The sequence below is a fragment of the Cupressus sempervirens genome, chromosome 2, assembly GCF_028749045.1.
Source record: "Cupressus sempervirens isolate cs-2001-9-10 chromosome 2, ASM2874904v1, whole genome shotgun sequence".
NCBI lineage: Eukaryota > Viridiplantae > Streptophyta > Pinopsida > Cupressales > Cupressaceae > Cupressus > Cupressus sempervirens.
In genome coordinates, this window is record NC_143119.1 from 760,711,048 (window position 1) to 760,783,136 (window position 72,089).

A 72,089-nucleotide genomic window follows, 5' to 3' on the forward strand; every position below is an offset into this window, starting at 1 on the left:
CAAGAGAGTGCTCTGATACCAGATGTGAAGAACCTCCTTATAGCAATATCGTGAGAATGCTCGAAATAACAGAATACAAAGTGATAGCAGAACTCAGAATGAATCTACTGATCGCAGGCCACTTCGAGGGGGTAACCTCCTTTGAGCAAGCTCAATACAATAAATTCGTCCGTGCCCATCAAGGGCCTCAACCTATTCTAATATACTGAGTACGATCTGGAAAAGTAATACTACCTATGCATGTGGGATAATAAAATATACTCACGGGACGACTTACAAAGCATATGCGTCCAACAACACTACTCTAACAAAATAAACTGAAGGAACACACAGGTTCCTAACACAATGCAATCAAAGACGTTGAAGATAATATGTATTCGATCCGAGTTGCTGCCAAGAAATGGGGTATTCCTTTTACAACATTGTCAAATTGGTTGCAAGGTATCACAACTAGAACAAAGAGAGGTCCACCGACTATATTATCAAGTGAAGAAGAAATGGAAATAGTTCAATGGTGTCAAGATATGGCAGAGATGGGATATGGTCTTGAAATAACGCAATTAAAAGCACATGTTGCTCACATTTGTGAGACCAGGCCAAACCCTTTCAAAAATGGTTTTCCAGGCAAGTCATGGTGGAGAGGGTTCAAAAGAAGACATCCTGAGCTGGCATTAAGAACAGCAGAAGGTATAGACAAAGATAGAGCTACCATGCTTAGACCATCCATAACAGCAGCTTTTTATGACAATTTGGCAAAAGTTTACAAAGATAAACAATATGGCCCACACCAAATTTGGAACTGTGATGAAACAGGTGTTCAAGCTGGGAGAAATTGTGGAATGAAGGTGATATCCAGAAAGGGCTCAAGGAGTGTGCCATATGTACTGTCAAAAAGTAGAGAATGGATCACCATATTATGTTGTGTTAATGCTGCAGGACAGAGCATTCCAGGATTCTACCTTTTTAAAGGTCAAAGGCAAATAAAAAATTATATTGTAGGTTGTGAACCAGGGGCTTGTATGGCAACCCAACCTCATGCATGGATGACCAAGGAACTATTCCTCAATTGGTTGCATCACTTTGCCAGATCTGTGCCTGGTGGAGTTTCACCTAGCAATAGGCATTTACTTATATTTGATGGTCATGGGAGCCATGTGGCACTTCCTACAATTCAAGAGGCAAGAGTTCTAGGAATTGATCTCCTTACATTGCCAAGTCACACAAGCCACAAGCTCCAACCTTTAGATGTAAGTGTATTTTCTCCTTTTAAGAACCACTTCAAGAGAGAGAGATCAGAATGGATGGCAAAGCATCATGGATTAGAAATAAATAAGTCTGAATTAGCTACCTTATGCAGCAAAGCATTCAAAAAGGCCCTCACTCCAGAAAATATCAAGGCAGGATTTAAGAGGACTGGTATTTGGCCATTGAACCCAACAGCACTTATAAATGACATGAATCCTAGTAGAGCATTTTCGGTTGGTGTTGAAGAGGAAGATGAAGCAATTGCTCTTGAAAGTATTCTTAGATTTGCAGGAGTTAGTGAGTCTGATATTCAAGAAAGAGTAGAACGAATTCAAAGAGAAAATGATGCAATTGAAATGCAACTACAACACGATAATGCCACTGCTGAACAGGGACAGCATGATTCTGCCACTGCTGAATAGGGACAGCATGATTCTGCCACTGCTGAACAGGGACAGCATGATTCTGCCACTACTGAATAGGGTCAACATGAATCGGTACATACTGTGCAAGATATATCAGATTTAAGTATTCCTACTGAAGTGAGTATTCCTAATTACATCATGGAAGGTGCTAAAAACCTTTGTGTGAACTTGGACTTAAATAATGAGGATATAGGATTGTCACTACCATCCCCTCCTCCATCTCTTCCAAACACATTGGTTCATTACTATGCAACAACAGAGTTTGGTGTAGAAAATGTAGAGAATCAATCAACAAATAATGATGGCAATGACGGTATAGTGGATGAAAACATTACGAATATAGATAACAACCAGCTAGAAGGTAACCGTATGCCATTATTATCATCTTTCTTGAAGTTACCAAATGCAAGGGTCAATGAAAAATATTCCCATGAGAGTGGTGGCACGATCAGGCTCAACCGACAATCCCAACTACTCACAGGAGATGAGTTCATGCAAATTTACATGGAACAAGAAGCCAGAAAAAAAGAAATTGAAGAATTGAAAGCCAAAAAAAGGGAACAAGCAGAGGAGAGAAAAGCTAGTAGAGCTATCCAGAGAGAGTTGAAAGAACAAAAGAAGCTAGAAAATGCAATGAAGAAGCAAAAGAAAGAACAACTTCAAATGATACAGAGGAAAGAGAGAGAGCAAAAAAAGGAACAGGTCAAAAAAATGAGAGAAATTGAAAAAGCCAAAAAGGAGTTGGTAAGGCAAAGGCGTTTAAGCAATCCCTCAAATCATCTTCCAGAAAATTCAATTCTCAGGGATATAATGAACATTTACACTCCTGCTTATTCATCTATTGCCAACTGTTCAAACAACAATCAAATTTGTGCAAGCCAAGTACATCTTCCTATAACACCTCTCATGGAGCAAGGAAATGGAGGATCTACAGCCATAGCTAATGGAGGGTCAAGTTCTAATATAACATCCATACCCACAGATGTTGTAGGTGTACATAAAAGCTAATATGAATGTGTCACTAATACTATCTAAGAGGTATATGTTCCTTGAGATAGTTTTTATTTTATTTGGGGTTTTTGGTAGGTACATCATTCATCAAACCATATTTTTTTCAAGTAAAATTTCCTTGAAATTGATTTATTTTATTTTATTTTATTTTTGTAGGTATATGATTCATCAAACCATATTTTTGAAGTAGAAGTTCTGTATTTTGTGGATGGATGTTACGTACATGAATGATCAAACCATATACAGGTGCTCCTTGAACTAGATATGCCATATGTTATGAAGTATTTTGGCTAACTTCATAGATTGATGTAACTCGAGACTGGACTATGTTGAAACTGGATATACCATGTGCTATGAAGTATTTTGGTTAACTTCATACATTGATGTAAATTGAGACCAGATTATAAACTATGATGTAATGTTTTTTATTTTTGGATAGAATATAGGCAAATGAGTGATCACGCCATATACAGGCTCCTTGAAACTGGATATACATATACGATATGCTATGAAGTATTTTGGTTAACTTCATGCATAAATGTAAATCAAGACCATATTATAACTTATGATGTAAAAATTTGGACTTTTGGAAGGAAGTTAGGAAAATGATTGATTGTGCCATATATAGCCTCCTTGAAATTGGGCATATTTACATAAATTCACATTGTATGTATACGTGCATATTTACATACTCATCCATAATTTTGGGCATATTTGTTTTTAAAAACTTCATATGTGACTATTTCTTCTCAGCCTAAAATTTCATAAATAAACTACCTAGTCTAGAGTTGTAGTTTAGTCAATATAAATTCATGCAAATATCTGCAAGTACATGAATATATGCATGCTTCTTATATATGTTCATGCATTAGTGACCTATATTTAACTACCAGAATTAAACTAATAAAACAATAAAAACTACAAGAATTAAACTAATAAAACAATAATCAAAATACGAACTAAATAGAGTAGAAAAAAGGGATCATTGCCTTAGTGAGGTGTAAATTAACCTCACCTGAAATCAATAGTGACTTCATCCTCCTTTTATGCAACTCAATTTCATTTCCTGTACAGAAAAAAAATGCAACATACAATTGTATAGCGATAAACAAATTAATGATCAAACTGGTGAGTAGGATGATACCAAATAAGGCAAAGGAAGTCTTCATTTGAAATGAATTAAATTGCCAAGACAGACATCAGCATGTCTAATCTGTACAGTCTAGAATTAATGGATAAGTTGGCAACATTATTAGTGAAGCTACAGTGCCATCAACATCTGAACAAGCATCACCATCTAAACAAGCAGTGAAGCTACAGTGCCATCTGTCCTACAGTCCACCTGAGATGCACATTATAGAATTCAATATGTCATCATCAAAAATACAACAATCTCTATTTCAAATGAAGTAATTTATCATAAAACAAAAGATGTCAAACTTGCACATTCATTTTATTGTTATTTGAAAATAGATGTAATTTTTTCAAAATAAAACTCTCATCATGATACCATAATCATGATCCAAGAATCATCATGATACCATAAGAATGCTTGTGGGCAAGCGTTTTCCAAGCAAGGAAGACTGTGATGTGCCCAAACTGAGAAACTACAAAGTAATTTGGTAAATATTTCCTTCCCAACAGACTTCATTTTCCTGAAGATACGTAAATAGCTCACTCTTGAAGTCTAGCATAAGTTTGATAGCTTCTCCAAATGCACTCTCTGAAAAACACTTCGAGTGCTCAAATCTATGCAAATTGTATACCAGCATTTAAATGTTACACCCAGCAAGGAATACAACCATTCCATATCACTTAAAAAGTCGCAAACACCTATTAGTAAAGAATCCAGTTACGCATCTAGTTTTCAGTTAAGCATTTTGATTATTCACACAATCCCTCCTCCATAGAAGACGAATCAACAACATAAACTGAGAATAAACTCTTAAACTCCAAGATCACATCTTCATAGGTTCAAAAAGGCAAATGGTAATTCAGCCAAATGGGATTATATACCGTGAACCACATCTTCATAGGTTCAAAAAGGCAAATGGTAATTCAGCCAAATGGGATTATATACCGTGAACCAACCATTTAGTATTTTAAGGAACACATATGAAACACTTCCAATGAACTAAATTGTGATCCAAGAAAATACTATAGCAACTACAGAAATTATAAAGACAAGCATCGCTGCAACACTAAAGAACTGGTGATTGTAATTAAATCCGGTTAAGATTTACACATCTTTTTTAAACTAAAAAACTATTCTATCACAAATATTCATTAGAACTTTAACAAAGAGGAAAGAAAAACTGGTACATTACCCCCAAAAAATGGAGACACCTGAAAGTAACGAAGGAGGCACCTGGAACTGATAAGGTCAGCTGCAGAAGCGCTTAATTGCAAGCATGGAGTACCTAGAAAAGATGCCCATGGCCGATCGATGCTAGAGAGACTTATGAATTCCAATGGCTTCTGTTAAACATTGTGAGTAATTTAGATGGGCATGTTTGCGAGTGAAGAAGAAATATTCCATATTGGTGTCGATTAATAATTGGCGAAATCATAAAAGCCTGAAATGTCTACAAATAAATCACATCCTACAAACCTTTTATTGATCTATTGTGCAAGATGTTTCACTTATTTTTGTTGAATCCAAAGGCAAATAAACACATGAACAAGATTTTGTGGTTGTTCTACCATGAAGAATCAATCGATTTTAAACAGAAGTCAACAGTTTTAAACAACCTTGTGGCCATATTAGCTACACAAATACCCTGTAAAGGATCTGGATCTACACATTATATTAAAATGGATCTAATAGTACTTACAGAAAAGTTTAGAACATTCTTGGATGTTAAAATTGATATCATGGTACTTATAGCATGATTCATAAATTTCTATTCAAACTAATAAATTCACTAGTAAGGTAATTTCAAGAATATATAGAAATGAAATACCTCTCCTCCCGAATAGCATAGCAGGCTGGATGAAATCAATGAGATGTCATGAAACACATCTCATCAGTGCTTGAATCATATGATTTCCAGCCAGTAGAATTAATGGATAAGTTGGCAACATTATTAGTGAAGCTACAATGCCATCAGCATCTGGAAAGGACCAGCCAAACCTTCCTGAACCTTTGGCCTCTTGTAAGAATTAAAATTTTGCAAACAGCCAACTCAGTATAGGAATCTCACAAAATAAAACCAGAATCTTGCAAATACATCACTCCCCAACGGAGAACGACAAATACAATCTTTGAAAGTTAGAAAGAATGTTATGCTAAAACCAAATATGCACAAAAAGACAGGATGGAAGATAATTTTCCGCCAACACAAATGTAACAAACACAAGTGCAAGGTATTTCTGAGCACAAATACTCCAAAAAGAAGGTATGGTATCAAAGATCAAAACCCTAATCATAGAAAAGTAGAAGGTAAAGTCATTAGAGGAAAATGAAATTATGTGACTATTTTGCTCGAGAAAATTTATTTCCTTTCCAAATATGGTGTGAACACACACCGTTGAAAATACACAAAGATCTAAACTATTTTTCACCAAAAGTTTGTATTGAAAAACTCAGTACACGATGCATCTGCTAGAAAAGTGGAGCCACGAAAGTGGAGCCATATTCGGCTGACCCGCAGGCCCTACTATTCATGCCCTATATTGAAAAAGGGGCGCCAGGGCCTCCCTACAATTTTGAAAGGTTACAGGGTACCGCCCACAATTTATACAAGGAAAAGCCCTACCCTACATTAACAATAGCAGCAATGCCTCCTGAACACCCACCTCTGAACACCCACCACAACCTGGAAGGCGCTGCCCCTACTATTGTAAAGGGGACCTGGACAGAGGATAGCTCGGTCGGGGCGATACTGCTAGAATGTGGGTTCCAACCATAGAGAAGGTAACCGCCCATCCCATTATTTGAGTAGGCGAGTAGGCCATCCGCCCTCATACTACGCTAACCGTGACTAAAATGTCTGTGTGCATTTGGAATAAAGTAGTTCGCCATACAGTAGACTAGCATAGCTCAAAGCAGCTTGGCATAAAGCCGCTTCAGACAGGAAATAAACCCCTTGCATCCAACATAATAGATGTCACAACGATTTTAGGGCACAATCACAAACGCTAGTTCAGAAACTTCGGGATCAATACGTGTAAGCTACGCCCACATTTGATCAACGCGTGGACATGTTAGGACATAGAAAATATCGTAATCAGTATTATAGTGTTTATTTTTTAGTGAGATTTTTAAAGAATAGGTGTTAGAATTAGCAGTATAGGTATAACAGTGATCAATTATAGGGGCATCGATAATTCTTTTGGGTTAATGGTGCCCAAATTTAAAGTAGGTTATATAAAATTTAGGTTGTAGCATGTAGTAAACTAGACATTGTGATAATAAATTGAAAATAGAAATGAACTAAATAGATAAGATTATAAATAGGTTTATATATATTATTGTATATTTTAATTAATTTTTAACATTATAATGTATTATTATTTGAACATAATTGTGTTCAATGTGATCAACAATTGGTCTGTTTTTGTTTCATATAAGAATAAAATATAACTAAAATAAATGCTATTTAAAAATATTAGGACCTTTAATTATTTAATATGTTGCTTTCATAAAATGTATTTGTATATATTTTCATAAGAAATCATGTCTAAACAATCATTTATTAACAATTTTATTATTAAGCTTTGGTCAAATGTCTAAAAAGTTAATATTTGGACACTTCGAACTAAATAGATTATTTTGACAACTTGCGTGATGAGTGGCAACTTCAAACCTTAGTTATAATTAGTTAAGTGTCTATTTTATATTTGTAAAAAAAAACGGAAGTCTCACGACATTCCATGTGAGAGCTATGTATTGACAAAGTTAGCCCGCTCCACTACTGGTGCCTCTCCCCTGTAGATTTTATAGTATTTTAATGGACGCGGCCATCCTTCCTACAAATTGTACTATTAACTAAATTTCAAAAATACTAAAATACAATGAAATTTTTTAAAACAACTAAAATTTTGGTATGTTTTCGTGAATCTGAAAAAGAATCATGTTTGACTCTCTTTTTTGGCTGTAGCCTACTTTTTATGTGGACAAAAATGTAATTGTTTATTATTAAAATAAAAAATTATTAAAATAATTTAGTAAATTTTAGTAGAACATATATATATGGTAGACTAGATATTTTAAGTGCATTTATTTAAAAGATGTGAAGAGATCAATATAGAGATAATATATATTTAAGTTATTATATAATTTAGGCATGTATCTCTTTCTAATATTCTTAATTTTTTTTTAGATGATATAAGTTAGGTGTGTTTCTCCTCATAATATTCTTACTCTTGTTTTAAAATGACATTAGTTAGGTAGCTATCTCTTTATAATATCTTTACTATTTTTTAATAAAAATTTAACATGTCTATACTATTTTGTTTGTCTATAATATAGTTTATTAGTCACTACCGTAAGGCAGGAGACTAAAGTTATCGGGTCCTTGTTTTATATTAATCTATCTCAAAAATTGTGCCTAAGAAACATTTCACCTAAGGTTTTCTTTGTACAATTATATTAGTGAATTTTCATTGTATTATTTCTATTTTCTAATTGGCTGGATCTATTTTAGTTGGTGGTCTTTTTAATCAATCAATGATTTTCCTATAAATTCCATGTCGTATTAGATGGCATTATGAAAATAGTTCACATGGAAGGTCTTTGCCTCTAAATTTCATACATGCAAAGATTCACGTGCCATGTTGATGCTTCCACATTTTAAATGCATATAAAGTGAAATGTTCAATCTGGTATCCATATATTTGTTTTCTTTTGGGTCTGCATTCAAATTCTCTCATAGGAAAGGGAGGTTGGATCTTGCAACAAATTTCATTATATGTTTATAGTTTCTCAAATTGTTGCATCTTAAAGAAAAAAATCTTTGTCCAAGTGAATGTGCTTTGTAGATTGCTCAATTCACTTTTCATGTAAAATCATCTGTTTTTGTGTCTTTCTAAAGAGATGCTCTAATACTATGTTAGATTTGAAGGCATACATAGTGAATTTCATGGGGTTTTCAACTTTAAGAGAGCCACAATTTGTAAGACTATGATCAATGGCTTACAGTCAAAGTAGAGTTATTGTTGGCTACTAGCTGTAGACAAGTGTCAGTGTTGTCACCTCCATTTGTCAGTAATCCTTGTTATGGAACGGTGTTCTTGTCATCATTTACTGCTATATGTCATTTCAATATATGTTTTCTTCCAAAGTGCAACAATATTTATCATGTGTATCATTTTTTTATGTGCTCATGCTCACAAGACACAATTTAAGGGTTGTAGCAGAATTTTCACTCAACTAGAGTTGGGTACTTCTATACAATTCAGGTGAGTGAATTTGTTGATTTATTTATTTTCAACAATTTTTTGTGATTTATTAAGTGATGATTTTTCATTTAGCTTGATTTCAATTTAAGTTGTCTTATCTTTTTCTTCCATGATCTAGGTTTAGTTAGCAAATAGATTACCTGTCGAGTGTTTTTTTTGTTTATTACACTTGTGCAATTCAATGTAGGTCTTTATGTGTTAAATTTGTTATGTATTTCCATAAATTTGATTTGGTTTTTCTCAGAGTCCTTTTAATAAGTAGTCAGATTAGTTTCTGTTATTTTGATTTATAGTTCTCACAAATTGTTTATCTTGTTTGGGGGTTGTCAGGGCCCCTATAATATATCTGATATGTTAATTCTTTGAAGTTGATTGCTTTTTTCTTCTTTCATTTAGTGTGTTATGTCATGTTAGAGCGATGAATGGTCCCAATGTATGTATGTTTTCTTCCTACCCTTTTTGTCTCATTATATTCCAAGGAGGTTTCTTTTTCCCCATTAAGCCTTTAGATGCTTTCAAGCCCAACTGTATGGTATAGAATGTTAACAAATAAACTTAGCCATATTCATTGAAGATATAGCACATGCTTTTAGAAAAAATTGAAACCCCCATATTTTATTTTATATAGTGCATTGCTACTAGTATTTTTTGTTCTATAAAGACCTGGTTATAGCCACCAGGAACTAGAGAAAAAAAGAAAAATTGATCGTAGGACTCAAACATAGATTACAAATCAAATTGTACATTATTACGATGGTTTCAATGGTGACTTTTTTTTTATGTGTAATAGTTGTTTTCCTTGTTTTGCATTATTTACACATGTACTTGTCTAAAATTGGTTCACTTGCTTATTATTTTTTAGATTGCTTACCTTTTGTGTGCATGATATTTCTTTCACATTTGTCAGTCCATTTACCCTTTCATTTAGCTTATCTATTGGTCTTGGAAAATAAAGCATTAGCTATGAGTTGTTGTGGTGATGTATATGTTCTCCCTGCACTGTTCAACTAATTGCATGGTAGCAAACATGAATTTCTTCTCAATTGTCTAGTGAAGACTTTAATATGTTGAGCTTTTGTCTGTCATATTTCCTCTATAAAAGACTAGAAATAGATATTTTTGATTAAGTAAAACAAGTTTTGAAGGGTGCCTGAAACCCTTTACACATCAAAATATTTTCAATGGAGCCCAAACAAAAGATACAATAGACTAGAGGAGAAACAAGTCACCAACCAAAATAATGTGACCAGGGTGGCCTCCTAGATATGACAGTTCACTTCTACCACCAAATTACAACTTTATAAAACCATTTAGGACCCTTTAGTCCCAAAAGAGTGAGATCTAAGAAGCCAATCAGAGGACTGTTGGGATCATTTATATTTTTTTCCTTTAACCTTTGTCCAACCTTCCTCCACCAAAGAAGCCTCCTCCCAAACCAAAGCATCAACATCAGGCCCAACCGGAGAAATAGGCAAAACCATACTAGAAAGATTACCCGCAGGATCTTGACTCACAGAGGGAGGGGAAACCACTACATCCATATTTAACAACAAAGCAGAAGCATGGTCAGATGGGGAAGAGCTACAGGCACCCAAATCAACCACAGATGTGGGGCAAACCAAAGGAGCAGGGTCTTTAAGGACAGGATAATGTTGAACCAAAGCCCCAACCCACTATGAAGATCTTTTGTTTGATTTCCTCAACTCCATAGGGCATCGCGCAGCCACATGTCCAGTTTTGAAGTAAACCCTACAGCGGAAAGGAATTCATTCATAGTCTAGAGTTTGAATCTAGGAACCATTAGGGACCTCAAGTTTGATCTTCTCAAGGAGGCCCTTTGAAATATCAACCACCACGAGAATGTGAGCATAAGTAGTATAAGGAATATTCGAAGATTTAGAATCCACCATTTGGAAGTCTCCAATGGCATCTCCCATAGCTTCAAGAACCAAATCCAAACACAAGTGAAGGGGAAGATTTGGGAACCTGACCCAAAGAGGCATATGAGAAAAAGATTCAGAAGTAGGATCAAAACCCTCATGCCAAGGTTTGGCTAAAAAAGGGTAACAGTCCTCCTAGCTAAAGTGACTACACAAAATACCCCTCCTATCTTCAGCAGCATCAAATTTTACTATAAAATAACCCCTAGCCACAGGGTAAATCTGGATAGATTCATAAATCAACAAGTCCTAGTGCTTAGAGATCCAAGCATGAAGAGCCGGAAGGGAAGGCCAGAAGCCTTGAAATCTGAAAATAGATGCCTTCTCAGAGAAGTCCTTGATCTTTTGAGAAATTTCTTCTGCAACTTCGTCTCCCAACTCCAACTGGATTTGATTGCAGACCATGACAGGAGTCGCACCTAAGGAGAAAACCAAACAATCCATAGCCAGAACCCCCAAACCATGGACCTCGACTTTGAAAGTGGCCAATCTACAAAAGAAGCAGCACAACCGCCAGTAGTTGGGGCAGGAACCCTATCCCATGACTGACCGCCAAAGATAGGCTAAGAAGATGTGGCCCCAATAGCCATCCACAAACCAGCCAGGAAGTAGCGAGTAGGGAGCAGTGAGCGGGATATTTCTCATATCAAATCTTCAATTGTTTATGACTAAACTAGAAATAAATGTTCATATGTTCTTTGTACATGATTGTTTTAGTGAAGGAACAAAGCATCCATAGAGTTTGTACATCTCCTTTAATCTCAACATAGCTCTTTGTAGTTGAAGGCATTTTTGTTTATAGTGATGTGTGAAATATGAATATTACATTCTCTTTTTTAGGACAATTTGATTGCGGCAACATTTAAACAGTAAACTAATATGCATATCTTATAAGGAAGACACTTGGTTTTTTTTTCGAACTTTTTCAAACTTCCCTTGAATATGTTACATTTTAGTTTACGATATAGGCACTACCTTATATTGGTAGAACATGCACACCTATCAATATTAAATCCACATGGCCATATGACACTAGATTAAAACTTTATATTGTCCTTTCTTTCTTTCTTGATGCCTGGGATGTTATTACAGTTAGGAACATTGATATCAATGATCATATATAAATTGTTTAAATGTAAATTTTCTCAAATATTCATTATCACTTCTACATTTGGCTCCCTTTTGAAACCTATTGGGTAAAAGCACAAACCTGTGTCACCCTTGTGTAAAGGAAAAGGCTAACAAAAGTTTAACTATTCACTTTTAATGACATAAAACTAGTATATTATTATTTTGAATTTAGAAATGAAGTAAATTAATGAAATGTGTAGAAATGGATGGAGTTTAGGATTATAATTTTTAATAATTATTTGGAATAAGAATTGATATATTTTTCTAATTTTTATAGATAATTTTGTAGCTGTTGAAAAATGTTGAAAATTAGGGGTCTAGTTCCCACCAAAAAACTATATGAAAACAAACTTATTTCCCTTTGATCATAGACTATGTTATACATAACATATGTAGCTAGAACAATTAAAAATAAAATTTGGCTTTAGACCTATATTTTCTCTTTTATAATGATTCAAATATCAACTCACCTAAAATCAATAGTTTTCATCTCCCACCTCATTTTTCAAAATAAATCTATTCTAACCAAAAGAAAAATTATACATTCTAGAAGAGGACTCTCTCCTCTACAACGTCGTATAATTTTTAAATATTTTTTCATATGATTTAATATTTTTTTATTTCTCAAAATCAACATCTTTCCAAGTGTTAAAATATGTGCTTGTAGAATTTTTTTAATTACCATATAATATATCTAATTAAAACACTATAAAATCTATATGAGAATATTCCTAACTTTGAGCTCTATAAAATGGTGTTTATATTTTATTAATAAAATATCATAAAAAATAGTAAGAGTTATTGAAATGCCAATTTTGTGAAATAATTTTATTTCTTTAGTAATTGGATACAAACTAGTATTAAACATGCATTTTATAGACATTTCCAATTGAAAAAGTGTGAGACCATATATAACTTGGCTACAATGAATTTATCTAGATCATATGTTTGAACAAAATTGGTTTTTAGATAGAAATACTCAAATTAAGTCATTCTGATAAGTTAGTCTAAAACGTGACAGAGCTTTGTACTTTTACCCTATTAATTTTTGGAGTTATGATGTTATTTTCTCTTATACCTGCTTTATGGATTACTTTATCTTATCTCGAGATTTTTAGTAGCACATTGACCTTGGTAGAGAGGCTCCAGCCTTGCCATAGCAGGGTGTGAATACCCCAAGGATTCCCTACTATATATTCATTACTTGTTTATTTTGTTATATACACTATTATGGCAAGTTTTACCCACTGAATGAAACTTCAATGTATACTTGTGTCTCATTTTTTTTTTTTTATCCTCAACCAGGAGTCCATTGCTAGATTAGCTGGAGGCTATGTGGATTAGAATATAATATACTTGGATCCCTTCCACAACATTAAGCAAAAAAAGATTGTACATGTTTGCTATGTTCATTGTTAAATTCTTACCCATTAATTTTGATATGGTCATAATTATAACGACAAAATATATAAATAATAGTAGCATATAATTTCTTTTAACTGTATAGACATTTTTACTGGAGTATTTATTATTTTTACTTGTTTGCTAGTTATTAAGCAATAGTATTGACGGTAAGAAATATCATAACCCCATAACACTTAATGTCTTTAGATGTGCATTCCAATATATGTAATGGTATGTATATTAATATGCAATATCATTCTAAGGCTCAATTTTAAAGAGGTGAATGATGAGATAAGTGGGGAAATCAAATGGTTTATATTTTGAATATCTAATTTGTATTACGATGTCCTATTTTCACTTCAATGAAACTAACCAAAAAAATCTTTTAGAATAACTATTTTATATTTATTTTTTAAATGAGATAGTTTTTATTATAGGAAGTTTCACTAATAAATTATTTTAAGGCAACCCTTACAACTATTCCAACATGAATTTGTCAACTAAATTTTAGATAGTTAATTTTCTATGCTTATGTTTATATAATTAAATTAAATACTTCTTACATTAGGAAGCTCTAAATTTCTACTTAAAAAAATCTCTCCTAGATAGTTGTAATACATTACAACTATTAAACACTGATTTATAAGCCAAACTTGAAATGGCCAATTTGTCTATGCTATGTGTACATAATTAAATAAAATATCCTTTCATTTCAAAGCTTTAAATTTACACTAATAAAATCTTTAGGTGATTGGGTTGAATCTCAAATAGTTAATTTTTCTATTCTTATGTGTACATAGTTGAATGAAATATTTCTAGAATTAGGAAGCTTTAAATTTCTATTAATAAACTCTTATAGGTAATTTTAACCCATTACAACTATTGCAACATGGATTTGTGAGCTAAAGTTTAAAGATCTATCATTTTTATATTCTTATGTGTACCTAAGCATAGTTCAATTTTTTTTCATTTTTGATCTAATTCAAATCACAAATACATGATTTTCCAACCAAGTTTATGCATGGTTACAAGGTCATCGTCATATTTGTGGTGTTCATTTACTAAAATAAAAATTTAAAATCAAACATCATTTCCATCTTATGTAGTTCACACTTTGGCCCTTTGAAAACTATGTACAATTCTTATAGCAATGTGCATTTATAAAACAACTTGCACTTATGCAATCACATAAAGAATCATTAGTTATCAAGACAATAATTTGAAATTTAACTAAAATTCTAAATTTAAGAGAGAAATTTTGTGCATTTAACTACACTTGTCTTAGTGCATGTGATTCACCTTGAAATCATCCTAAGTTCATTTACATGTTTGAAGTTTAAAATCTATTTTGATATACTTTTAGATAATAAATTAAGAGAAAAACCCTAAGACTATGAAAGATGGCATTCCATTTATCTAAGATTATAGTAAGTAGAATCCAAAACCATAAAAGATTAAATTTTTGGGTAGAGAGTAAGATTATAGTGACGATCTAGATTTAGAACTATGAAATCAATCTAACAATTAGCAAATAATGTATGTTCTAATTTTGATATATTTACACACAACTAACTAGAACATTTCAAAATCACATGAAACACACATCAAATTTTCATCATCAATTAACATTTATTCTTTGGCCACAAAACTAAAAAGTATTAATCTTTATTGATTATTTATACTACAAAATGTATAGCTTCCTCAAAAATAATAAAGGTGCCTCATAATTACTACATCGTAGTAGGTCAAATAACATATACCACCTAGCCCAGAAAGTTATTATCATCCTATTGTGAATACACCAATAAATAGGAAAAGCTTTTGTAGTTGCTTCTAGGGAGTTTCTAGTAATATCAATGAAAAGAACACATATATCACCTTTAAGTATGTCATTATCTTTCACTTAGTTGTATGATAACTCATCTGCATAAAATGCATGACTCATATCCCTCCATGAACCCCATTTGATAACCTCCCTAGACACCTCATTTGCATTATCGGTCATTTGTTCTAGTGTATCGATGAGTGGTGATAAAGACTAGAGGGCCTCAACCTATTGACCAATTGGGAAATGTGAGAGTGGTCCTCATGTGTATCATTGACATGATTTAATGGGAGACATGAAGGGTTTATAGGTGGAAGTGGTTGTTGAGGGACAATATTTTGGAGATCTTGAGGGTTTTGTGGTTATTCTGCAACAAGTGGGGTGTTTTGTGCTTGTGCATGCAAAATATCTATGGGGGTTGATTTTATTGTCTCTATGCAGGTGGTCTTTCAACTCTATGTCATTTTCTTGGATTCTTTCAAGCATCTAATTTTTTTTATTTTTTTAATATTTAGAAAACTTGAATTAATATTTTCTTCCTGCCCTTTTTGTCTAATTATATTCCAAGGAGGCTATGTATATTTTCTTCCTACCCTTTTTGTTTGATTATATTCCAAGGAGGCTTCTTTTTCCCCGTTAAGCCTTTAGATGCTTTCAAGACCAATTGTATGGTATTGAATGTTAACAAATAAACTTAGTTGTATTCATTGAAGATATAGCACATGCTTTCAGAAAAACTTGAAATTCCCATATTTTATTTAATATAGTACATTGCTATTAATTTTTTGTTATGTTAAGACTTGGTTATAGCCACCAAGAACTGGAGAAAAAAAGAAAAATTGGTCGTAGGCCACAAACATATATTACAAATCAGATTGTACATTATTACTATGGTTTGAATGGTGACTTTTTTTTTATATGTAATAGTTGTTTGCCTTGTTTTGAATTATTTGCACATGTACTTGTCTAAAATTGGTTCGCTTGCTTATTGTTTGTCAGATTGCTTACCTTTTGTGTGCATGATATTTCTTTCACATTTGTCAGTTCATTTTCCCTTTCATTTAGCTTATCTATTGGTCTTGGCAAATAAAGCATTGGTTGTGAGATGTTATGGCGATGTATTGTTCTCCCTACATTGTTCAGTTGATTGCATGGCAACAGACATGAATTTCTTCTCAATTGTCTAGTGAAGACTTTAATACATTGAGCTTTTGTCCTCTTAGATCCTTTTATCTGTCATATTTCCTCTATGAAATACTAGAAATAAATGTTCATATGTTCTCTGCATATGACTATTTCAATGAAGGAACAAAGCATCCATAGAGTTTGTACATCTCCTTTAATCTCAACATAGCTCTTTGCAGTTGAAGGCATTTATGTTTATAGTGATGTGTGAAATATGAATATTACATTCTCTTTTTTAGGACTATTAGATCAAGCAGCAACATTTAAATAGTATACTAATATGCATATCTTATAAGGAGGACATTTTGTTTTTTTTTCAAACTTTTTCAAACTTCCCTTGAATATGTTACATTTTAGTTTACGATATAGCCACTACCTTAGATTAGTAGAACATGCACACTTATCAATATTAAATCCACATGGCCATATGACACTAGATTAAAACTTTATATTGTCCTTTGTTTCTTTCTCGATGCCTGGGATGCTATTATAGTTAGCGACATTGATATGAATGATCATATATAAATTGTTTAAATGCATATTTTCTCAAATATTCATTTTCACTTCTACATTTGTCTCCCTTGTGAAACCTATTAGTTTTTGGAGTTCTGATGTTATTTTCTCTTAGACCTACTTTATGGATTGAGAAAATACCACTACTTTCTCTTATCTTAGGCTTTTTAGTAGCGCATTGACCTATTAATAAACCATTTCTACTTTTGTTGCCTTTAATAAGGATGAGAGAGCCTTTTGCAGTGTTGAATGCCATTATCAATAAATTGTTATAGATGAGAATGTTGAGAAACACTCTATTTTCAATCAAACGGGTCGCAATAAAACCACACTATAGATCCTCTAGAATAAAACTAGCAATCAAAGCCTTCAACATGTAATGAGATTAAAAAAAGATAGAAACACTAAACTCTTTCTTCTCCTACATTCTAGAACCATGCCCGCCCCCTTCCACACTTCCCTTTCCCCTAAACCACCAATGGTAGGGACTCGAGTTGCTCATGCATATTTTGTTTCTTAAATTAGAGAACTAATTATTAGTTTTACAGTTATTAGTTTTAGATAACAAATTTTAATTAGAGATTTGTTCATAAAAAATGTAAATATTTAGAAAATGAATTATGGAGTTTTGTAATTTTATGGAAGAGAATATTATTTTAATGAAAGACACAAATAGACAACTAGATTAACTTAATAATATTAATTAAAACTAGCTTATTTCCATACATATCGAAATGTAAATTTTTATTTTTATTTACGTTGCTTTTCCAAAACATTAAAAATAGACTTGTTTTACATTTTGTATGTAACTTTTCAACTTTGAAAAATATAGTTAAAAAATTATATATAACTTTTCAATAGTTTTAAATTAATAGATTTTAAAAATATTCTTGTTTAAATAGTTTTTCACATGTTACCATCGACATTTGACAAGAGCTCTATCTATTAATATAATTGATATAAAAAAAAGATATTACTTATTTCAAATATACAAGCCCTTACTCTCATTTGAATTGATATATATCTGTTTTTCAACAAATTTAAAAAGATCTTATATTGTAATACTCATAATATTTTTAATTTGATAATAAAAAATTGCTTATTTTTAAAAGGCTTGAGGATTTATTATTATTATCTTTCCATTTGAATTTTATAACTTAATTTATTATTTAAAATGACATAGATTCAACCCCTAAATCATTATATTTTATTTTATTTTTAAATTTCAACCTCAACTTTGAAAAACCACAAAAAAAACCTCTGTTTTAGAAAAATGAAATTACGGGAAAAAATATCTTCTTATATTTATTTCTTATTATTTCAACATAAATATTATTACTTATTTGTCCTCTTATATTTTATTCATTTTCCAATTATTTCAACCTAAGTAATATCATGTTTTTCCTCTTCTATTTTATTTATTTTCCTAATGGAAAAAAAAAAAAGAGCTCGAAATGCCCCAGGTACAAGTGATTTCAATTTGAATAGGAAAACTGGTAGGCAGTCTTTGTAATGAGAAAAGCATCACATGCTCAGTACAAAATAATTGGAACAAAAATGGTGTGAACTCGTCTTTTGAGTACCATATTTGACGTGTTAGGGAATGGCAACCAACCTGGTATTGTCACTGTTCCTCTTCTTTCTCTTGCTTTTTAAAAAGAGGCTCCTGCAATAATTCCGAGTACAAAATGTCCTTTCCCACCATTCTAAAAGTAAAAGTGAATTTCCTTCCCCACCTGTATTTATTAGTAGGTTGCAGAGGGCAAGCTTGTTCACAAGGACAGCATGTTAACAAGGACAGCATGTTACTGGTGGATAATAATTGAATATATTTTTATGCTTTTTACCCTACTTCTCATTTCCACGATGGATCAAATATATGTTGATGCAAAATGATCAACACAATCTAATCTAAATTTTCTCGTAAATAATTACACCATAGATCATGAAAATCCTCTCTTTGGTTTATATTCCTGACAGTTTATATGCCCACCTGTCTAATCAATTACAAAAACCAAAAACAAATGTAACCTCTCAGAAAAAATCTATGAAGTCTTATTGGCGAGTAAGCTGGAGTATTACTGGGATGGATAACCTCCTGGTGCTTCACCCCTATGAGCATCACCTAGATCCAATGAGAGATGGATTCATGTTGAATCACTACTCATGAAACATGGGTCAATGAGTTTGACTCAAAATCACACAGTTATATCTTGATAGCAATATCACAATTTGACTTGCTGTGGAAATTATCTCCTACTTATCAATTGATGAGCTTAAGGGGCTTTCTAATGAATGGTTCATAAGGCACAACACTTAATGAAGGTTTTGCAAATGGTGTTGCAAGCTTTGGGTTTAACCATGGAGGAAACTTCGTAGTTAAGCACACTCAGGGTAGAGTAGTACTATGATGGGTGACCTCCCATGAAGTCCCGGTGTTTCACCCCTATGAGCATCACCTAGATCCAATGAGAGATGGATTCATGTTGAATCACTACTCATGAAACATGGGTCAATGAGTTTGACTCAAAATATCACAGTTAAATTCTGATAGCAATATCACAATTTAACTTGTTATGGAAATTATCTCCTACTTATCAATTTATGAGCTTAAGGGGCTTTCTGAGTGGTTCATAAGGCACAACACTTGGTGAAGGTTTCGCAAATGGGGTTGCAAGCTTTGGATTTAACCATGGAGGAAACTCCATAGTTAAGCGCGCTCAAGCTAGAGTAGTACTGGAATAGGTGACCTCCCGAGAAGTCCCGATGCTTCAGCCATGTGAGCATCACCTGAATCCAATGAGAGATGGATTCATGTTGAATCACTACTCATGAAACATGGGTCAATGAGTTTGACTCAAAATCACACAGTTAAATCCTGATAGTAATATCACAATTTGACTTGTTGTTCCTACTTATCAATTGATGAGCTTAAGGGGCTTTCTAATGAATGGTTCATAAGGCACAATACTTGTTGAAGGTTTTGCAAATGGGGTTGCAAGCTTTGGGTTTAACCATGGAGGAAACTCCGTAGTTAAGCGCGCTCAAGCTAGAGTAGAACTGAGAAGGGTGACCTCCCAGGAAGTCTCGGTGCTTCACCGATGTGAGCATCACCTAGTTTGACTCAAAATCACATAGTTAAATCCTGATAGCAATATCACAATTTGACTTGCTGTTGAAATTATCTCCAACTTATCAAAAGTTCACCCATGAGAATTTTTATCAACCAAAAATGTCCAAATATATATATATATATATATTTATTTATATTTAACTATAACCTATGTAACTCTAGTGTCATAAACAGATTATATCTTCAAATATACAAATCTGCTACTCGTGCATTCATTTATAAATTAATAGAGTGGCGTCTATCAAGCTGTCTTAATGACTTCAATTGAATAACATGACTAGTAGGTTCATATGCAGCATTCGAATATAACATATGCGTGTACCAATAGAGTTATATTGCTGAAGTTTATGTTGCAGGTTTATGTTGCATTGACTTAAATTTTTTGTTGTTGCATTGAGTTATACCGCCAGGCCAACAAATAATCCTCTACCCATCATAAATTATTCGTATGAAAGACATTATAAACAGAAAAGTAAATTGAATGTCACCAAAACTATCAAATGAACCATCAATGTTAATTTTAGAACTTCATGAAGGGGTGCCGGGGTGCCCAACGGTTCTCCAGATTGATCATTTGCAAAGGATGTTTGCATCTACTACTACTCACATGAGAGTTAAGGGGCTAGATAACCAACAAAAGGGAACAATCTTTCTCAAACTCAAAAAAAAAAAAGGCCAAACCACCAAAGCAACTCAAAGAACCAATACATTGGCATTGCCCATGATGCCAAATAGTATAAGCACAACAAAACATCGAATCAACTGAGAGCTTAGTCTCTTGAATACAAAAGATAGTTGAAGAGTAAATTGTCACCAGCTCATGAATAGCCTTTTGTCAAAAGATGTTATTCAGCCCTCAACATTTCATGACAGAATGATCATTGAAGAGAGTTGAGAGAAGTGAACCTCAATGGGCTTGACGAATAGTTCCTCAATGAGTTTAATCTTCTCTTAATCCTTTTTATGACCACCTTTCCAAGAAGTATCAAATGAAACTTCTTTGGCCTTTCCTACAAACGCAAAGCTAGAAAAGACCCTTCACCAGATACCAGATGCTTGAACACCCTAAGCCAAATCTGCCAAAACACATCATCCTACAAATCTACAAGGTCACCTGAATCCCCTAACTCAAGATCAAAAGGGGACACTCGTCGTTGTTGCACAACACCCTGACTCGTTACAGTAATCTTCTATATCTTAACCCCCACATCCCTACCACCACCACATCCCTACCAATTGCACCAAAAGAGACGTCTACTAGAATTCCTTCTTCTAAGGCCATAGTATCTAGCACCTTAAACCGGTTAAAACCTTCATCAATTTGCTTATCCTTATAGGACCTTTTATGTCCTCACCCCTTAGCTTGGGGCCTAACAAGTATAAAACTATCTTTACCAGGACCGTCTACTTTCATCAGGGCTTTCCCTTTGCGCTCTTTATCCACCTTTGGAATAGAGGAAGGTGAACCACAAACATAACCACCAGTCCCCTTATTGACACAAGGCTACTAAGGCTGAAGATATCCATACTTCTGACATTTTCGACATTAAAACAAAGAGATTCATAGTCTAACAGCTGTAAAGATTATAATTAGAAATTATGTTGATGTTATTGTACATCACTCCTGATGCATAAAAGGTTTACAGATATATCATATAAAATAGAAACATGCTTCAGATGTAATTTGCACCAATGTTGATATTTTTGCACACAAAACTACTATCATATTTCAGGCATACCAACAAATCTTACATTTTTGTAACTGCAATTATAATAAGCGCAACAGTTCATCCGTGCTCGTCCATGTACTCTAGTGTTTAGGATTTCCTCACACAATCCTACTATCAATAACCAACGAGAAAACATATTATTATTATCTACTGCAATTTTACAGTACATGGTTTTCTATATTGTAGCCAGTAAACAGCAGTTAATAAATACAATCACTAGCATAGCATCTCTAATTAATAATGAAATTAGATTAGCAAAAACCAAGGTATGTCTCCCCTGGAAAGATTTAATTGCAAACTATTGTACTTTAATGTGAATCTAAACAAAATGTAAGTACCATCATAAAGTTAACAGTAACTTTAACAAAACTACAGCAATATGATTCACAGTGCTGATAACTTGACAGTTTACAAAGTAGACATTGATTACAGTTGATACACATATGTCTAGCAAAGATATTATCAATGCACAGACTTGGTCAGATATTGCTCGATGCATTTTCCATTACTTGGTGTCAACTGTCTTTCCAGATCCAAAACACATTTCAGTCCCCACCTACTTGCCGTTTCCATGAATCTTCAACAATAAGCTCATCAACACCCCAATCTTCATAGCTGGCAAAAGAAAATCAACATAAGTTAAGTGACTCATGCAAAACACATAGTCAAATAATACCTGAACTTCACAACAAACTGTCATATTATAACCATTCTAAATTGCAGTCAGAATATTCCAGTTTCTTCCCAAAAAACAAAATTCTGCATATATTACAAAATTTTGCAAGTATTCACTCATTCAAGATGCTTCCTTTGGTTAGTTTAGTTTGTGACTTGTATAACTCTGATTCAGATAAGATTCCCCTACAGAAACATGGGTTGTAAAAGTCAAGTGGCAAATCTGCCTGTGGATTTGTTCGAAGGAGCAAAATGGTCTTTATGATCATGAACATACCTTATATTTGATCGATTCAAGCTTTATATGCAATTAATTATTTTTGGGGGATAGGAAAGCTGGTATTTCCACTCATAACCTCTGGTGCCTGTAGCGAACTAAAAGGTGCACAATCAAACAGGAACAAAGAATTTGTTCATTCTTTGGCATGGCCTAAAATTCAAAATTTTGATTAAAGCTGGTTCCAGCTGTGCCTGACATTCCAGGTTATGCTCATGGTTATTTTCTTGGAACTGAGTGACTGCAGATCTCCATGGTAACGACTTGACAAGTCTGAATTTGATCATAGTGAGTAGATTTCCAAAACCCATTGGAAATTTTCAATGCTACTTCTGGATTTGATTGTGTCAGTATTTGTTTTCATCAACATTTAGGATCACACTCCATGATCCATCATCAGGATGAAGAGAGAAAGCATAAAGAGAAAATGAAATAAGTTGCAGCACACCGGATGTCTGAATTAGGGTTAGAACACAGTCTTTTTTCATTTTGTAACTTTACATCAAAGTTAACATTGTTGCAATGCAGACAGTGATAACTGAGGTTGCTATGTCCTGTGAAGATTGTATTCGAACTGTAAATAGGACACCCAACAAAATGGAAGGTAAAGACACTCTTATTACTTAAATATAGCTTTTTGGCAAACAAACCAATTGGTTTTTTGGGACCAAACCACATTGACAGGATCAAATTCTTTCTTTGAATTCAGAACTGGTCAGGATAAAGTTTATCCTGAACCCAGTAACATAGTACGGTGCCTTCCTACCTAAATCTAGCAGAGCCCATAGGAAATAAAAGTTGGTCTAGTGCTTGCTCAAATATTGCAGACCATAAAAATCAACTTATTAGTAAATACAATTGCTAGCAGGATATTGAGGTAGTTACAGCATTGAACTCACTCATACTATATCATCAAGAACTTCCCGCATTGCCATATTCTACTTGGTAAACATTGTAATTCATTGTAGGGATTGAATCATATGATGTAAATAACCAAAATGGACAAAAATGACTGCAAGAAATGTAGAACCTGAGGCAGCTTTGTAAAATGTACAAACATCTGGCCAGAGGAAATGAACTTATAACAATGCATCTTTAGTTTGAAAATTGTGTCAGTCAAAATTCAAGGGCATTTACATCTTTGGTTTGAAGATTGAATCAGACAGTGTGGGAGAACCTATCCCCCCATTTATTGAGGGGTTCTACAATAAGTTTTCATTAAATTGTAGCATTGTTCTTGATTGAATTTTGTTACAAAAAAACTATACTTTCTGCCTTTTTAGTAGAATAGAGATTCTTTCAGATTATAACTAGGTGTTTTAAAACTTACTCTATAATAAATTATATCTATGCATGCTTTTACATGTCCCTATTTACGCTATGTTTGAAGTTTCTGTACTAATTGTATATTTGAATTATTTGTCCTTCAAATAATTAGAAGACCCCAAAAGCGTTTAAATAAATGATCATTAAGGTGTTTTCACTTTGACAACTATAATTTAATAGGTGTTTTCACTTTGACTCCTAACGGGGTCAATATCTTTCACAAGATACTTTTAATTAGTGAATCATTTTGTGGGTACCATCCCCACCGGGGTTTTCCCTCGGCAAAGGCTTCCCTAGTTAACAAATAGTGGTGTTATGAGTTTCATTGTGTTATGCTTATGTTTACTTTTCAGTTTGATCATCTATGCAAGTTTAAAAATTGTTATTGATATACATAGTTGGGCAAAAGTTTGTGGAATACTGATCCACCCCCCTCAATATTCCCTATTTCTAATAGTGTCTACTTCTCAAGAGAATCTATCTTAACATTTTGGTTATTATGCACTCTTCTTTGTCAGGTCTGGAATTTAGTTTATTTTCCTTTCTCCCATCAGTAGTGACAATGAAGAATAAGGAGATCTTTACATAGGAAGCTCAAGAGTTTGTGTAACATGACTGATCATGAAGCTGTAGCCAGTTTCCACTCGAAGGCACGTTGTCACCAAACTAAGCACTCTATACAAACCTTTCATAAGGTAGCATTTTTTTGGCATTACAGAAAACCATTTATAAAACTTGTATGTGATTGGTATAGACGCGAATTTGATGATCAGATCAGAGCTGAGAAGTTGTATGAATGTAATCTGAAGAGGAACTACAAGGACTGATCAGATATTATCATATTGCAGATATCAGCAAGCAATCAAAGGTTTTTGTATCCATCTCCATAGATAGCTTTGTACAGTTGTATATGCATGTTTGATGCAGTAGGCTCATCTTGCACTTTGTATTGTAATCACAGCTCCTAACAGGGTTGAGGCTTCTAACAAGACCTAGTCCTCTACAAGGACAAATACACTATACAGATATAATAGACTCCTAACATAGTCAAATCTTTCACAAGATACTTTTGATTAGTGGATCATTTTGTGGGTACCATCCCCACTAGGGTTTTCCCTTGGCCAAGGTTTCCCTAGTTAACAAATAGTGGTCTTATGTGTTTCATTGGGTTACGTTTATGTTTACTCTTAAGTTTGACCATCTATGCAAGTTTAAAGATTGTTAATGATATACATAGTTGGGCAAAAGTTTGTGGAATACTGATCCCCCCCTCTCAGTATTCCCTATTTCTAATAGTGTCTACTTCTCAAGAGAATCTATCTTAACATTTTGGTTATTATGTACTTTTCTTTGTCAGATCTGGAATTTAGTTTATTTGCCTTTCTCCCATCAGTAGTGATGATTAAGAATAAGGAGATCTTTACATAGGAAGCTCAAGAGTTTGTGTAACATGACTGATCATAAAGCTGTAGCCAGTTTCCACTCAAAGGCACGTTGTTGCCAAACTAAGCACCCTATACAAACCTTTCGTAAGGTAGCACTTTTTTGGCATTACAGAAAACCATTTATAAAAACTTGGTAGGACTCTTGGGCAATGAATGTACTCAAACATCTACATTTTGGCTCTGGTTGTCCTCAAATTAATATTTGGCTCTCTTGATCATAATTAACTTTGCATTGAATATGTATATATTCCCATCATTTAGAAACTTGAAACTTATCATTTTCAATGTTCATGTTTGGCTATTTTAAACTTTATTAATTTAGTACAAAAGCTTTTGTGCAGAAAATTATCAAAGCCCCACTATATGTAAGTGAATAGGCTTCCTCATGCGAAATGATTTTCTATTAGCAATTGTCATTCATTTAATAAAAAAGCTTTTTGTGCAGAAAAATATTGAACCTTTAAGCCCTGGTATATGACAAGTGAATAGGCTTCCTCATGCAAATAATTTTCTGTTAGTAACTACCATTCATTTAGTACAAAAGCTTTTGTGCAGCAAGTTATTGAACTGCTAAGCCCTGGTATATGACAAGTTTAGTCTTCCTTGAGCAAAATGATTTTCTATTAGTAATGATTTTCTATTAGTAATTAACATTTAACCAACCACCAAACTAGTTTGTATTAAACTATATATATTAGAAATAATGTAATATCTCCCAACATTCTTCCCTTCCAACACATAGTTCAATGAAAGGTCAAGTGGCATCAATGAAGATGTGACTCCCTCAAACATAACATAAATAGGAATGTAGTTCATTTCAAAAGGGAATATTAAGGAAGGCAGAAAAGATAAAAGAGGTAAATCAAGAAAGAACTAATGGAAGAGAAAAGAGGAATGAGAAGAAAATAAGAAATTGACTCCTTCAAAAAGCAAAAAATGATAAAGGGTTGTGACTCTTCCAAAGGGTGGTAATTATTGAAGGTTGTGACTCTTTCAAAGGGCAGGCAATGATGAAGGGTTGTGACTCTTTTGGGGCATAGTACTTGTGAAAGTTCGTGACCATTGCAACGACACAAACATGATGAACAGGTGTGACTCTCTCACATTGAAAGATACAAAGAAGAGTAGGTTTCATTTGAGAACATCCAAGAGAGATCAATTTGGGAAAATAATATATTATTCTCAAAGGCAACAATCAGAAATGGTGACTCTGCAAAATGTGGTGACCCTTTCACCGATAAAGTACAAAGGAGAATCCATTGCATTGAACAACGACTTATCAGTCATCACTAATGAAACTAAATCCTTCATTTATCCAACAATCATTAATCCCTCCAGAAGTCAAGCAAGCAATCAATAAGCAAAACTGAGCAAACATCCATAAAACCCACATCAATCATCACTTCATCTTGGGATCAAGAAAACAAATGAATCAGCAATCAAGAATCTATCTATAAAACCAGCAATTATTCAAACATATTCACCAATATTTCAAAATATTCATTAAATTAGCAAGTGTCAATCACTCAATCATCACTCTCCAATACCTCAAATCCTACAATTGAAGGACTTTGTTCAATGAATGATGAATCAATCATTCATATAAATATCAACCATTCAACAAAAATTGAATGATCAATCAAAGAGCAGATGAGAATGTTATGACAATCAGCATCAGCACTCAGCTTATCATTAGAGAACAGCAATCTGGCACTATTCATTGTGGTGTCATTGTTCTTGCCATCAAGGAAAAAGAACAACTGAACATCTGCATTCCCCAAGATTTTCAAATTCAAATTCAAATAACTAATAACTGAATAACTGATGCATTGGGGTGTAGATGTGTTTGTATGCATAGTTGAATAACTAATAACTATATATTCAATAACCCATATCATATACATCTATGTTCAAAGAGGACACAACTAGTTTGTCTAAGTTTCTCCAAGTCAAAAAGAACAATTTCAATCCAGACATTCCGCTCCTTCAAATTTCTACAAGATTACCATCTCACGGTTGCAAGAGTTTGAAATCAACAGTGCCAACTTTCAGCTCAAAGTTGAGTAATCTTATAAATCAGAGTGAGAAACAGCTCAAGTTTTTATACTGCAGAAAGGGAGGAAACAACTTGAAGACATTCCATTCAAGTTGAGCAGAGTGTTCAGAGATCCTAAAGCTCTTCTGTTATGGTTAAAAACTACCCATAAGCAAACCACTAATCCTGTAGTTGATTTTGGTATATTCTACATTTGCTCTCCTCCATTTAATCAAGAAATGTTTTGAAGTAATGTTGTGAAGCATTTGGTAAAGAAATAAACTATACATTGTCAATGATGCCCTTGGAGGCGAGATTAGTCTTGACAAGTCTGCAAGCCCTTGCAGCATTGAAGTTTATGTACAGTACTGTGAATTTACTCAGGATCTCCCATTTGGATTCAACACATGCAGTGATATTATTCAAGAAAAATGCTCAAGCCCTTCTCCCTGTTTTCCTATGAAACTTTTTCCCACAGAGAAGAGAACCTCGAAAGTTTAAATAAAGAAGCAAATAGCGTAAACCAGTATGAAATATAAGAAAGGGTTAGAATGCAAAATATGATTTACAGCCAACTGTCCAATTGTATTAATTTAATAGCAAAAATAATTATTGGTTTCAAATTTGAAGTGCACTTAATATGACATAGCGCTGATTATGGATAGAAAAATATCAATCACAATGCTTACTATTTCCTAGAATCAGTCTTACGACTGTGAGACCAAAGAGACCAATCTCCATCAAAACTTGCCAACTTACCTTGGGCACCAAGATTTGAGTTTGATAAGCAACTATTTATAAGACCGACTAACATAGGGTAGTACTTCTACAAAAACTAAAAAGACAAAAACATCTCAACTAAAAGACCTGTAAATTGTAAACGGATGTTTCCTCTTGCTAGAGATGCATACTTTCATCAATTGCTGAAGATATAAAAGACATTTGACAAGTGAAGACAAGACAGTATGTGAGGGATAAGGAAAATGTGTTTGATCATAAGCAGTCCTCATATGCAATATCTACGGGAAAAAGAAACTTAGGGTAAGTTTGTGCATGATGAGTCCTACATGGAATCTTTACGACATAATAGATTGTTACAAAAGATTCAATAAGAGGGCAGAGGTTTTGGCAAAGTTACAAGTAGCACTGCATGTAAATTAAAAAAAGAAAGTGTTCAAACGGAGGAATTCTGACCTTAACAACCAACATGATGAGAGGCTTTGACCTATGTTCGTGCACCAGATGAGAATTAAAAGTCTATTGGAAAGGCCAAAATCATTCTGCCTAGTTTTGACATTATATACCCTTACCAGTAGATCATCATGACAACTTTGTGGACCTGCAGTGAATCTACAAGTTAAATCGGTTGTTTTGAATGCTCTAGTTGTGGGACTAATACTAAAAGATAGGTCCAAGGATAACATAATTGAATAATCTAAAGTAATCTTCAAATTGTCTTTATTTAGTTTTAGCCAATTTTAAGACCCAAACAGATGCATTTGCAATGGTACATATTATAAAAGGAACATCAACTGTGGAAAAAAAAATTGAATACACTAGCAAAATAAAGCCAACATTCAGATCAATAATATGAAGTGAAAGACAATTGCAAAAGGAAAGAAAAAGAGTGCAGAGGCTTGAAAGACACTGGGAAAATGGAAAGCAAACTATAATGTTCATAGATGTGCATATGAAAGTACAGATACAAAATTTATAGGAGAGTTTACAGCAGTCTTTCGGAAATTGAAGAAGGATTGTAATGTAGGGTTCCAATCAACTCTTGAAACAATTCCGAAGGTCCATTTCAACCACAAAAACACTTGTCATAGAGAGATTACAATACGATGTCATGCAAAAGCCCAATAGCCCAAGCACATATTAAAGTCATGAAAACATGCATATGATGTACATAAGAATCCCACAATCACAAGTGACAAGCTCAAACCTGACCTGCTAGACTTTACAAAGCCAAGACACATAAAACAACCCAAATAAGGTCATAGATGTGTGGCATGCTTAATATGTGAAAAGCTTGCCCTTGCTTCAAAGAAATATCCATCACATTGTGCAAACATGGTGCCAACCAAATTAGTTTTTTCCAAATACCATTGATGCTATTACAAGTCTTAAATTACAAACCTTCCAATGCCTTGGTTAATTACAGAAGAGAATTGTGACATATTTTCATAAGAGATTTAGAAGCTGCAAAGACCAGAATGTTTCCTTTAAGGAATAAGCGTAATCATCCCAATTTAACATTTACTTGGAGACAAGCAATTTTGGGAAGGGTAAACTGCCATGACCACAACTATACCCAACATTTAAAATCACATGAGACTTGGAACTTACTTTCACACACAAATCACAGTATTACAAAACTCAAATTTGCTGCCTTGGTACTTGTGCAAAAGAAATACAATGGCAGTGAACCCTTGATATATGTCTGAATTATATTAAAAAAAAGAGTACTATGGGCAGTGAACCCTTGATATATGCCAAGAGGGTAGGTATATCTGCACTTAGGATGGGAAGAAAGCTACATGGAAGGATCTCCGCACAGCCTTTGAGGAAGAATTTAGACTTTTACAGGACGATGATGAGATAGCACAAAACAGAAGGAGACAAACATTTGAAAAGAATGAATTTTAAACCCAGGCAATTAGTCCTTACATACAATGGCAAAAATGAAATAAAGCCAGGAAAGTTCAGCATACATTTGTTACGACCATGCAGAATAACAGAGGTGGGTACAAATGGAGCAATAAAATTATAAACACTTGGCAAAAATCCTTTCAGAGACTCTATGGTCAACCTGAAAATTTATAGAGGAAACTTTATGTTACAAGATTCAATAAGAGTTGGCAGATTAACGGATTTCCGGATGATTCATTGATTAACAGAGGAACAAATGTGTTCCTTATAAAGAATTACAAGGACGTTGTTTCTAAAAGAAACAACGTAGACTGAAGACGGAATTAGAAACAAAACTAGAGACAGGATAGGAAACATTCCTATCTGGATTGAAGAAAAAAGAGACGGGATAGGAAACATTCCTATCTAGACTAAAAGACGGACTACAGACAAGTAGTTGACTATTATAGAAAGTATAAGATATTATCTTAATACCCTCCCTTAATGGTCAACGTACGGATGTCGGAACATTTTGTGATAATTGAGACCCTCCCTGGATCTACAGAATGCTAAAACCAAGAAGCTTTGCCAAAAGAGTGCTATGACCCAAAACAAATTGCAATTACAAAACTTCGTTTTTGTGGAAAAAACGGTAAAACCCAGAATCTCACGCAACCTTGCGTATTACAGACAACTTGAAATTATTTTGAGGATAAAATCAACAAACCCAGAATCTCACGCAACTTTGCGTATTACAGACAACTTGAAATTATTTTTGAGGAGAAAATCAACAAACCCAGAATCTCACGCAACCTTGCGTATTACAGACAACTTGAAATGATTTTTGAGGAGAAAATCAACAAACCCAGAATCTCACGCAACCTTGCGTATTACAGACAACTTGAAATGATTTTTGAGGATAAAATCAACAAACCCAGAATCTCACGCAACCTTGCGTATTACAAACAACTTGAAATGATTTTTGAGGAGAAAATCAACAAACCCAGAATCTCACGCAACCTTGCGTATTACAGACAACTTGAAATGATTTTTGAGGAGAAAATCAACAAACACAGAATCTCACGCAACCTTGCGTATTACAGACAACTTGAAATGATTTTTGAGGAGAAAATCAACAAACCCAAAATCTCACGCAACCTTGCGTATTAAGACAACTTGAAATGATTTTTGAGGAGAAAATCAACAAACCCAGAATCTCACGCAACCTTGCGTATTACAGACAACTTGAAATGATTTTTGAGGAGAAAACCAACAAACCCAGAATCTCATGCAACCTTGCGTATTACAGACAACTTGAAATGATTTTTGAGGAGAAAATCAACAAACCCAAAAAAAACAGAAACAGATTCAGAAGGCGAAAAATGTAGCTTCGCCTTGATCAGGACCCGGAGAAGTCGGACGCTGCCTAACACCCAGAACAAGTTGATCGGTGTTTCCATATTCGAAGATTGCGATGATGCGCTGCTTCCAGGTTCCATAATTGCGACCATTGAATTTGGAATTATGTTCGAGCAGAATATTTGTCAGAGATGCCATGGCACGTTTTTCAATGAAAATCTGTGAAAATCTGTGAAGGCACGTTCTTCGAGGCAAAAATACGAAAAACCCAGAAGAATTAGAGAATGACCCAGAAGAGAGCTCGAAAAACCCAAAAGGAATCTGTTGTCGTTTTCTTGGATCCGCTGGCTCGAAAATCGAGGCACCCAGAACAAACGGACGACAACCCAGTTGAGCTCTCGAAAAACCCACCAAGAATCAGTCGTGAGCAGATAAAAATGGCTTTCGTTACAAGATTTTACGATTTTGCTCTGATACCATGTTACAAGATTCAAGAAGAGTTGGCAGATTAACGGATTTCCGGACGATTCATTGATTAACAAAGGAACAAATGTGTTCCTTATAAAGAATTACAAGGACGTTGTTTCTAAAAGAAACAACGTAGACTGAAGACGGAATTAGAAACAAAACTAGAGACAGGATAGGAAACATTCCTATCTGGACTGAAGAAAAAAGAGACGCGATAGGAAACATTCCTATCTAGACTGAAAGACGGACTACAGACAAGTAGTTGACTATTATAGAAAGTATAAGATATTATCTTAATACTTTATACAGAGAGGAAAGAGACTTTTAATATCCATCTCATAGAAGTAAAAGGAGAAGAAAATCAATTACACAAAATAAAAGGAAAAATAGGAAAAAACGATATAAAAGACCGAAACAAAATAAAGGACTTGGAAAAAATCTATAAAGCCAGTAGAGGGGAGTACGAACGCATTGTAAGTTGTTGCGGAGTACGCAAGAAAGAAGGAAGTACCAAGCATGCCTATATAGAGGCATCTATATGCAAGGAAGCAAAAGTTAGCAAGCATAACCGTATGCAAGCATACATACACAAAGAAGCAGCCAAGCATCCCCGTTTGCAAGCACTCATATGTGAGACCACATACACATACTCTAGTACGATGTGTTTCCTACGTCGTACAAATATTGGGCAAGGTTTTGGCACACGTGATTCTATATGACGAGCGAACAATAGATTGCAAGGTTGTACGAAGGCAAGAAAAGGCTGTACGGAGGAAGGGGTTGAGGAAATCATACAAAACAAAGGAGGATCAATTTTTGTAAGAGGTATGGATAATACAAAAGAGTGGTGCAGTAGAAATCACTTAAACTGTGAGGAGGGTCGTACGATTGGACACGTGACAATTAAAAACAGTTGTAAAGAAAACAGAACAAAAGCCACTTGGAAACTTAAAAGGCATCATAAGATGGTGAAGACAAGCATAGGCAACCCTCACTGGTATGATGGCTTCTAGTACTTGCTACATAATGTTAGTTTCAGATACTAACCTAAGGGTGGGGCATCTACGGATACTCACTTGTCCTTCATTTGCCATAGTGCCCTAGCCGTCTCTCCTAGCTTCCTCAAACCTCTCTTTCTCTGTGTCTATATCAAGGTATGTGAGTAGGTTGGCTTGCATCCTTGTGATGGCTAGGACTTCATTAGGTGGTTCTAAAACTTCTAGCTTGTTCATGCTTTTCTACCTGGGACAGTTGGCATCCTTGTAGTTACCAGGTCCACACCACTTATAAAGCATTCCTTTATTTTATCCTCCGCTTTGACAATCCCGAGCAAAATGTCCCCATTCATCGCACTTTCTGCATTGCATCATGGGATGCCCCTACTATCATACTAGATTCGATTTTGAGGTATAGTGTTATTGCTATTGTTATTGTTCCCCTTCTATTATTCCAATATCCACATGGTGACGCGTATATGTTTGTGTTCTGTAGGGGTGTGGAAGGTGGAGTGAATAGTTCTCCTTGGGTACAAAATACATGAGTGTTTTGTGCCTTGAGATTATAAGGACATTCCTTAATGGAGTGTCCTAGCACCTGACATATATCACAAAATGCTTTTCTTGGGCAATTGGTTGTGGTGTGTCCTTTCTCACAGTCCATACATTATAACTCCTTCCCTCATTTCTGTCCTTCCTAGTTTGTCGCCATTTTTTTCATCATCCTTGTCATATATTTTCTCAATGCTTGGATTGTTTGACTCGTCCCTGCTCTCTTCGGAACTCTCACTTTCACTTCCATGCCTCCTCCCTTTTGAGGTTTTGCTTTCGATTTCTATATCCATAGCACAACTACATGCATCCGAGAAAGATAATTGTAGTACTACTTTCATTTTTCAATGTAGCAAAGGAGTTAACCCCATAATAAACCATGTCTTCTTTAATCCGTCTGTTGGGTTTTTTCTAGTTTCCTAATCAATCCTTTCATTCTTCTACTATAGGCTCTTACAAATTCATTTTTCCCTTGTCTTGTATTGTATATTTTTGTTACTATCTCATCATCGTACCATAAAAGTCTATGTTCTTCCTCAAAGGCTATGCGGAGATCCTTCCAAAGCTTTCTTCCCGACCTCCAAATTTGTGTACCAATCAATGGTGATGCCCCTTAGGGTGGCCGGAAATGCCTTTAACCACTCGTTTGCATCATTCTCTCCATCAGCATGCCATATGGTTATGTATATTTTACAATGTCATGTTGGATCCTTCAATCCTTCTCCTGTGAATCTAGGAATTTTTTGCTAGTTTGTGGCCATCCTAGTTCTCCCACTTTTCCCTCGGGTGCTCCCTACTAACGGAATAGTGTTCCCTCCTAATGGAATAGTGTTCCCTCTTGTTGGCAATACTCCTTGAGTACCAGTCCCTGTCAAGATAGTGTTCCCTCCTAACAAGATAGTTTTCCCTCCAGGCAGGATAGTGCTCCCTCTTGACGGGACTACTCCTTAAGTAATGATTCCTATCGGGATAGTGTTCCCTCTCGACAGGGTTTATGACAGGATAGTTTCCCCTCCTGACGGGATAGTGTTCCCTACTAACGGGACTACTCCTTAAGTAAAACCCCCTTTTGGGAAGTGTTCCCTCCTACCAAGATAGTTGTCCCTCCTACTGGGATAGTGTTCCCTCCTGACAGGATAGTGTTCCCACTTGATAGGACTACTTCTTGAGTATCGGTTCCTACCAAGAGTTCATGCCACTTGGAGCAAAGAGGTCTAGTTTGATGCTTTGTGCTCTTACCCTAGGGCATGGTGAAGTTAGGGCACCCTAAAATGCTTCCTCTCCAACCCCTATCATGGTAGATTTTGGGAATGGAAGTATTGATTCTTGACTTCTTCAATGATTTATTAAATAGATCAAAATAATTAACAATATATACGCATTTATATGTTACCCTAATGCTCAAATAAATGATTGCCTAACCTACTCCAGCATTTAGCTACCAACATATTTATTTGTAAAGTTAAAATTCTAACTATATTATACCTCTTGTTTTAGTTGAACTTGTGATTCTAGGGCAAGATTTGGGATAATTCCAAAGGGGGGATTACAATTGGTATCAAAGCCTTGATCTTGCCAGCCTAGAGAATAAAAGTAGAAAAGAACACTCGTGCTAACCATTTCATGTGATCAGATTTTACTACAATATTGTCCATTAAAACACTCTCTTACAAGTTTGACAGCAAGAAACTAACCCATTATCACTACCTTCTCTTCACTACAATCAGCAATGATCATCAATATCCTCTTCAAAAGTTAAAACATTGTTTTCACCACTTAATTGCCCCAATAGCTGTCATGAGATGAAGAACCACATACAACATTTGTCTCGAACTTATGGCAAGGTCAACATTGTCTTGTTAAGCATCGAATATAGAAGCATGCCAAGTAATGAGTCACATTCTTATTATTCAAATTGAACACTTATATGCACGTCCTCAGCATCGTTATCATCCACACAGATAAACCCATTAGGTTGCAGTAAAGAAGATATGATCATCACTATCTACACCGCTATTACAAAGAGTGAATCGTCCTCATTTTCCTTGGACATAAATCATCAACATGGTCACTGAGGGAAGCACCCATACATACCATCATGCAGGTCCTTTGAAACTGCAGACCTTGGAATTTAAATGAGGTCTTAGAAGGTTTCAAATAATCCTATCCAAAGATTATGATATCTTGCTAGATTTCTTGAGAATAAGCACTAGACTTTGTTATCAAGAAGACACAGTAAGTGGGAAGAGAGTTGAACAGTAGTTCTAGAAGGTTCTAAACAAACCATGGGAGAGTCCACAAAAAGTTAAAAAGAGGATAAAATCATATGACTGCTGAAAAGGGAAGAAATGAAAATTAAAGGTCCCCCTGACAAAGACTTACATAAATAGAAATGATATTTAGAGGCAATAAGGGAGATGACAAGAATGTTCCACATAGTCATGAGACTCTTGTAAATGCTCTGGAGAACTAAGCTTACAATGGAAGAGTGAAGCACAACAATAATGAAGACAGAGGACTTTGACAGGTACCGGAAACATTAAAATCAAGTGTACAATAAACTGAGGTTAAATAAACAAGAGGATGGTGGACAGACATCCCTATCATACTCAATACTGAAGTATGTGTTCAGTGTTGTGTGTCACATTGGTGCCAAGGATAGCAGCCTATCATCAGTATGATGACAACTTTGCATATTTAATTCCAGAAAATTAAGATGAAGACAACTTTGCATCAAGTAAAGAACATGAAAATGTTGGCCACTTTTCAAATTTATGTCTACAGTGAAAAGGTGTGCATATAGAAAGATCATTCACTAAGTAGTCAAGGTAGTCTTATTTAGTATTGTATATGATTTTATGGTATGGTGGAGTTGGGTCCCCATTAAAGATCCCCAACACTACAATTTTAAAAAGAACATGTAGAGCTTGTTAGAATTGTACAGCCTGATTGGGTCCAATAATGGAGAAGTGAGCAATCCCATAGAACAAACATTCAATTCTGGAGTGGGATATGTTTACACACCTCGTTGGACATATATATGGGAAAACACTTGCCTATATTCCACAAGGAAGGCTCTATCACCCAATTTGGTCACTTGCTTGGCATTGACCTACAACGTTACCATTGCCTTTACCTTAGTCCTAAGTCACCAACTTAATAAGAAGTAATACTTGACGATTACTGCAAACAGGAGTTATTTTGATGGCTGTGTGACTATTTTTGCACTTTTTTGTCATAGAATATAATCAAAAAATGGAAATATAATCAAAAATCTAAATGATAAAAAAACATTTATTTATTCTTTAATGTTTCCTTCTTTAAACAATGAAATGTTTCAGCACTTTAAAGACAACAATGGATAGATATCTGTGACAAACCAATTAATGTACATGCAGGGCCACCTATCAAATAAAAAATTATAACCACAAACCACCAACTACAAGTAATGGGTACTGTGCAGGTATATTCATGTTAAATTTACCTCTGGTAGCAAGGTCATAACAATTGTTTGAGAGTAAAAATGAAGATTGGGAGGAGACACTTCACATCTCATTTTGAGGATACTTCATAGTAATAATACTCAATTATTACACATTGCAGTGAATCATTAAGACAAAAAATTATTATTATGAATAACACAAGTTAACTCTCCCCAACAGATTATATCTTCATTCAAATTTCATGATAGTGTATGATCTACAAAAGTGCATCTCTTTAGCTATCATTGCATTTGATCACATGCACTGAAGTAAATCATAGTATCATAGGCATCACAGGATATATGACCACATCACCCAGGCATTTCATAGTATCAGCACTTGTGACAAAAAAATTTAACCATAATCTCACCTTCCATCAGGCAAATAGCGTCGGATCGTAAAAGGAATCTTGCGCTCACGTAATTCTTTCATTGCAATCTTAATCCAACAAAAAAAACCAGCAGTTGGTAAGATTTTGTAAAAATAATCATTCCACAAAAGTATATAAATAATTATTAATACATATATGATATGCATTGTCCAAGCAAATAAGGGTACCATATACAATTAACTCATTGTTCGCAAATCACATTAGGATGTATAAAAACTTAATCAAATTCCATGTAAAAAGTTATATTGAAAATAAGCAAAAGATCATGTCGATGCTCTTCTATCATGGTATTCAATACATTTGCTATAATGATACTCCAACTAATATTAACCATAAAAGCATTTCAAAAAAAAACACAAGGTAATATTACCTCCAGTGGATCAGTCTCTCCTTCAAGCTCAACCATGACAGGTGCATTCATACTGCCACAACATAGCATTAAAACACAAACAAATATAAAAGCTTGAACACTAGAAGCAAATGTCCAAAATATCCACAAGACTGATCTTTAAACTTGATTCAAATATCATCATGGACAAAATTAACAAAGAAGTTTGTCACAAAACATAAACATGGTTCTAAGTTGTGACTTCTAACATTACAAAACTGTAAAATATGTAATGGAATTCTATAATCGTATTTATCAGCTTATAATTACAAGTTTATTTTACCATTCTAAATGTAGATTGCCAACATACTCGATGACAAGGCTCCTAAATCATAAACTTTGAATTGCAAATGATGTCATGCATAAATCAGATTGCCAACATACCTTATTTGCAATGCTCGAGTGCCAAGTATTCTAGCACGTTCATATTTAGTCATGTATTTAGATGTCTTCCGTGGTTTATCACTGGGCCGATCCTCCCCTTCAGGTTCTTTATCAGCTCCTCCTAAGTCCATATGGGCATCGTTGACATCTTCCTCTGCTCCAACCTCCTCCTAAAGGAAACATGATTGCTCAGAATCAAGCTGACCCTAAAAACACTTGGGCTGAAAAATGGCTTAAAAAAAACCTTAGATTGATAACTAAAACTTAAAAGCCAGTATAGATAATTCATTGCAGAGTAATTTACAAAATAGCATTGTTGTGAGAAATAAAAAAAACTAGTAGCATACCTCAATTTCAGGTTCAATGGGCTCTTCTTCATACCTGAAAATGTTGTAAATCACAAATTTACTTTAGGGTTCATACACAAGAAAACCTCTAGTACTATTTCCTACAGAGTTATGCACGAAGGTTTGCATTCCCAAGAAGAGAGAAACTATAGAATATTCATAGTCCACAAGAAATGTGCTACAAACAATTCAAAAAACCTTAGCCTCAGGTACTCTTCCTTTCGCAACCCCACTAAGTGCTGAAAATTGAAAAACTTTAAATCTAACAAAAGACTCCAACAAGAAATCTCTGTTCCTACAACCTCATAAATAAATTAACAGTGTCATGTTCTAACAAATTGGACAACATTCTCCACTCCTATAATCTCAAAAGTCAAAACCCTCATAGCATATGTGTGAGACATTATAACAAAGAAACTACTGCTATTGCAAAACCATTTTATGCAGCTTTTTGTATGAAAAATAATGTTTTATAGTGAATAACCTACAGAACCGTGTCATTCAGGAAATTGGGTTTAGGTGAATTTGTGACAAATTGTCAATGAAGACATATTAAAGGCAAGCCAGCCAACTGACTGTGCCATGCAAATACAAGACCATTGTTCTGCCAAGCTGCAGGAGCACAGGGTGGGTAAATGATCGGCACCACCAAAAACAATTGTCAGATTGTTTTCTTTCTTCAATTTTAGTTTTGATTCGGCTTATAGGCATTCATATCTCTCCTTCCGATTTGCCAAATCTCAGTCCTCGGTCACAGGACAATCTTAGAGGAAGCACTTGACGTGTCTACAGACCCGGACTATAAATTTGATCTGGCAGTATAACTTGGAAGGGTTAAGTAGCAAAGGCAATTCCCATTGAATGACTTGCTGTGGAAATCATCTCCTACTTATTAAAAATGGATTTGTCAAACATAAAGCTTTGGAAAATTTAAGCAAATGCAGTGGTTACCACAACCTATGTCAGCATATATGTTGCTTGAGTTGGAGTCTGTAAACAGGGGAGACACCCTTCGAGAATCGAAACGTATTAACCACTTTGTTAAACATGAACGCAAATGACAGGGTAAAAAAGCTGTTTGACCGAATGCCGCTTAAAAACGTTGTCTCGTGGATTCCCGTGAAAGCAGGATATGCACAAAATGGATTTGTGCGAAAGGCTTTGGAAAAGGCTTATACTTTTTTGAACATTTCTTCCGAACATGATGGTCCAGCTTACTAAATGGGGAGAAAGGAATAAGACTCCGCTGATAGAGAGAAGACCAAGAAGCGTGAAGGAAGTTGAGTGCGCAGGAACAAGAAAATACAAAGGGCAGTTATAAAACGGTGGGGGAGTTAGTAAAGAGTTCGGGGTCTGCGTACTGAAAGGTAGCGACCCAAGAAAGGTCATAGGGTGCAATGAACAGAAAGTGGGAAGAAGAGTCGAAGCTGCGGAGAAAAAAGGCAGGGAAGACTGAGTATGGAACAATAATGCGAAACAGAGCAAGGTACGAAGAGTGCATGAGCTGAGAGAGAGAAGCCGAGAGGGCCTAGTCTGTAATTTTTGTGATTTCAAAATTGTTATGAAAAAAATTATGTTTCTTTGTTGCAATCTGATATTCTTGTGTTTGAATTTCAAGGTTGCACGGCGAAGGGGAGAAACCTTCTTGAAACATACTAGTGCTACACAACCTTAAAATGAAATATAGGGCCCTCATACAGTAGAAAACCTAAAAAGAATTGTAAGACTGAAAAAATTTAATCATGTCGTATTTATTACCCAACATCTGCTGCCTCGAAATCATTGTAATCCTCGTCCGCCATGACAAGCAAATGTATTGCGCCTGAGCAGGTTGAGAGGTCTCTACAAATTCGGAAATATGGAAAAATGGGGTGTTAATTAATATATAGAACTTTTGCACGGCTTTATTAATCCAACTAAACACAGGGATATTATCTCGTCGCACTTCTGTCAAAAACAATTCATTTCACCAAGTGGTTTTCCACCCGGCAGAAAAAATTATTTGTTTAATTTATTTTTTAAATTGTAAACCTTACGTGTTAAATTGTTAACAAATTATACAATATAATTAAAAAATCATTTGAATGTTACAATAATGTTATAGAAGTGTTTTTAAATAATGTGAATTATTACTTTTTTATTTTTCTATTTTTAAAATATTTATTTAAAGATTATTAATACATGATGCAGGAGCATCTTAGGGGTTTTATGCTCGAGTTTGTGGAGTTATGATTTGCGCAGTTTGGGATCTATTCAAGGCATATTAGGGAACCTTTCCTTAAGTGTGAGTGATGTTTGGAGTCTTTGTCTTGGGGTTGGAGTCATTTTAATGGTTGTTGGCAATGTGTTCCTATTTACTAGCAAAGCTTTGGAGATTGTATTTGTGAGCTTCAATTTGAGGGAGTTGGTGTGTGCGCTCTTGGATTTGGATAGTTGGTTGGCACGTGGACCTATGTCTAAGTGTGTGTATTCTTATGTGGTCTTATGAGTTAGTTATGTGTTGTAAACTTGGGGCATTGTCCTAATCATTTAATTTTATGTCATGTATTTAATATCTGTTGCAAACTGACCTGTGGCTTGAAGGATATATTTAATGTGGGTGTATTTAATAAATGCAACTGCAATAGGTAGACATGTCGTCATGCAAGTATTTAAGGAAGGCTTGGGTAGTGTTTTAGGCATAATTTTGGGGAATTCAAGTGGAAGAAGATGAGTAGCTAAGATAGTGAAGTTTGAGCAGAGTTAGTAGCTAAGTGTGGCTTGGAAAACAAGAAGGTTGTTTGGTGTCTTGCGAGCACGATTTTAGATTCTTCTTGGAATTCTCTACCAGAGTGCGGATCTGGGCTAGCTGGTGGTTTGGATCTTGTGAGATCTTGTTGAGTTTTTATTGTAATTGTTGATGTATTTAGTCGTAACCCGAAAGGCTTTACAGCTAGGCATGTTGGATGAAAATATTTTTATGAGAATTGGCATTGTGTGGATCTAAATCTCAATGTTATTGTTTATATTCTAATGTGTGGTTATTTGTTGGGGGCTAGGACATCTCCTTTAGGGACTCTACTGCCTTGCACTGCGTCAAGTGGTATCAGAGCAAAGGTTGGATCTGGTTGATTTATTGTAGAGGGTTTTCGAAGATCTTGGAAGATGCCTCTAAGACAATTAGACCCTAGGGCAATTGAAGATCTCTATGATTCTGTGGAAGAAAGGATCTTAGAGAAGATTTGTTAGAATATATAGTCCACCAATATAACTAAGAGGGGGAGTGAATCAGTTACCTAACTATTATCACAATTATCAACCTTATTAAATTGTAACCATATGAGCAATATAATCAAAAACCATAACAAGATACTCATGCACAATAACACCAGATATGTTAACTAGGGAAACCCTTGATCAAAGGTAAAACCCCGGTGGGGATGGTACCCACAAGATGATGTACTAATATAAATATTTCTTGTTAGAGGATGGACCCTGTTAGAAGTCTATGAAAACATTCAGTACATATCAATCCCTATTAGGAGACTTTGAATCCTAGTTAGGAGATTCCAACCCTGTTGTAGAAGGTAGATGGACCCACTATCCAAATAGCTTCAAGTTGAACCCACTATCCAAATGATCTCTATATTATTCCAAGTAGAGTAATAGAATTGAATTGTACTGCTCCTTCCTCTTTCTCAGTCATGTTAATGGACTTCTGCTTCTTTTGATCTCGATACCAAATCACAAACTTCACATCCAATAATCCCTTGGATCGCTTACTCGCATTTACAAAATACTCTACTCTTATTCGCACTTCATTGATCACTTCGCTCTCCACACACACACTCTACAATCAAGGAAAGTACTTTACATTATACCACGTCCTCAAAATAATTCTTTGAGTTAGCCTTTAGGCTTTCCCAATTAATTATAATAGGACCACAATAAGATAATTGATTATTTCATAATTACAAAAGCACTATCGGCTCACAATCTACACAACTTCTCACATGTGCAACTTCAAGAGTTGTGCACTTACTGATGTCATCATCAAATTGCCATTTGTCACTATATAACTTTGCATACCCGGATTATATCTTAGTTAGAAGATATAATACAATCATCATAAAATTGTTTCATAGGTACTTTGTTTTTGCACTACTCTCTGTAAATCACTTATAACTATCTTATGTCTTCAACTTACGTTACGTGAACTTAATGTCATCATTAGGACACAATGTGGAACATGTCCTTAACTTCATGTCTCCTGATCATCAAAACTTTGTTTGTATGACCACGATCTTTGTTTTTTATTCTGGCAGTCTTTACATAATTACTACTATGTTGACATCAATGACAAACATAGTCATGAATGCAACATGTCAATATTTCCATGTGCTCCCCAATGCTTAGGATACTCCCCCAAAGGAATACCATCAACTTTCATGCTAACAATCTCCCCCTTTGGCATTGATGACAACATGGATGAAAAACATCTAGGTTCCAAGAATACCAAACAATACTCTATTGTTGTTGTTGCTCTCATCTTTCTAAATCCTCTTCATCAATCAAATCTGAAATCCTCTAGAACACTGTTATGTCTTGCATCTTCTTAGGATCAGCATCAGTTGTTCACAAACTAAAAAGCTCTCAGGTTCTCCCCCATACATCATAACTCTTTATGATGTATAGCTCCCCCACAGAGATATGAATCTTTCTAAATTGCCTTAATAAAGAATAAGGATGTGTTCATCTCTCCTCATTGAGCTATCTCTCCCCTATTCACCTAGAGGATGTTTTCATGTAGATTTCTCCCCCATTAACATCAATTAAAAAGACCTCATTATGTCAATCAACTGTTTCAAGTCTTCAACCAGTTCAAGTGTCCAAAGACACTATTCAAGACCAATTACCAAGAGTCCTTAATGACTTTGCTCATCATAGATACTCCCCCATTCAGGAAGCATCAACATTTAGTCCAGTCAAACAATAGTGCTTTGTACCACTAGACTAATGCAATCTCTATACCATCTACTCTGAAGTAGGCAGGGGCATACCTCTCAAGCACTCAAATGTATCTTTAGGTAAGGGCTTTGTAATATATATATCAATACATGATTCTTAGACATGCTTATTGTACTTGTGTTATCACAATATATGATTAACAGGTTCTGAAAATTCTATCTCAATATCCTTCAACATCTGCTTCATCCACATAACTTGATTACAGTTGTTTGTTGCTACTACATACTATGTCTCAATTATACTCTATGAAATACAATATTGTTTCTTGTTCAGCCAATAAACCAATCCTCCTCCAAGAAAGAATGCTCCACCACTCGTGCTTTTTTTATCATCCATACTACTTGCCCAATTCGCATCAGTATAAGCACATAAAGTGAAATCATTTAATCTATCATACCATATTCCATAGTCAGATGTTCCCTTCAAATATCTGAATATCCTCTTTACTATTGCATAATGATATTCCTTAGGATCATCTTGACATCTAGCTACAATTCCAATTGCATTTTCTATATCTAGTCTAGAGTGAGTCAAATATTGCAAACCTCCAATTATGGATCTATACTTTTTCTACTCAACTGTAGGTGTCTCATCTTTGCTAGATAGCGTATGACCAGTTATCATTGGTGTACCAATAGGCTTACAACTTTCCAAGCCAAATCTCGTCAGCTAGTCCTTCAAATACTTCGCTTGTGAAATGAAAATACCATCACTTTTTGCACAATCTACAAACCTAGAAAGAACTTCATCTCTCCTATCATGCTCATTTCAAACTAATTCTTCATTTCTTCAACTAAATTATCACTTGCTTCATCATTGCCTCCAAAAATTATGTCATTAACAAATATGACTATTATCAGCAAATCATTCTCGATTTATTTCAAGTATATTACTATTTGTTGCACCTTTAGCAAATCCAAGCTTTGTCAAATACTTGTCTAATCTTGCATACCAGGTTCTAGGTGCTTGCTTTAGACCATACAGAGCTTTCTTCAATCTATATACCATATCTTTCTCTTATGTCAAAGGGAAACCTTTTGGTTGTTCAATGTATACCTCTTCTTCAAGTTCTCCATTTAGGAAGATTGATTTAACATCCATCTAATACACCTTGAACTTTTTATTTATTGCATAAGCTAAGAACATTCTCATTGCTTCCATTCTAGCTACAAGGGCATATGTCTCCTCATAATCTATTCCTTCTTGCTATGAATATCCTTTGCATACAAGTCTAGCCTTTTTTCTTACAACTTTGCCTTGTTCATTCATCGTGTTCCTAAATACCCATTTGGTTCCAATAACATTCTTGTCTTTAGGTTTTGGAACTAATTCTCGTGTATCATTCTTCACAATCAAATATAATTTTACCTTCATTGCTAGAATCCAGTGGTCATATTTACATGCTTCATTTGTACTCTTATGTTCAACTTGAGAAATCAAAATAATTCCTCATTTACTTTGTTTCTTGTCATCAACACTTTGTCTTTGCTCCCAATTACTTGCTTTGGAGGGTGATTCTTTGTCATATTCTTGTTAGAGGTAGGAGTTATCTCAGCTCTTATCTCTTCTCTTAGTTCAGATCTTAGTTCTCCTCTTTGCTCAATAATTTGCACATCATTCAACAAATCATTGTTAGTCTCAAGGAAAACTTCTACATTCTCTCTAACAATTCTAGTATTTTCTTCATCCTCACCATTAACAATAATTACTAAAGCTATCTCTTCTATTACTTCCTCTTTCTTAACCAATTCAGGCTCGTTATCTTCATCATCATTATCATTCAAGATTATTTTTGTACTTGCTTTAAATTCTTCATCTTCATCTAATAGTGAATTCTTTCTAGATTTTCTTATTCTCTTAGGACATCTGGCCGAAAAATGACCAAACTCTTTACATGTCCAAAAAATGAAAATTTGCATACCTTATGGCTCCCTTTTCATAAGAAAATCTATACCTTCTTTGATTTTCTTGTCTTCTTCAGATCTGGATTTGTCTTTGCTTGTGCTTATAGTCTTTTGTATGCAACAAAAGGTTTCTAGATCAAGAAACTCGATGCTTCACACTTTTCTGATGTATCACTAGGAAGCTTCATCTTCTGGGTGTCAAAATTTCCTCCATTAGACTTAGGACTGTCTTTTTTTAAGTGACTCACCAGTGATCTCCCAAAGTTGTTAAGCTTTCCCTTCAAGGACATGAAGCTCTGATACGAATTGTTAGAATAAATAATCCAAGAAACTCGATGCTCAGTTCTTTACACTTTTCTAATGTATCACTAAGAAGCTCCATCTTCTAGGTGTCAAAATTTCCTTCATTAGACTTAGGACTGTCTTTTTTAGGCGACTCACCAGTGATCTCCCAAAGTTGTTAAGCTTTCCCTTCAAGGACATGAAGCTCTGATACAAATTGTTAGAATAAATAATCCACCAATATAACTGGGGGGCAGGGGGGGGGGTGTGGGGGTGGTGAATAAGTTATCCAACTATTATCACAATTTCTCTATTCTCTTGCACTCTTCATCCTGATGATGGATCACTGTATGTGATCCAAAATGTCAATGCTAAAAAATTTAGACACAATCAAATTCCACAAAATCTATTGATGTATTACTAATGGATTGTGAAAATCAAATGACATTATTATCACAATTATCAACCTTATTAAATTGTAAATATATGAGAAATATAATCAAAAACCATAATAAGATACTCATGCATAATAACACCATATATGTTAACTAGGGAAACCCTTGATTAGAGGGAAAACCCTAGTGGGGATGGTACCCACAAGATGGTATACTAATATAAATATTCCTTGTTAAAGGATGGACCCTATTAAGAGTCTATGAAAACATTTAGTACATATCAATCCATGTTAGGAGACTTTGAATCCTTGTTAGGAGATTCCAACCCTATTAGGAGTTGTAGAAGGTAGATGGACCCACTGTCCAAACAACTTCAGGGACAAGACCAAAACCCACTATCCAAATGATCTCTGTAGTATGCCTTGTAGAACAATAGACTTGAATTGTACTGCTCCTTCCTCTTTCTCTACCATGTCAACTAGACTTCTACTTCTTTTGATATTGATACTAGATCACAAACTTTGCATCCCATTATCCCTTGGATCACTTACTTGCATTTACAAAATACTCTACTCTTATTCGCACTTCCTTGATCACTTTATATTCCCCACACACACTCTACAATCAAAGGCAATACTTTCCTTTATACCATGTCCTCAAAAGAGTTCCTTGAGTGGGCCTTGAGGCTTTCCCAATTTATTATAATAGGACCATAATAAGATAATTAATTATTTTACAATTACAAAAGCATTGTTGGCTCACAGTCCACACAACTTCTCACACATGTGACTTTAGGACTTACACACTTACTGACGTCATCATTGGACTGACCTCTATCACTATATAGCTTTGCATATCTAGATAATATCTTTGTTAGAAGATATAATACAATCATCATAAATTGTTTCTGCACTGCTCTTTGTAATTTACTTATAATTGTCATATGTCTTTGACTTACATTACGTGAACTTAACCTCATCATCAAGATACAATGTGGAACATGTCCTTAACTTTGCATCACCTAATCATCAAAACTTTGTCCATACGACCATGATCTTTATCTGTTATTCTACCAGTCTTTATAAAATTACTGCTATGTTTACATGTATGACAAACATAGTCATGAATGCAACATGTCAATACTACCACATGATCTCCAATGCTTAGGATACCCCCCCCCCCCCCGCCCCCCCTCCCCCACCCCACAAAGGAATACCATCAACATTCATGCTAACAAGATTAAAGTAGAATTCAAATCTGAGATGGAGTTGATGAAGAGTGATATGATCGCTGAGATCATAAGTGCTATAGGTGGTGTACCTCAACATATGGGTACCAAAGATGGTTATGAGGAAGTTATTGAAGACTTTGAGGTTGTTGGATCGAGTGGTGAAGGTAGAATTGATCGAGGTGAGAGAACTATGGGAAATGGAGATGGTTAGTTGGATAGATTGGATCTTAGTTGAAGCTAAATCATAAGATGGAGGTTTCTAATTTTTTAGGTACTTTGAATCCTAAAGACTCGATTGATTGGATTGGTGAATTAGAAGACTACTTTAAGTTAGAGGATATTGAAGATTAGCTCAAAGTGAGGTTGGCATAAACTGAGTTGAAAGGACATGTTGCTTTATGGTGGAAGGAATTGCAATAAGATAGAGAAGAGGAAGATGAAACAAAGATCCCTAGATGGAGATTGATGGTGACTAAACTAAAGGCTAAGTTCATTCCTATTGATTACGAACTTCAGTTGTTTAAGAAGTTGCAGAATCTAGAGTAGAAAAATATGACTGTGAAAGATTATACAGAGGAGTTCTACAAGTTAACTATTTGTGTTGGATATAGAGAATTGTCTAAAGAAAAGGTGGCAAGATATATTAATGGCTTGAGATTTAATATTCGAGATGAGATTAGTATGCTAAATATTTTGTTGATTAAGGATGCTTATCAATATTCTTTGAGAGAAAAAAGAGAAGCTAAAGAGGAGACATCAAGGTAATCCTCAAGGGAAGGAGAAATAGGATCACGTGGTGAAGAACAAACAAATTGTTGAAGATGAACCAAAACTTGTTGAACAGAGGAAGAGGAAAAATAAAGGTGCATTTAAGGGTACTTGCTAGAGATGTGGTGAAGAAGGTCATAGATCTTTTGAATGTCCTAAAGTTGGTGACAGAATAAATGTTGTGGTGCAAGAGGCTAAAGACTTGGTGAATGAACTTGAGCAAGATGGGGATAACTTGTTGATTCAAAGAGTGTTGCTTAGAAAGAGCGCGTTGGAACCTTGTTAGAGGAGGAATTTGTTCTAGACTCATTTTAATTCTAGAGGTAAGGTCTACAATGTGATTGTGGATGGTGGTAGTACTGATAACCTAGTTGTTGAGGAGATGGTTCAAAAACTTGGTTTGAAGAGGTAAGTGTTGCTTATTTTTGTGCCCCCGCCAAAAAATTGAATTCAAATACAAACCCCACCCAATGGTTAGTTCCCAGGTTTAATGTTATTTTAATGCCCAAGAAATACCAAAAAATTAAATGATTAAAACATTAGTGTATCTCACTTTTTCCTTCTACTAGCCTGCAACTTTTGCATCGTCAAATCTTCCCTATATCTATGGATGGCGCTATGTCGTTGTTGAAAGTTGCATGTTGTTTTGTGTTAGCGACATAGCGCCCTTTTCTCCACATGTCAGGTGGGTCCTCCTTTCCTTGATTCTCCGGTGCCGAGTTTTGATAGATCTACGGTGGGTGCTATGGCACCATCGAAAAATCCATGCTTCTCGCCGTTAGCAACATAGCGCCCAGACAAAAAGTGTTACTGTGGTGACATCAGTTGTCAGGTGGGTCCCAAGTACACCCCATCAGATATCAGCAAGGATTTGTCAGACACGTTGGTAGTTGATCAGTCTTTTTATTAGCTAAGATATGATTGCGTAGAATGTGGGTCCTATTTCACTTGGTGGGCCGCAAACAAGGGTTGTCAGACAGGTTGGTACGTGGCCAGTTTCTATTGGTTGGTACACTAATAGGTCAGATCTATCTTGCTCACTGTCAGATCAGTTCAAATCTACGGTGGGTGCTATCTTGCTATGGAAAGCTGCGAGGATTTTAACCATAGCGACATAGCGCCCCGATGACGTGTGGCATGGATGACATAATGGCCCCACCCTTCTCCAAAGAAATATTACGGCTCGTCCTCAGTGGCATGTTGTCAGGTGGGTCATAGTACGGTGGTGATTTTTTATTGGTCCATTCAGCCAGCTCGATGCGCAGTTGTACAATTTTGTGGATCACCGTAGATCTAAAGAAAATCCACGGCAAGCACTATCTCGCTATGGAGAACTGCGAGGATTTTAACCATAGCGACATAACACCCTTTCACCACGTGGATCAGTGGGGCCAGGTCTCACCAAGATAAAGATGCTAGGTTGTGCCAGGTGGTTGCCAAGTGGATTCATGGATCAGAAACTTTATGGAGGCAAGCGCAGATCTTCCACGATCGTTGATCTCGTGGAGATCAACGGTGGGCGCTATCTCGCTATGGAAAGCTGCGAGAATATTATTGTTAGCGACATAACGCCTCACTGACACGTGTCCTGGTGGGTCCAGTGCAGGTAGTAACAGTTAGCGGCTGGTAGTTAATGCGACCGTCACAGGCAAGGTTTGCAAGTTGGCACAGATAGTAATAAAAAGAGATGGTCAACCACGTTGGAGACTTTGTGAGGTGGCAAAAAGATAAAAGACTGTTGGTCCACATGGCTCATCTCGGTGCCAAGATAAGTTGACTCGCTGACTCTGTCGATTCATGCACCAAAAAAATGATGAGAAATCAGGTCATGCTATGCAATTTGATCTCTGTAATCAACCCCAACCAACCCAGAATGAATGCGAGATAAGGAAGAACACTCCACCTCTGATCCAATCTATCTACTTGGTCAGAGCACAGTTATGGCATCGCCTCTATCTTCTCAAGGCCCTGTTTTAGTTAAAAATAAGATTTTGTGGTACCAAAAGCTATACTTAGATTAGATTTCTTCATATCCCCATGATTATCCTTGGGAGAGCCTTGATGGCGGTGGTTGTGATATGGTTTTGGAGGGAAAATCTCAGTTATGTCTGAACTATAAAGGCAATTTTTGTGAATTTTGAAAAGGTCGATCATTCTCTATTGTTCTCTGATGTTGCTCTACAATTCCAGTGTAAAATTCCCTTTGCCTCTGAACTGTATGATTTCTGCCTTATCTCCTTCAGCCATTGGTGTGAAGTGCAAGAACTCTTTGCCTCCACTAGTGTTTTGTGGAAATCTGTAATCTGCATGACTATACCTCCTTGGCCTATGAATGATAATATAAGAAAATCTCTCTTTCCTTGTGTCATTCATCTTGGTCTTCTGATATGCGTGTGATTATTGGATTAAAGCAAGTCTAAATGTGTATATACTTAGTTTCATTCTGGTTCAATAGTGCATATATGGGTAGAGATTGGTTTGAACACTCTATTTTGGTGCATCACCTCTTTAGATTAGATTAGGTAGATTTGCTTTCATGCTCTCCTTCTCCCTTTTCCTCTCCAAGAGTAATTAGGTGCACCTTGATAGTAAGAGGAAGCCGGCCTTCTCCGAAGACTCAAGCTCACAGTTCAAGTCCCACAGCTTGGAGGTTGTTTCCATGTTTCACTAGGTTGTCCTCATGCATAGGCTTTAAACAAGGGTGCAAACCTAAGTGACAATAGTGAGACATCCTTGTCCTTATAGGATTGACATAATCAGATTTCCACAATCCATTAGTATGTGAGCAATGTTTCTGGATTAGATTGTGTGAGTTTTTTTATAGGATTGGCCAGTTACAAGATAAAAATGCTTTGGAAGTGAAGGAGAAATGTCTTGTTGATTTCCAAATTGGGTAGTATAAGGATCAAGTGGTGTGTGATATTGTTGACATGAGTAGTTGTCACATATTACTTGGTAGAACTTGGCAGTATGATTGCAGGGTTATACATGATTGTGTCAATAATGTGTTTACTGTCGAGAAGGGTGGAAGGAAGCATTTCATGATTCCTTTGCAAAATGGAGAGCTTAATATAGACCAAAGTTTTGGTAGCCAAGTTGAGTTGGGAGATTTTGAAAGGGTTAGAGATCAGCATGGAAATAAAACCTATTGTACACCGAAGATAGATGCGAAGATGATGGTCGCAGAAAAGAAGTTGCATAAGTGGAACAAAGGCAAGAGTGTACAAGTTGATGTGGCAAAGGACGTGTATGTGAAGAACCAATTTAGGGTTTATGTGTTGAAACCTAAAAAATATTCTTCCATCTATTAAGAACATCTTTTCTTCTCACCTAGGGTGTTTGATGCAGAAGCATCCCAAGGAAGTTTGCAATCTTATATGTAGGGGCTTCATGCTCGAGTTCGTGGATTTATGATTTGCATGGTTCGTGATCTATTTGAGGCATACTGGGGAACCTTTCCTTAAGTGTGTGTGATGTTTGGAGTTATCATCTTGGAGTTAGAGCAATTTTAATAGTTGTTGGTAATGTGTTCCTATTTAGTGGTAGAGATTTGAAGATTGTATTTATGCGATTCGACCCAAGGGAGTTTGTGTGTGCACTCTTGGATTTGTCTAGTTGGTTGGCACATAGAACTATGTCTAAGTGCTTGTATTCTTATGTGGTCTTATGAGTAGTTATGCATTGTAAACTTGGGGCCTATCCTAAGTATTTAATTTTATGTCATGTATTTAATATATGTTACAAGCTTACTTTTGGCTTGAAGGATATATTTAATGTGGGTGTATTTAATAAATGTAATTGCACTAGGTTGACCTACGATCGTGCAAGTATTTAAGGAGGGCTTGGGTAGTGTTGTAGGCATAATTTGGGGAATTCAAGTGGAAGAAGATGAGTAGATGAGATAGCAAAGTTTGAGCAGAGCTAGTAGCTAAGTGTGGCTTGGGAAATAATAAGGTTGTGTTGCCATGATTTTAGTCCCCTATTCTTAAACTTCTAAGAGTGATAGCAAGTCAAGTGTCCATGTCTTGAGTTCGAGTCTAGATTGCCCATAGGATGGCCTTTCTTCTCATCATTCCTCTGAGCTAATTTGATGCAGGAAATCATGTGAGTAATACACTAGTCCAATGGCTAGGTGATTAGGTTTTGGAGGGTTTTTTATGTGTTTCCCTAATGAGAAGAAGGTCTGGATATCTTAATGATCCATCTTTCTTTATTCTTAATCATGATGGAGATAAAGATTCATGCTATGTTGCAGTTTTCATCAAAGACATTGTAAATGATCAAGATAGAATGCAAGACAAGCAAATAAATCATTAGAAATGGTGAAAGAACCTGGTCAAAGGTCTCTATCTAAAGGAAGCATGCATTTAAAAGAGATCACAGACATATTTAGAGCAAACAGTAGTGGAGAACATTTAAGATTGAGGCTTAAAAATGATATGCAGATCATGAGAATGAGTTAAGAGCAAGAATAATTGAATTTGATACAAAGTGAGCATTGAAAGATGCAGAAATGGCAAAGAACTAGGCCAAAGGTAGTATGACTCTTGTTACAATCCAATCAATGGCTTATATTTAATCTACAAGTTTACATAGCTAAGTTGACAAGTCAAATGGCTCAGGGATTAAATTTAGATCATCAGATGAAGATCAAATCAACAGATGACATTTTATTGTAATGTTCTCCATCTTTTAGACCCTCAATGGAGTTCTTAGCCTTTACATTCTTCGAAGGCTAAGTGGAGAAATAAGGAGAAATTGATTAAATTAATTTCTTATAGTCATTAAATAAATTTAAATTAAAAGGTGACTTTATATTTAATTAATTTAATTTTCTAGAAGCACAACTAATCATTGTATTAGAAAGGGGGAAGCTTCTAGAGAGTGCATCTTCTAGAAGTACAACTAATTATTGCCTTGGAAAGGGGGAAGCTTCTAGAGAGTGCAATTAAATAATATTTTATTTCCTTCTAGAAGGGTGAAGGAAAAGAATAAATAGGGAGGGCAACCTCATTATTGAGCATTGAATGTGTTGCCATCTACTCTTCCAGATAGCTTGTGGAGCCAAGGGTTTCTGCAGTTGTTATATTGATCATCGAGAATGAACACTCCCATTGATTTACATAACTAAGGTGGTGAAATATCTTCTGAAGGGTTATGACTATTGGAGAAGAAAAATCATTATTTTTATTGTATTGAATTTGTGGACTAGGGCCAGCTTTGTGAAGTAAGGAATAAGTTGGAATTTGCTACAGGAAAATTCGTGTTTTTGGAGCAATTCTAGGTTTTTATCTACTACATTTTGCATTGTTTGAGAGTAGATGTTTAGGGCATTGGTAGGGTTTGTAAAATCTATTGTAATATGATATATATCAGAGTTTTATATAAGAATTTGTTTCCCTAATATCTTATTGATGTAGATGCATATTTTCCTATTTGTAATCAATATTATTCAAAAACAATTGCATCTTCATTGTTAGTTGTTTGGTGTGTTCTTTGGAAGCATATTTATTAAAGTTTGGCATTTAGAAAGAAATCAAAATTTACATATGCAATATATCTCTTGCTTGCAAAGTGTTTGACGAAATGTCAAATGACTAAAGTATAAAAGAATTTGGTGTTTGAAGAAGTTATAACTTGTTGGGGTTATTACATTGGTATTAGAGTGATTTCCTACCATCCTATGGGGTAGGAAATTTATATTATTGTTAGATTTGTTGTTGCATTTGGAGTGACCAGTACTTTAGCATTTTCTAGCCATGGACAAACATAGGAGGACTGACAGTTCTAGAAGTTGGTAGAGTAATGAGGAAGTTAGTGCGAAGATGAATTCTTTGTAGGAGAGTATGGAGAAACTTAAGCTTCATCAACAGAGATTAACAAAGAGCTTTTTAGATCCAAAGATAAGTGAAAGGGCAGTGAGGTATATGGTTTCTACCTTTAGAAGGCTGACATCGAGGTTGTAGGGAAGGAAGCTTGAGTTTTCCCTGATATGAGTCCCTGATGTAGATTTACATATATTTAGTAAGACACCTGCTAGTCCTATCTGCAATGTTGATGATGGACTTAGTAGCATCGAGCTTTAGCAGGTTAAGGCTCCTAGAGCTGTTGCTACAGTTAGTGTAGAGGCAGTCGATCCAGTTGTTACCATAGATACTTTATGCTCTCTCAAGGACAAGATTATTATTGCAAATTTGTATGTGAGATCTCATGGTGTTGCTATAGTGCAAGAGTCAATTGCTTCCTCAGGTGGGACTGACGCATGCATAGAGTCACCCAGCTATGATTTTGGTGATGTGGGTATTTTAGGGGAACCAATATATGTGGGTGTATCCTCTAGTATTACTGATTTGCAGCCTAGTGTTGAGTCATGTGTGCAGGGTCAAGAGTCCACAATTGAGGCTTTGTCAAGAGATGTAAATGCAGATAGCATAGACACATCTGATGATCCATTTGATATGCTATGAGATGTATGGGGTATGACACCCCTTGTCAGAAATTGGGTGATGAATCCGAGGATATTTTGGATGGGTCCTGTTGGTGTTTGAAAATGTTACCTATTTCCAATTACCCTGATGAGAACAAGATGCATCTAGGGGCAGCTAACTCCCATTATCAACACATCCATTCAGACACCAGGCCAACTATAAGGCTATACTCCTTCTGCACTTCAGGCTCTGCAAAACCTAGGCGGGTGGACCTATAGATTCTTTATATGGTACCAGTTGTCAAAGCATACACTGAATCTAATGCAAAGCAGATAGAAACCCTTATTTCTCCTAATAACTTATGAAATAACGTATATCTGCAGTAGCTAGATGCAAAACAATGAAATTCATAAGCTGAGTGAGGGCATTCTGTTTAGAGCTCTTCAACATGAAAGGGAAATTCATTTGATTAAAGATGTTGATTCAACAAAACTTCAAAAATGCAATAGTATAACCAGTGATCCTATAACTGATCAGTGCCTACTCCATTGGGCAATTCCATGAATTCAAAACATACATCTGTGACATCAGGGCGTATCTCATATACCCAGACATCAGATCTATCCAACCACCTTGTGATTCAGACATCAGTGTTCATTTAGGTCTCATTCTCACAAAATATCCTTCTCAAACAACCAGTAACCTTGTTTAAACATATTGAGCATTTACTTGGCCCTTTGGTCCAACAGCAAAATACATCAAACATACAACCTGAAAGGGATGCAAATGGGTCTCAAATCTTTGTTCCAAAACCACATAAGACTTACAGATTGCTAAGACAGGAGACAAGAACCAAAACAAAACTAGTGAAATTGTTGCTCATATGTATTCCTTTCCTTGAAACTATACATTCAGATGCATAAAATTAAAACATGAAACAACCTAATATCTCAGAACTATCTATATTATCTCTACAATGCTGTTCACATGAGAGTTCTGCTGAAGAAAATGGTGTCACAGTCATGGAAACATGTCAAAATACTAGAACCAATGGTCTCACAGTGCAAAAATTGGAATCCCCAATGGTATCACAGCAATGAACTTTTTCTTCCCAAAAACTGGAACCCCTAAAAAGTGAAGAAAGAAAGAAAGATATAGCAAGAAATGAATTCCCGGATCTGATATGCAATTGCCAGGTGTCCACTTGAAATCCAATCCTCTATAACTGAAAAACCTCTTTCTTCCCTCTCTCTATCAACTGGCAGATCAAATCTTCATCATTATACCTCTCAAAGGCATCAAAATATCTGAAAAAGTAATCATGAAAAGATGCAACTGATTCTTGATGCATTCACGGTAAGAAGTGAAAAACTAGTTACAATGTGATTTCAAGAAGCCAAGGAAACAACCTCAAATTGATTTTCTTCACCTTAAGATTGCAACTAACCCCTAAAACCATCCTCTAACCAATCTTAATTATCACTGAAGAACTCAGCCTGTTCTGTCGCCAATGCCTTTGATTTCACAAATTGTCCTATAACTTGAACCAAGAAGCACCTATGCAAAAACAAACTCCAGATTTGGAAAGTTCAGATTCTCCCGGTTCCAACGGTATATTGGAGTGCCTAATTCGGTTAAAAATTTCCCCAGATATGGCCGTTTGAAAATTAGGCCTCTGTTTATGTCTCTATGACAATATTTCACAAATATATGAACTTTCAAAAGTTAAAACTATATCAGAAGTTCAAACTTTATTTTTTTTTTAAAAAGTCCATGTCAGTTTCTTGGCAAAATAATTTTAAAATAAAAATTTTAAAATCATTTTATTTTTTCTAGCCTCTTTAATTTCGGGTCAACTCCAGGTTTGACCAATGCCACATGTCACTTTTCGATTGGCTGTTGACTCTTGCCGGATTCCTGAGTTTTCCGGTGACCTCGCTATGTCGCTAGCCAGATTTTTCAAGATTTTCCGGCAAGCGACATAGCGACCTGCCAAATTTTTGACTTTTCCGGTCGCCTATAAGCTGCTGATGTCATCATTTGGGCATGCATTTTCTTTCAAAATTTACTTCACTCCTTCTAGCTGACTGGGACCCACGTGCACCTACCTTGCCTTTTCAAAATGCTTTGTCTTGTTGACACTATATGTTTGGGTGCAAAATCATATAAAGACTAAAAATACTTCCCACTTGCTCAATGTGGGATAATGTTCTTCAATGGTTCTTGCTCTTTGTGTTTGCTGTGATTGCTAAATGCATGAGTTTTCTTATTCCAAACATGAAACTCCATCTTGCTGGTCGTTTTGGCTATGAATCTACAGACTTTTCATTGTAATGGTCATTTCTTATGCACATGGTCATTTAAAATGCTGCTACTCCCTTCAAAAACGTGGCTGCACCTTTAGAGAAGCCATGGGCTTGAAAAATGGGGGTTCTTTGCTTCCTTTTGTATGCACATATGGTCTTTTATTGATTGCTTGCTGCAAAAATGTGAATCACATCCTACCTTGAGCTTTGTTTCACCAACAAATTTGTTCATTTCTCTAAAAAACGTGGATGCTTCTTCCTCTGTGGATGTTTGTTGCTGTCCTCTTTGTTTTCTCTAGACATGGAGCACATCTTCTATGTTGAAAACTACCTCTCAGCTGCAACTTTCAAATTGAGACTACAATGTGGGAGAGAGCAACCTTTATGCAATCTTTTCCTTAATTCAATGTGCAAACTCACAACAAAAAGCTTCATTGTGCTCGTGGATTTTAATTGATGTGGAAATTTCTTGATTAATACTATCTTTTGAAATTGCCGGCAAATCAACATCATATTGTGATCCTCTAAACCTCTTTAATGGAACACTTTCCAAATTCTCTCTTTCTTGAATCTTCACATGCTCCTTGTATTTTGCTTTTAAGAAACCATTTCCACCATTTACTTTGTCATAAGATTGAATCATATGCATAATGATCATCAATTCATTATTTTAAACTCACTTTTAATCAATTATACAAATTGTGAATTAGTGTCTGGAGGCCTGCCGGTTGTAATTAAAACTTGATCCAATCAAGTTACCAAGCCACGAAAATCGGCATGAGTGTTCAATCCTGCATACTCTATCACACTGCAAATTTTCAACCCATGATGGATTCCCAGTCAAGAGATTTTAATTGCCGAACATCCATACTTCAATTACTCTGCAGGCAAACAATGTTAAAAAACATAAACTGGGCTCGGGTTCGGCATTATAAACTGGGTTATTGATCACTTGGGGTTTTGAAAACTAGGATATACGTTCTTTGCCATGAAGAGAATATAATTCCATGTTTTGGGCTCATGAAGAATCACAGGGCACATTTGGCGAATTTCCGAAAACAGGCACTTGGAAATTTTAACTGGCAAATGTGTCCAAAAGTGATTTTTGGCAAATGTACGGACATAAGAAAGTATGCAAATGGATTCATCATGACTTAAGAACTGGCATACTTCAAGGATTTCTAGGACACAACACAATGGTACAATCCATTTAGGCTAGCCAATCACACGATCAAAGTTATAACATGCCGAACAGGGGTACGGATCAATCTGGATACCGTAGCCGTAACAAAACAATGCAAACTGGGTTTTTGATCATGTTAGCAAACTGATCAAATGGATTCGACATGATCTCAAAATTGGAACATCTGAAGTGTCTTACCCCTAGAACACAATGCAAAAAGGATTTTTTCATTTGGGTCAACTGGGTCAAAGATATGATTGGTCGAACAGGGTTTCTCAGAATTGTGATCAACTAGTTAAATGCACAAAACAGTAAATGACCAACTTTGCGGGGTGCAAAACCTAGTCAAACGGATTCGAAAAGACTTGAAAATTGAAACATAGGTTCTTTGTTATACACACTAAACATCCCCAAAGTGACTAGTCATGACACAGTCCTGGGTAAAAGATATTCAGATGCAAACTAGGCCTCTGATCGCTATTTGACACTTGGTAGAATTGCAAATTTTGACACTAGCTCAAAATGGGACTTCACAGAATGATTCGGGATGGCAAAATAACATTGTGGATCATATGCATATGTCAAATGAAAGGTGTTAAGCCAATCAAACACCATCTAGGCCTCAAGCTACCAACTGACCACATGCATAAAAGGCACTTTAGGACATGATTTTCCAAAATTTTCAAAATGTGACTAAAAATGAAGCATGCAATTTTTAGTCCCAACAGGTCCCAGGATCAATGTTTACATGATCTTATTATTGAGGTGGAAGGTGATGAGAATTCATGTGTGGTTAAGTCAGATGATGCATTTGTTGGCATGAGTTCCCCAAATCATGTATTTGATGGCGATGCAAGAATAGTGGGAGTAGGAGCATGCAAGGATATTAATTTATCAACAGCCACTTTTGTGCTAGTTGAACCATCCTATGAGGAGTTTAGTAGTTTGCATACAGTTGTTGATGTGTGTTCTGATGATGGCACACATGCTGATGATTATGAGTTTTCATCAACTACAAATTCGGTTCAGTTTTCTATTGTAACGGTTAGTGTTGTTCTTATGTCCATATATTTTGATGTGGCTACATTTATTGTTGATACAGTTGGCTTGAGTGCATATGGTTCGCCTATAACTACATCTTTTTCAATGTATGTTGGTGATATTAGGATTCCATTGCAATAAATATTATGTGGGTGGATACAGGGAAGAATAGCTTTCATAGATCTTCTACAAAGTTGCCTTTTGGTGACATTCTAACTTCTACATCATCAACACAAGTTTTGGGTGCTAGGTTGTAGGACATGTGGTTAGTCCTGATGATGCTGGTTTTTAGTTGGTTTAGTGTCTATAGGGATGTCACATACTACTTCATTTGGGATCCAGGTGGAGGTTGGAGTTCATTATGTTGCTGGACTACTTGAGGACAAGCAATTTCAAGGAGGGCAAACTGTAATGTTCCCCATCTTTTAGACCCTCAATGGAGTTCTTAGCCTTTACATTCTTCGAAGGCTAAGTGGAGAAATAAGGAGAAATTGATTAAATTGATTTCTTATAAAGTCATTAAATAAATTTAAATTAAAAGGTGACTTTATATTCAATTAATTTAATTTTCTAGAAGCACAACTAATCATTGTATTGGAAAGGGGGAAGCTTTTAGAGAGTGCAATTAAATAATATTTTATTTCCTTCTAGAAGGGTAAAGGAAAAGAATAAATAGGGAGGGCAACCTCATTGTTGAGCATCGAATGTGTTTCCATCTACTCTTCTAGATAGCTTGTGGAGCCAAGGGTTTCTGCAATTGTTATATTGATCATTGGGAATGAACACTCCCATTGATTTGCATAACTGAGGTGGTGAAATATCTTCCAAAGGTTTGTGACTATTGGAGAAGACAAATCAATCTTTTCATTGTGCTAAATTTGTGGCCTAGGGCTAGCCTTGTGGAGTAAGGAATAAGTTGGAATTTGCTATAGTGATTTGCTACATGAAAATTCATGTTTTTGGAGCAATTGCAGGTTTTATCTACTACATTTTGCATTGTTTGAGAATAGATATTTAGGGCATTGGTAGGGTTTGCAAAATCTATTGTAATTTGATATATATTAGAGTTTTATATCAGAATTTTTTGCCCTAATATCTTATTGATGTAGATGCATGTTTCCCTATTTGTAATTAGTATTATTCAAAAACAATTGCATCTTCATTGCTAGTTGTTTAGTGTGTTCTTTGGAAGCATATTTATTAAAGTTTGGCATTTAGAAAGCAATCAAAATTTACATATGCAATGTATCTCTTGCTTGCAAAGTGTTTGAAGAAATGTCAAACAATTGAAGTATAAATGAATTTGGTGTTTGAAGAAGTTATAACCTATTGGGGTTATTACATTGGTTATCTGATTATTGTCAATTGCATTTGATATAAACTTGGGAGAAGAAACTAAGGGTTTTTTATTTCAGTTAGCCATTAGAGAACATCAATTCTTTAGTGTTGCAACCATTTGACCTGGTGAAATATCCACTGAATTTGGCATTCAAGAGAGCTTCATTCTAGAATTCTATTTGTGCTTAAATTGGAGAATACATTTATTGTTGGCTGCTATAGTGCTGTGAATAGTGTCATGAACAATACCCATGCTACAGTACTTAGCTTGATTATGATTGCAATTTCATCTGTATATCAGGTTCTACAATCAATTTGCATCATTTAAATTGGTCATTTGCCATTGTAAAGGTGGTTATCATAAGTAGTTGTAGATGCACATTTTATATCAAATTTATAATGTTATTTCTACTTAGTTTTTTGGAGGGTTGCAAAGCCAAGAGACTTGGAATATTATGTTAAGCATTCAATTAGAAAATATCTCACTAAAGGAGTGATAAGTTGTAGGTCTATATATTTGATGTAATGTACATATTTATATCTTCCATGATTGACATAACAGTATGCATGCCAAGTATTTGACAAAATGCCAATTGGCTATGAGTGCACATTTTCCATTTAGAATTCATATATATGCATTTGAAAAGCCAAAAGAGAATTGCATATGCATTTAGTTCTTTTCGTAGATATAGTAGTAATCAATCATAGGCTTTTAGATTCCCTTTAATATCATTTCAAGCAAGCATACATAGTCTAAAACTTAGGAACAACAAGCATAGAGATCATATTGGAAGTGTTTTACAATATTCCTTGACCTACAAATCAACAAGTTGAAGTTTGAATTGACAAGGGATATTACATTGGTATTAGAGCAGTTTCCTGTCATCCTATGGTGTAGGAAAGTTATTTTATTTTTAGATTCATTGTTGCATTTGGAGTGATCAACACTCTAGCATTTTGTAGCCATAGACAAACATAGAAGGATTGACAGTCCTAGAAGTCGATGGAATAATGAGGAAGTTAGCAAAAAAATGAATGCTTTGTAAGAGAGCATGGAGAAACTTAAGCTTTATCACAGAGGTTGGTAGAGAGCTTTTCAGATCTAGAGACAATTGAGAGGGCAACAAGGTATATGGTTTTCGCCTTTAGAAGGCCGACATCGAGGTTGTAGGGAAGGAAGGTTGAGTTTTCCTTGACATGTGTCCATGATGTAGATGTACTTGTATTTAATATAACACCTATTAGTCTTATCTACAATTTTGATGATGGACTTATTAGCATTGAGCTTCAATAGATTAAGGCTCCTAGAGCTTTTGTCATAGTTAGTGTAGAGACAATTGATGCAGTTGTTACCATTGATACTTTCAGCTCTCTTGAGGACAAGATTATTATTGGAGATTTGTATGTGAGATCTCATGGTGTTTCTACAATGTAGGAGGCAGTTGCTTCCTCAAGTGGGACAGAGGCATGTATTGAATCACTTAGCTATGATGTTGATGATGTGGGTGTTTTAGGGGAGTTAGTAGATGTGGATTTATGCTCTAGTATTACTGATTTGCAGTTTGGTATTGAGTCATGTGTGCAGAGTCGAGAGTCTGCAGTTGAAGCTTTTTAGGGGATGGAAATGCAGCAATAGTGGGATTAGGAGCATGCGAGGAATCACTTATCATATCAACAACCACTTATGTGTCAGTTGAACCATCCAATGAGGAGTTTACCAATATGCATGCAGTTGTTGATGTGTGTTCTGATGATGGTGCACATGTTAATGATTATAGTTTTCATCAAATGCAGGTTCGATTTAGTTTTCTATTGTGACAATTAGTGTTGTTCCTATGTCTATATATACAGTTGGCATGAGTGCCTATGGTTCACCTATAGCTACATCTTTTTCAATGCATGTTGATGATGATCAAGATTCTAGTCCAATATATATTATGTGGGTGGATACAAGGAAGAAGAGGTTTCATAGATCTTCTATGGAGTTGCCTTCTGGTCACATTCTAACTTCTACATCATCAACACAAGTTTTGGGTGCTAAGATGCAGGACATGCGGTTGGTCCTGATGATGTTGGTTTGCAATTGGTTTAGTGTCCATAGGGATCTCACATACTACTTCATTTAGGATCTAGGTGGAGGTTGGAGTTCATTGTGTTGTTAGATTGCTTAAGGACAAGCAATTTCAAGGAGGGTGGACTGTAATGTTCCCCATCTTTTAGACCCTGAATGGAGTTCTTACCTTTTCATTCTCTGAAGGCTGTGTGGAGAAATAAATTAAATTAAAGTCAATAAGTAAATAAATCTAAAGGTGACTTTATATTTAATTAATTTAATTTTTAGAAGCACAACTAATTATTGTATTAGGGGGAGGCTTCTGAAGAGTGCATTTTCTAAAAGTACAACTAATTATTGCCTTGGAAAGGGGGAAGCTTCTAGAGAGTGCAATTAAATAATATTTTATTTCCTTCTATAAGGGTGAAGGAAAAGAATAAATAAGGAGGGCAGTCTCATTTTTGAGCATCAAATGTGTTGCCATCTACTCTTTCTGATAGCTTGTGGAGCCAAGGGTTTCTACAGTTGTTATATTGATCATTGGGAACGAACACTCCCATTGATTTGTGTAAGAATTTTCCTAAGGGAAAAATTCACCGAAGAACTAAGAACTCAAACACAAGCACAATTGTAGACTAGGAGAGAGAGTATGATCCGAATGACAATATATTCATTCAATATGCCATATTAAAGTACATTAGGAGTGCTTGTATATAAAGGCCTCTAAGATACATCTAGAATGTCTCGAAATTAGCACCATGATATATCATACAACTAGGCACATGTCCACCAGATATGGGTTATCCTCCATTAAGCATAGAAGTATGTGCGATGATGAGAGGATAAGCCTACAAAGGTGTGACATGCAAATCAGTGTTGTAGACACCATGTGCTAAAATAGAGTTGCGTACTCCTGTGTTGCCAACATGACAACTCAAAAAGGTGCATAAACTCCTAAGTGTCTCACAAAATAAAATAATGCAAAATAATAAAATAATGCATTAACCTAAGTAAACTTAAGTGTAAATAGTGAATACGTATTTACACCAAAATCCCCCCTTAAGTGCAACTTAGGGGAATGCCCTTAAGTTTACGAAAACTAAGATGAAGTTCAAGATGGGTCCTGGCTACTAGGCCATATTAGGTACCCATGTACATAATGAAAATGCAATCTCTCATAAAGCGGGGAAAGAGGGAAAACCTCATGGGAAAAACTCTCCCCCAAAAAGAGAGATAAATAAGGATGCATGGATGGATGGAGTAATCAAGACCCCCCCATTATGACATACATCCAATATATACAAAAGTGAAGAAGGAGAGAGACAAAACCTCATAAGAGGAAACAGTTCACCCAGGAAGTGAGACAAGGTAGTCCGCGCCCCCCCCCAAAATGAAGTTGGTCCATGAATGTTGAATGACATTCCTCCCCTTAGGAAGAAACAAAGGCAAAGGCACAATCCTGAAGATGTATGGTGGTCCTAAAACCCGCTCAAGTATCCTTGTGTTGATGCTGATGGTTGCCCCTTCCTACTATATTGAAAAGAACAAAGGCAGATCTGGCAAGGACATTTGTTGAACCTGTTCCAATGAACCATCTGTCTCCTCTATTGATAAAGAGACCTCTGCCAATTGTTGTACATAAGTATCCACAATCACACCAACCTGTGAAGATTGATCATGTAGAGAATGGACATGAGGGTCAGAGTAAGCCCTCGCAACAACTATAGAAGGATCACCTTCATCAAAGAGAAGATGTAAGTCCTCAAGGCTATCTCCCAAGTCAACTGAAACTAGAGCTGGAAGATGAGATGTACTATGCTATGTTGGACCTTTCACTATAGCAATATAAGCATGTGGACTAGATTGATGATGTAACCTCTCACTACAATTGTCGATAGAGCCCCACGTGTCTGAATCTATTGAAGCACTATCACTGGTGTCACTATTAGTTTCCACTGTGTATGAAGTGCGGAGAGGAGTAGAAGATAAGCTTGGTGAACTTTCCTCAAAGTGAACATCCTTCTCCACAAAAATCTCATGAGTCTCTGGATCCATTAGTCTATATGCCTTTGCATTGTCTTGATACCCGATGAAAGTACAAGGCCTAGGTGATGGTGCCTTGCAACCCCTTGAAGATAGGTTTGCCCATGCTGGACAATCGAAGACTCTAAAGTGACTCACAACTGATTTTCTATCACACCATGCCTCAAAAGGAGTCTTCCCATCTAAGGCATTATGAGGAGACATGTTAAGTATGTGAGTAGCACTGCTAATGGCTTCAACTTCTAATGTAGGATCAAGAGACTTGGCTTTTATTATGCAACTTGCCATGGTCTTGAGAGTCCTAATCCTCATCACTGCAACATTTGTCTTGTGCGAACTGAATGTTGGTGAATTCTGAAGATCAATCCCCTCAAGTCTGCAAAAGTCCCTAAGTCTTCTATCTACATATATGTTCTCATTGTCCACTCTTAGTACCTTGATGGCTTTCCTTGACTTGTGTTCAACATGAGCCTTAAAGGCTTGAAGCTTATGAACCACTTCACTCTTATGATGAAGGAAGTAGACCCAAGTGAATCTTGAAAAGTCATCAACAAATCTGAGTATGTAGTGGCCTTGGTTGATTGAAGTCACTGCAAAGGGTTCTGCTAAAACCATGTGAACTAACTAGAGAACAATTGGAGCTCTAGAAGACTTCCCTTTATCATACTTCTCCTTGAGATTCATATCCACTAAACATGATGAACACTCTCCCTTAGAAAAGTTGATATTAGGTAGACCTTTGACCATGTGTCTTGAGCAAAGTTGCTGAAGAGAGCGGAAGTCAAGATGACCAAACTGCTCATGCCATAAGTTGGTTTGTGAAGTAGAGTGAGTCAACAAGGCTTGAGAAGAGACTTCAGCACAAAGTGGGAGAAGGAATAAAGCTCTTATCATCATTGACTTTCCCCACTGCAACCAATGAATCATCTCTAAGACTACGCGCCATCACTGAATCGGGAAGAAACTCAACTTTATGACCATCTCCAAGGTGAGTGATTTGGTAAACTGAGAGGAGATTGGAGCTAAGATTTGGAATGTAGAGAACATCTTGAAATTCCCCATTTTCCATTTCCACATGTCCTTTCCCTTCAACTTCCATTTTAGTATCATCTCCCACGAAGATGTGTGGTACCTTTGACTACTTCAATGAAGAAAAGTCTCCCTTTGAAGAACCCATATGATAGGAGGCACCTAAGTCAAGTATCCATTCTAAAGAAGAACTTGTGTTTGCCATAAGTGCTTGACCTTTACCCTTTGAAGAGGTTGGAGTTGAATCCTTGCAAGTACCTGACACTTGAATCTTGTTCTCCTGAGTAGATTTTCTAACTCATCGATTCTTTTTGTTTTGCAATGATGCTCGTCATGATTTGGCTTTTTGCAGTATGCACAAAAGAGTTTGTACTTGTTTTCATTACTTCCCTTCTTGTTGGAAGAATAACCACCTTGTTGTGAGGAGGATTATTGTGTCTCAGATTGTGTTTTTTGCTTCCACTACTTCTTGTTGTAGCTTTTCCCTCCTTGACTTGATTGGTGCTCATTACTAGCCACCAAGGCTTTGGTCTTTAATGACTTGAGAAGTCCTAAATCCATCAAGTGAGATTGTTTACCAATCAACATCTCTACAAATGCATCAAATGAAGGCTTCTGATAAGTAGATCTCATGGTTAACCTGTGAGTATTGAAACTCAAAAAAAAGGAAGCATATTCTGAAGGTAACCTCTTTAGGATGTGATGAATCAACTTCTCATCCTTCATGGAATTTCCACAATCTTTAAGAAGTGCCCTATACTCATTTGCTTTGGTGATGTAATCCTAAATTGTGTCAAAATTCTTTGGATCCAAAAGAAGTAGATCATCCTTAATCTAAAATACCTTTTCTTTATCCACCTTACCATACAATGATTTAAGTTTATCCCAAGATGCTTTGGATTCTGTACAATTGGCAATGTGAAAGAAGAGATATGTATGAACACAACTCCTGATAGCTCCTAAAGCCTGTTGGTCTTGTCTTTTCCATTCAATGAGTTCTTTAGCATTAGAAGGTTTGGTAATTCTACCATCAACATAAAGATTCTATCCTTTTTTCATTAATCTACTCCATGTAGAATAGTTTCATGAAGTTAGAGGAAGACATTTAACCCATGATGCAAAAAATGAAAAAGAGCACCAAAGAGAGACACAAGAACATAGTACACCCCCCCCACCTTTTCACTCAATCAAAAGAACCCCCCAAAAAAGATGTTTTTGGCACTTTATAAGTAGTGTGTATGAACACAACTCCTAATAGCTCCTAAAGCCTGTTGGTCTTGTCTTTGCCATTCAATGAATTCTTTAGCATTAGAAGGTTTGGTAATTCTACCATCAACATAAAGACTATATCCTTTTTCCATTAATCTACTCCATGTAATATCTTTCCATGTAGAATAGTTTCATGAAGTTAGAGGAAGACATTTAAAACCCATGATGCAAAAAATGAAAAAGAGCACCAAAGAGAGACACAAGAACACTGTACACCCCCCCTCCCCCACCCCCCCACCTTTTCACTCAATCAAAAGACCCCCCCAAAAAAGATGTTTTTGGCACTTTATAAGTAGTGTGTGTACAATGGGCCACTTGTCAAAATGAACAAAGTGGACTTTCTGATTTTGCTTTTACAACTGCCTTATGAGGCTCATATCTATCACTAACCACTGTGGCTGAGGTATGCAACAATTTTGAAAAGTAATCAAAGCTTTACAATGCATAAAAGGCCTAATTCTAAAAGTGAGATTTTGGTCCACGCAACCGTAGAATCTGACTGGAGATCTAGAAAGTAGATGAAAAAATATGTACTTTAAAAAAAACAAAACTTGAAAAAGTGACTAGATGTGCTTGTACAGAGCTTTTGAAGTTGTAAAAAGTAGGATTATGTAGGTACAATCACCAAAAAATGCAATTTCTACAAAATCCTTGCACCAAAACTAGAAAAAAACACCACCACTAGAAAATTTAGGAAATTCTACCCAATTTTTTTTAAAATCACACCTGAATCAGAGTCTGGATGTCCAAGTTATGGGCTCACAAAATCAGGCTGCCAAATTGAAAAGCAATCTGGAGAGGGGTCTAGAAGAAAAACTGCAATCTTAAATTTGACAGTCAAATGGCCACTGTAGCAGTTGCAAATTGTCTAGTTTTGATGGTCATACGACCATCAATTTTAACCTCGAAAAAAGATGACATCAGCAAAAAATTGGCCTCTTTGTTGACGTGTCAAGCTGACTTAGCATATGTATTGTATGGATGTGATGTGGCAGTAGCCATACAACATACAGAAGAGCTAATTGGGGCAGACAATGTGGGGTTGTACACTAACTGTACCTTACTGATGTGGCCAGATGTAGTTCTGGCTTACGTGTTAGTGTCCACGTGGTCGTTTATGTGTCAGGTGATTGGGCTATGATAGTCCACGTGGGTTGAACTATCATATATCTGACATGTCATAGTATGAGTCAGGGGCAGAAGTGGCACTGGAAAATATAAAAGAGTCGTGTGGCCTTGAGCGGGTGTTCCACATGGCACAGAATGCGCAGGAGCAGGGTGTCCGAAAAAATAACAGTCATGTCGAAGTTAGAATATACCCTACTAAAATCTGCAATCATGATGTCAAAAGAACCAAAATGGACCACTAGATTCTAAAAAGGCAGTGACGCAGTCGGGAGATGAGATATGTCATTAGGATTGTGATTAAGTGCTAGAGACTAACAAAAGGGTGCCATAAAAGTTATAAAGCGTTGACGTCGATGTGTAGCAGCATGAGGGGGAGGCCAGAAAACTCCACACACGGGTGGCTAGAGAAACCTTTTCGGTGGTCGGAAAAGGGACTTTAGTCCCACATTTGATGTGGGAATGTGGCTGAGGGTCTTTAAAAGACCTCAACTGCAGATGATAAAACAAAACCACTCATTGGTGGGTTGTTGCTTCTAGCCATCGGTGGAGGAACTTCTGCCAGTGGAGAATACTCGTGGGAATATTTTGATGAGATGCCAACCAAATTTTTCTGTAGTACGGCTTTTGACTGTGTTGTAGCCAAAAAATATAAAGCCCGCTTAATAAATACAGAGAATATTTTTCTCGCCTAATGCTTGCAATTAAATAATGAACCCTCCAAATGGTAGAGCCAAGGTGTCACTATCCGGTTCTGCTAAAACAATTTCTCTACTAAGAGAAATTTTCTTTTCAAAAATTTGCAGTCGAAAAAGTAGAGAAATAAAATGTAGATTCAAATAAATCAATTAAATCTACAAAAAATACTAAACCCAAACTACAAATCGAGGCCTCCGGGGTCTGATTTGCAAAAAAAATTGCCTCACGGTCAACTTTTGGCCAAGGTAGCCGAGTTTATAGTCGATCTTCATTGAATCAGTGTTCTAAATGCAATGGTGAGGTCAGATCTGGCTTGAGACGCTCCCAATTTTTGCAATACTCTGAATTCGAGTTGAGGTGCTGAAGCAAGGATGGTCTCGAACGACTATGTGATGAGAAAGTCTCCAAGCTCTAATACCATGTAAAAAATTTCCTAAGGGAAAAATTCACCTAGGAACTAAGAACTCAAACACAAGCACAACTGTAGACCAGGAGAGAGAGTATGATCAGAATGACAATATATTCATTTAATATGCCATATTAAAGTACACTAGGAGTGCCTGTATATAAAGTCCTCTAAGATACATCTAGAATGCCTCAAAATTAGCACCATGATATGTCATACAACCAGACACATGTCCACCAGATATGGATTATCCTCCATTAAGCACGAAAGTATGTGCGATGATGAGAGGATAAGCCTACAAGGGTGTGACACGCAAATCAGTGTTGTAGACACCATGTGCTAAAATAGAGTTGTGCACTCCTGTGTTGTGAACATGAAAACTTAAAAAGGTGCGCAAACTCCTAAGTGACTCACAAAATAAAATGATAAAATAATGCAAAATAATAAAATAATACATTAACCTAAGTAAACTTAAGTAAGTGTAAATTGTGAATACGTATTTACACCAACAATTTGCATAACTAAGGTGGTGAAATATCTTCCGAAGGGTTGTGACTATTGGAGAAGACAAATTAGTATTTTCATTGTACCAAATTTGTGGCCTAGGGCTTGCTTTGTGGAGTAAGAAATAAGTTGGACTTTTCTACAGTGATTTGCTACATGAAAATTAATGTTTTTGGAGCAATTCTAGGTTTTTATCTACTACATTTTGCATTGTTTGAGAGTAGATATTTAGGGCATTGGTAGGGTTTGTAAAATCTATTGTAATTTGATATATATCAGAGTTCTATATTAGAATTTTTTGCCCTAATATCTTATTGATGTAGATGATATTTTCCTATTTGTAATCAATATTATTAAAAAAAAATTGCATCTTCATTGTTAGTTGTTTAGTGTGTTCTTTGGAAGCATATTTATTAAAGTTTGGAATTTAGAAAGCAATCAGAATTTACATTCGCAATATATCTCTTTCTTGCAAAGTTTTTGATGAATGTCAAACAACTAAAGTATAAAAGAATTTCTTGTTTGAAGAAGTTATAACCTGTTGGGGTTATTGAGGACAAGCAATTTCAAGGAGGGCAAACTATAATCTCTCTCATCTTTTGGGCCCTCAATGGAGTTCTTAGGTTTTCATTCTCCGAAGGCTAAATGAAGAAATAAGGAGAAATAAAATAAATTAAAGTCAACAAATAAATAAATCTAAAGGTGATTTTATATTTAATTAATTTAATTTGAAGCACAACTAATTATTGTATTGGAAAGAGGGAAGCTTCTAGAGAGTGCTTTTTCTAGAAGTACAGCTAATTATTGCATTAAAAAGGGGGAAGCTTCTAGAGAGTGAAATTAAATAATATTTTATTTCCTTCTAGAAGGGTGAAGGAAAATAATAAATAGAGGCAAGAGCTTCATTGTTAGGCATCAGATTATTGTCAATTGCATTTGATATAAACTTGGGAGAAGAAACTAAGGGCCCATTTGGTGGCGGGAATAGGAATAAGTATTCCAAATTTGTTATTCCAAGAATAGAAAATGGGAATACGTATTCCTATTTTGTGTTTGGGTCATCAAGAATTTGATTGAGAATACGTTTATTCCATGTTTGGTTGTGCACAACAGGAATTGGAATATGTTTATTTTTAAATTTTTTTAAAAATATAATATTCTTTCCCTTACATTTTATTGAGTTTTTTAAAGTTTTTTTTTAATTTTTAAAATTTTATGGAGTGAAGCTAATTTTTTTGAAATTTATTTATTAAAAAAATTGGACAAATTATAGTAAAAGGTGAGTTGATTATTGAGTATCTTGCAAATGCTTTAGAAGGAATCAAGAGAAGGTGCAGAAATGAGTTAATAAGGAAAAAAGAGTAATGTGAGCTACAATTAAGGGGCATGTGCAATGTATGGATGAAACCATAAATGGGGTGCAACTAAACAGTAGTGAATAGTACACACAGAAATACATAGAAATCAAAGCAAACTTAGTTGTCTGAGATGTTAGAAGAATTCTTCACAAGAAAGAGATCCAAATTTGGGTCATCTTTCACAACCAGTTTCAAAGAATCTTTAGCAAAGTGGGACTTAACTTTGTGTGACCCAGAAAATGGGGCTGGTTAAATTAGTCTTCTAATAGAGTTTAATGTGCAGTGTGATTAGTCCAACTATTTACCAATGTGCATGAAGTCTAACAGAGTTAGAAATACGAAGCCAATGTCTATCTTCTAAAACATATTAGCAAAGATGCTACAACAGAGCAATAGAGCTGGTAGGAGGATGACAACTAATTACTCGACCCAATGTCTACAAAATCTAAAAGATGTGGTTAGGACAACTAAATTTCCATCTAATTGGATTGTCAGGGACAAACTAATTTTATTAACCACAGATTGATAGTATTCTACTTCATAAACTCATTGATAGTAGTCAAAGAAGAAGATAGTACCCAAGAAGCTATAAAAGGATATGGATCAAATTCTAGCAATTTAGGATCTCATTGGGTTGGCATACATATATTTTTTGTCATGATCATATTGGAAATTTGATAAGACAATGAAGAATTTATGATCACATAGATTTTTATGTTAAAAGGAACAAAACAACCAAAATTAACAATTTCCTATCTAAATCCTTACAGTGGATCATAGTAGAGATTTCAAGCATATTTGTTCAACAAAAATGCATGAAGAACCCTTCTTGTCAAAAGACTCATGCAAAACAAGAAATGATATCAATGAAACTATTTTCAACATTTGTAAAAAATGGAAACTAGAACAATTTAAAGCCAATGGTACGAAACTATACCGGTCATATACTTTTACAAACCACAATCATAAATTAGTTACCATGATCATAAATAAGTTGTAAACAAATAAATAGACAAATTGT

General features: G+C 35.5%; 2 protein-coding genes across 2 annotated transcripts; one reads left to right on the forward strand and one right to left on the reverse strand.

Moving 5' to 3' along the window:
* Nucleotides 1-371: 371 nt before the first annotated feature.
* LOC149575662 (MFS-type transporter clz9-like) lies at nucleotides 372-1,667 on the forward strand. The gene has a single exon (XM_089816059.1). The coding sequence runs from the start codon at nucleotides 372-374 to the stop codon at nucleotides 1,665-1,667; it is 1,296 nt and encodes a 431-aa protein (XP_089672185.1).
* Nucleotides 1,668-22,195: 20,528 nt separating this feature from the next.
* On the reverse strand, nucleotides 22,196-40,557 carry LOC149575663 (DNA-directed RNA polymerases II, IV and V subunit 6A-like). The gene is made up of 6 exons (XM_089815422.1): nucleotides 40,458-40,557; nucleotides 38,700-38,733; nucleotides 38,353-38,522; nucleotides 37,951-38,002; nucleotides 37,560-37,627; nucleotides 22,196-22,559 (listed from the first exon to the last, which is right to left on the reverse strand). The coding sequence occupies exons 1-6, from the start codon at nucleotides 40,499-40,501 to the stop codon at nucleotides 22,490-22,492; spliced, it is 438 nt and encodes a 145-aa protein (XP_089671548.1). The 5' UTR covers nucleotides 40,502-40,557; the 3' UTR covers nucleotides 22,196-22,489.
* Between the last annotated feature and the right edge of the window lie 31,532 nt (nucleotides 40,558-72,089).

What these genes read in the sequence shown, in the direction of transcription:
- LOC149575662 (XM_089816059.1), top strand. Translation starts at nt 372, where the DNA reads ATGTATTCGATCCGAGTTGCTGCCAAGAAATGGGGTATTCCTTTTACA.
- LOC149575663 (XM_089815422.1), bottom strand. Translation starts at nt 40,501, where the DNA reads ATGGCGGACGAGGATTACAATGATTTCGAGGCAGCAGATGTTGG. An exon ending in ACTCGAGCATTGCAAATAAG is followed by an intron (nt 38,003 to 38,352) that starts GTATGTTGGCAA and finishes ATGTTGTGGCAG; the next exon opens with TATGAATGCACCTGTCATGG. An exon ending in CGCTATTTGCCTGATGGAAG is followed by an intron (nt 22,560 to 37,559) that starts GTGAGATTATGG and finishes TTCTTTTGCCAG; the next exon opens with CTATGAAGATTGGGGTGTTG.